We start from the raw sequence: 65,527 nt of genomic DNA on the forward strand, positions 1-65,527 counted from the left end.
CTGGCTGTAACTAGATAAAAATTAAGCCTTCTTTGAAATAACCTTTGGGATTTCTGTGTGTCAGTTTTCAAAGATAGGCAGAAAATTTCAGTGTCTATTTACTTAAACTCCTGTCCAGAATAAGATCTTGTTACTTTTGGCTCTTATTGAGCAAGCCTAGTGCATAAAGCAGCTATTGCCAAGAAACACTGAGATTCTTCCTTGTAGAGTAATTCCCAAGCTCCTGACTGTCTTGTTCCCACAGTGCTTCATTAGCTGAAGAACTGAATAAAACTGGTTCTGTTTACATGAGAACAGATATTAATAGCGTCCATGCTCATTTCCACTGCGTGCCATGCAAGGACATACAAAATGACCAATTCAGTTAACACATATAGGTGAAGCCCGTCTGCCAAGTGGCCACTGAGATGAGTAGGGTTAAGGCAAATTTCACTGAGAATTGATTCTGAAGGTGCAAGTAGAGGTTAGAGAAACAAAAATCACATTGGAAGTAATTATTAGGTCTATATTTAAAAGTTTAGCCCTACAGAGGCTACATTCCACACACATTTTGTCAGTGTTATCTTCCATCTTGCTCAGTGTGTGCCAGAGGAACGCTGCATTAAGTGCATTAAACAAACAAATACAAGTGACACAGAACTCAGGAGCAGATCTGATGAATGGTCTGTCCCTACCTGTGCATCCCTTTCTCGGTGCTCTGAGATGTGTATGAACCATTTCAGCAGAATACCTGCTTATCCAAAACTCCCTTTATGGTCAAGTTTTACTCCACCTTTACATTGCTTATACCAAGGAAAAAGGGCAGAAGAGCTTAAAGTCGATTACAAGTTTTAAGCTTTCCACTGTCCACTATGCAACTTGCTTCAGATCTCTCTCCATGACTTCTGTCAACAGCCCACATGGCTTATGCTCCCTGCTGCCAGAAAAAGCAAGACTTCCAACATAAACACCCCAGAGTCGCATTGCATAGGCTCCCACAAACAAGAAGGAGAGTACAAAGGCTGTAAAGGAGAAGCATCTCTACTTCTTCATACCTTTGGGCAGTGCACAAAGAGTTGGTTGTGAGTCAGTTTTCTCCTACAGGAAGAGAAAGGGGAAAAAAAGGGATGAACAATAGGTACCTGAAGACAGGTTTTGGCAAGGCATGAGAAGGAAAGTTCAACAGTAAGTGCCCTTTGAAATGAAGTGTGACATTCCCTAACTAGAATTGTGTGAGTTATCATGCAGATACCCTAAATGTTCAGCCATCTATATTCTAAAGATGCCATGTGCCTATAGAACAGCCTACCATCAAAATATCATCAACTAGAGGAACAGCCTAAGAAATTATCACTTGTGGGGGGAAAAAAAAGCTTTTGCAATACATTCTGCAGCAGAGTTAACCAACCTGCTACTGGCACATCCCAGACTTTTAATGAGACTTTTCTCTTTACTAAGATTGCTAGCAACTGTATGCAACCAGTGTCAAGCCTTTCACGTGTTCACACATGGGCTGTCCAGTTGATAGGCAAGCTCTTTGTTCTGAACGCCTACAGAGACATTGCAGGCAGCGCTTTCTGAAAACGAAGTGCTGTCACTGCCTGGAAAATAGCTCATGCAGACAGACAACTTGGAGACATGGCAACTATCTGGCTTCTGAAGAATGACAAGGAGCCAACAAACAATTCTTATTTTATATTCAAATCCAAATAAATCTCAAAGTAAGTGGTTTTGGAACGTTTGAGGAAGGTCTCCAGCACATAGAGATTTTTAGAATATGTGCTGTTATTTTGTAGGGCAATCCAGGAAATGTAACTTGAGACAGAGCTGGCAGGGAAATCCATCTCTCTTTAACATGCAAGCTCATAGAGCAAGTAAAAAGGAAAGCTGAGATGTTGTGGAAGAGATTTTAACTCTGAGATAGGAAGTACACTGTGTTGTGGCAAAAAGTGTAACATAAGTACCTAATGAAAAAGGATCTGAAGCAAAAAAGAGTGAAGAAAAAAAATGCTGCAAAACTGTCTCCACTCTCAGATTAATCCTGACAACACTGTCACAATTTCTACCTTTCCCAACTGATCTTTTTTTGTTGAAAAAGCTAAAAGAGAACAAAAATTTCTACATAAATTCAGAGAGATACCAGAGGTAAATCTGGGGCCAGAAAAGCTACCCTTGGCTTACTTGACTTTATTACAGGGCCACCATCAATACATAATTCAAGCAACGTAGCTTGAATTAACCTGTGAATCCCATGAAAAACTGTAGCACAGAAGGTCAGATTTTAAAGAGAATTTGAAAAGTTTAAAATCTGTAATTGGGTATATTTAAGGTGTCTTCAGATGTCCAGTACCTAAAAGCAGAACTTAATGCACACAAACTTTTTGAAGCGACACATTGGTGAAATTCTCATTTTGCTTTGTTTCTCATCATCAGTTTGACTTGGTCCATTCTCCAGTTGCAGGGTGCCTCTAATGTATTCAGTGAGGACAGAAAGACATCTTTGGGCCAGAATTAACACAAGCCTTGGTCCGAGAGTAATCTTGCACAGTGAGTGACTGGCCTGGTGTCCATCTCCCTACTTCATAAGCATAAGCAGAGCAGAGCTAAGGCAGAAGGCTCAAGAGGAGATGGAAATACATACACTGTTGCTCTCTTCCTTCTATTATAATACATTTTCTCTTCTCTTTTTGTACAGGAAGAAAATAGCAGGGATTACTTTTGTTTTGGTTAAGTTCTGAACTCACATCTGTCACACACAGAGGAAAGTGATGTTAACCATTGGTTCCCTGTGCTCATCCTCACTGAAAGCAGAACTGCATCGTTAAAAACAGTGTATTTGCACTGATGGTATCAGTGAGAACTAAACATAAAATCAAATCTCTCAGATTTGGTGTTACCAGTTGAATGAGACATTCTCAGTCCAGTTTTGATGAAAAATTCCATTGAAATAACAAATACTTCCAAGAAAAGTCTTATCAAACCTTGCATCCAGCTATACTTACTTTCCACTTTAATTAATTGCTGTTTCCCACCTAAAAATAGACCTAAAAAAATGCCTATCTTTGACTCAGGAAAAATGATATGGTGAAGAGCACTGAGTCAGCACAATCTTATCAGAGCTACTGAGACAGTAAGTATGCACGTCCACATCTGCCTCCACAGAGGTAGAGAAGTCTCAGAAAAACTTTAGCACATATAAGGTAGTTCAGGAATAATTTTACTTCTGTAAGTCAAAAAACCCACAAATCCTTAAAACTAATGACCCTTGCAGCTACTGTGATGGTATCAAAAACTGGAAAATATCAAATATAGTGGCAGCAAACAGAGAAAATCCATCCCTGTGGTATCATTACATGTTAAAAAAGAGTTTAACCAGCTGGTAAAGGAAAATTTTAAAAGTAATATGGAAACATAATATTAAAAAAGTGCATACATCATGTTGAACCGTTAATTCAACTCATTCTGCAGCGTGCTTGTGTCTGACAGTGCTGTGGTTAAAGAGAGCGTATGAAACTCACAATGCAATTAAGTCTTGGAGGAAGCACAGTTGGAGGCTGTGGCAGTTTCTATAGCAACAGGAAAGGCTCAAGACTAGTAACAGGAGATTAACTTAAAGGCAAGATAAGTACATAAATATAGCTCTCATTTACCATTTTCTCTGCTTCCAAATGGGCAATGCATTTTTGATTTAAACAATACCAAAGCACAGTCAGATGTCCTACTTGCTATTAACTAGGGCAAAAATATCCCTTAAAAGCATCCCGTTAAAACAAAACCTGACAATTTCAGAAACAGGGAATCATCCAAACTTCACTAATTAATTCAATCAAAATGGAAAGCACTGAACTTGAATGCTGCCAGAAGATTAGAATGAGGCTTCAAGACAGGGGACATGACAGTCATAATAAGAGTTTGCTGATGTCAACACACTGCATGCTTGTGAACAAATCCTCTTGACGTATTTTTCTAGATTATGCTTCAGATCAGGTTTTAAATCTTCAAAACAGGGAGGGCAAGATAAAGATTTTTTTTTTGCCAGCACTACAGAGCTTTTTTTCTTTCCTTTTTTTTAAACAATCTTCAGTAAGAAAGACCGTATTGAAAAAACCTCATGCAACCATTTTGCTGGCATTTAAGAGCTTTTATTCAAAGCCTCAGCTGAGACTACAGTCACCCTTTTGATTTCTTGTCCACCTTACATACAAATCAAAAAAAGTACATGAAAGAGATTCCCTGGCCCTATCCCCAGTGCAGCCAGTTGCTCTGAACTTGTTTTACTTCATCATTTAAAAACAATGGTATATACCACATATGTATTCAGGAAACAAATATGTAGTCACACCATTAACATAGGTACAGAAAGCAGTTACTTTAGCTAAACAGCTAGTCCAAATTCATTTGCCCTCCCCAGCGTGCTGAGTAATGTAGAGCTAACACTCGCACGTCTTTGCAGCACTGGGTTATCCTGCACAGTATCTGTTAGTACCACACTAATGGAAGAAAAGCAGCACTGCCTTTACATCACTACTAATTGGTGAATTAACCAAGTGTATGGTTAATCCACAATGTCTTCTGAGGATTACCATGGAATACCTGCCCCAGATAACACAAACCTTTGGGAAGGCACAACTATGCCTTCAAACTCTCACATGGTTTTCTCTGCATGCTGGGCTTTTTTTGGTTGAGATTTGTTGATTTGTTGCCTATTTGAAGAAAAATATTGCAGATACCCTGTGAAAACGTCAAGAAGTCATCATTATGAGATATTCCACCCGGCCCATGCTAATATCTAAGCACACCTACAGTAACAAGATTGGCATAGCACTATGCTCACAATGGAATACATTATCTGCTTTTGCTGAGGGAAGAGATTGCTTTTTGTATGTGCAGAGCACAAGAAAACAACAAGCTGGTAATTTTATTCTACATTCTTAGCCGTAAGTAAAATATTTTGTCTTGTAAAATGCCTTGGAAGTACTCTGGTTGAGGAACAGTAATTTCTTCTCAACAAGATCATTCCAGTCAAAAGTGACTTTACCCAGGGAGTTCCATCACATCAGCTACAAAAATCAGAGTAGAGGTGATACAGGTATAATATTTTTAGTAGCGCAGATGGGCACTGATCCATTGAGGGCTTCTACCATTTCCACTAAGGCCTTCAATCTCTTCCAAAAGCAACTGACAGCCAGTGAAGAGCAGGACATATACTAAAATTTTCTCCAAGATTTTACCTTCCTAGGAAAAAAACCCAAAAAACTCTGCAACAAGAGCTGCAGAACCAGGTTGAGATGCATTAAGGTAGAGAAGAAACACTACCATCCTTCTCTATAAGAAGCAATTTACATCAATTCCATCAGTACAGTACCTAATTTTTAGATAGGTGAATTCTGCTTGCTTTATTGCCATAGCAGATAAAGAGCCAACAGTTTAACAGTGTGAAGTTGGGAGGACTGAAAATTTTCTCCTGTTGGTTTTAATTTAACAAGGAACAAGAGAAAAAAATTTCTAATGACAGTGTTCATTCTGCTTTGTAACAGCAACAGTGACAAAATGTTTATAATATTGTTTCACTTTCCAGGAAAAAAACAGTTGGTAGAGAAGGGGAAAAGGAAAAACTAAATCAGTAGTAATTTCCAGAAATAATATTTTGTTCTGAGTGAAAGAGCTGCAACAGAGTGAAATGAGGACAACACTCTCAACTTCTTAATTGAAGTTATTTGTAAGTTGATACTAAAGATTTGATGTATTCTTCTATTTTCCACTACTATTTTTTTCCTCCTTTCCACTAACTAAAAAGCCACAATTGAAGACCATGCAGGGACAGCAGCATGTAAATGTCAATTAAAAAAGAAATCCCATGCTATATAAAAAATTCAAACAAGAGGACATTACATATTATAGAATCTATTAAATGGGAAGAAGTTGAAGAGATCCATCATTCCCTTCAGTAGTCTTAGGAGCTGACACCTGTCCTTTAATTGAAGTTACGATATTCCTCTTTGAAAAGTTTCTTTTCCCTTTCTAGAGTGGCTGTGGCAGTGCCAAGCTTCTCAAGAGATACAGCTTAATAAGAGTACAAAAAATGCCGTCCTCTTCTGCTCATAAAGGTCTAAACTTTTCTGTCTTTGATTTTGACTTAATATGAACTTCTTTAAAGGAAGAAAATAGGCTTCACTGCAGAAAAATGCAGCATATTTAGAAATACATATCTCGAGTATTAGCAATGGGTTTAAAAACAGAAATCAGAGCAAAACGTTGCAAAGTTGTTTGGTTGGTTGTTTTGTAAAATCATGGGTTTGCAGATCCCTAAGCATGCTCTTCAGAAACAGCATAACTGTGGATTTTAAGCATACAAATTAATTCACCTCTCTCCTGCTCTATTATAGACTTCTAGAACAAGTTTCATAATGAATGTCAATTACATGGATCTGGATTTGCTGTAGACATTAGAAAAACAGACTTTATAAGGAATTACATTTACATGGATCTGGATTTAGATTTCATTTACTCATGCTCTCTCTGGTCAGAGAGCACAATGATTTTGTTACCATGTGAATACAGGATAAGAACACTGGAAAAGAAAGCAACACTATTTGCTGGTGTTAATAAATAACTCATTCTCTAGGCAGATCCAGAAGGAGATTGTTTTAGCTGACAGGTTTGTCTGCAATCACAAAGTTGCCTACAGCATCTTTATTCTACTATTTGCAAACAGAAATACTATTTTCTTTGTAACACACAAATTATTAAGGGCAGGTGAAAAAAAAGGTACTCATAGCTCAATGATTATCTAAAATACAGCAGCTTTCTGGTCTGTCAACAGGAATTTTCACAAATTACTTAAGCTTCTAACGGGTATCATGCTTAGAAGTTGCAAAGGGTAATTAAATAGACACAGCTCTTTTCTGTTCTACAGTCCATTTCATATTAATTTTGAACACAGCTTCTCTTCCTCTTCTCCTACTCCTAACCCCAACTACCATTTAGGTTAAGTATGGAAAGCATATGGAATATAAATGATTAGTAAAAAAGCTAGGAATTTGGCTAGACTAAACAGTAAGGACATGAAAGGAAGAGTTGGAAAAAAAAGTAAAGCAGTAGATCAGATATTTAATCAAGGAAATATTTTCTTCATCCATCACTCCTTCCAAGTAAGCGTTAGATTGCTTGCCATACTTTCCCAGTGAAAATATCCAAACAACAAATGTATTTCTAGAAGTATTATATGGTTTTGAGTTAGTGTGCTGCATATATCCAAATTCAGCTCACTGTTTATTATTGAAGTTCAAAGCTTTCCATGCAGTTCCAAGAGAGTTTGAAAATAAAATTAGACAGTAAAGACCAAAACTAATATCTCCACCATAATTGTAATAAAACACTAAAGCTTTTGTGGGGACACTCTGGTACACCAAAAGGGATTTTTAGAGTTTTGTAATTTATTTTTTTATCTTAAAGTAATATATTGTTTTCTTCCAATGTCATCTCATTCAGATTAATGTCTTGGGGGTAAAAAAATGAGTATAAACACCGTCACTCCAACTCAAATCCTAAAGATTCAGACTAAATATGAGCCAGCAATGTGCCCTCGTGGCCAAGAAGGCCAATGGCATCCTGGCATGCACTAAGAAGAGTGTGGCCAGCAGGTCGAGGGAGGTTCTTCTCCCCCTCTACTCTGCCCTGGTGAGGCCTCATCTGGAGTCCTGTGTCCAGTTCTGGGCTCCTCAGCTCAAGAGGGACAGGGAAGTGCTGGAGAGAGTCCAGCACAGGGCCACCAAGATGATCAGGGGACTGAAATATCTTTCATACGAGGAAAGGCTGCGGGATCTGGGGCTGTTTAGTCTGGAGAAGAGGAGACTGAGGGGAGATCTTATAAACATTTATAAATATCTAAATGGTGGGTGTCAGGAGGTTGGGACATCCCTTTTTCTATGGTAGCTAGCACAGGACAAAGGGTAATGGGATGAAGCTGGAACACAAAAAAGTCCACTTAAACATAAGAAAAAACTATTTCCCTGTTGAGGTGAGGGAGCCCTGGCACAGGCTGCCCAGAGGGGCTGTGGAGGCTCCTTCCTTGGAGGTCTTCAACACCCGCCTGGACATGTTCCTATGCGACCTGATCTAGGTGACCCTGCTTCAGCAGGGGGGTTGGACTAGATGATCTCTAAAGGTCCCTTCCAACCCCTACCATTCTGTGATTCTAAGAGCTATGTCATTTCTTGTCCTCCTCTACTTGCATCCACATAGTTGGCTGGTGTAGTTTTAGTATTCTCCTGCCCGCAGGGTTTACACAGGAGTCAGCTTTCCCATGATCCAGCACCCAGCCCCCTCTCCTTCCTATACCAGGCAGAGATCCTAGCAGCCCTCATCTTGGCAAGCCTCTGTATCTTTCAGTCATCACATAGGCAAAAAGGAGGAGAGGTTGGGTTTAACTTGTGAATGTGCCACCCCCTCTGCCCTGCTGCCCATGCATAGATGCTGGTGTGAGGATTCTCCTGAAGCAATCAAACGCTGAGCTCCTACAGCTGCTCAACTCCCAGGCAAAGCTCCAGTTGCATTCTGGAGCCAATGTTGCATCAAACACCAGAGACTCTCAGATATTTCCTTGTACTAACAGCTTACAGAAAAATTCGGTCCTGATCAGCATCCTTTAACATGATCACATCTCCAGGCACAGCTGACTACCCCACTACTTGGCAGAACAGCCCAAGGCCCACACTATTGGTTTTTTTACTAGCCAGAATCCTTGCACATGCATCTGCAGTTCCCTGGGAATAGGGGATATCTAATTAAAGCAGATGGCCAGTGAAAATTCAAAGGTCAGAATTAAGGTTGTTGACAGAACCTGAGCTTCAAATGTCTATCTAAATTACCAGCCACACAAGGCAACCCGTGCGTGCAAAGCCAAACTGCAGCAGCATTTCTTTAAATTCAAAATGGTCTTTGAACTAACTAGAAATGCATTTGGAAGCAAATCCACATATGGAGGTGGTGTGTTCACTTGTTCCTATCAAAACTTCACGAAGTATCACATTGTTTTTTCCATAATACTGTTTCAGGCTCCTTTCCACCTTTTCTTCCACATTTTTTCCCACAAATCTTTCTTGTCATTGTATCCCACCTCCACCTCCCCAAAAAGGTGAAAAAACTAAAATCTATCAGTAAACCAGGACAACTTGGACTAAACTTCTCCAATCTGAAGCTGAACATGAACCCTAGAGAATAGGCGTAGCATGAATACTTCCTTTTTTTTCCTCATGTTTTTGGCTCAATTGCATCTGTATTTTTCTTACAGGCATATTTCACTCCTCTTATTTTTCATAGCAGAATAAAAAGGTGCGCAGTATTTCATTAGATAGATCTGGAAACTGTGTAGTAGAAATGCTGACTCATTAGCATGCATTTCCTTTTTTACTTGAAGCAAAGAACTACTGCGCACTCTGCTCTACAGCAAAACCCCAAATAAACAGTGAAACTGCATTAAGCTAAAACATGCTAATATGGTTTCAAGACTTAGCCAAGCTTTTCCACATAAAAGTACTGTAAGTGCTAGCCCCATTCTTCTCTCACTTTGTGTTAAGTACTTAAGTATGTTTGCATATTTGCTAGAATAGGTAAAATAAACTAATTAGAGGAACAAAGGAGGCTAGAAAGTGCCAGGGGATGAGAGAGGCAGCTGAAGGGAGCCTGCATTTAGAATGTGACTATTAAATTCACTGCTGCACAGCTCTAACTACAATTAAATTAACTACAATTAAATGAGAAGTGGAATTCTCTTAATATGATTTTTTTCTGACAGTGGATGTTTTTTTCCAGTTTGTATTTTACTCTCTTTTTTGGCTGCTCTTCTGGAAACATTTCCTACTCCCATACCTAACATTGCATGAAATGAAAAGCCACTAAGGATTTAAAATAATGTCTTCCCCACCACCACCACTATTACAGGCAATGACAAGAAAAAAGGTGGAAATATTTTGATGCTTGCATATCACCAGCCTTTCAAGTAAAAAATACTTTTAATTTCCCAAGAGATGATTTTTCCCATCAAAGACTTCACTTCTGATGTTGTTTTTGCAGAAAGTCCTGATCATCAGCAAACAAATCAAATTGCTTGTATACACCAAAGAAAAGGAAAAGAAAAGTAGTAAGAGATTTTATTGTAGTCCTGCTGAGTTAAGGAAGGTGACATGAGCATAAAATAAAAAAGGCTTGCATTTGATAATGGTATGAAGGTGAATTCATACCCTTCCTTCAAGCCTCTCTGATATCAGTTAATTATCTGAGGAAGGAACAGACTGATGTTCTGATACACTACAAAAATAGAAATGTAATATACCTAATTCTAAGATAGGTACTCAGAACATATTAAAGGGTTATGTTCAAAGCAAATAACAGCTCTGGGGTGAGAGAGAACAATGCTGACACCAAGTGGGAGAAAACGCTGCCGGCTCTATCCTGTATTGCAACCTTGAGATGCCTGAAAATGTTAGAGCTGTCTCAGGCTTAGGTGTTGTGGTACATTCTTTAAACGCCAGAGGAAGACAACAGTTTCCCCAAAAGCAGAAATCTGTGTTATCCTAATGAGTGCATCATAATCCTCCTCCTTGTAGTGTAGCTGGTTCTTAGTAAGCAAAGCAACCAGCTGCCACTGAACACATCAGATATTACAAATTGCAGATGAAACTGCTTAATCTGTAATCTACAGAAGTTCTGTGAGTCCGACTATGGAAGGAGCTTTTGATATGCTCTGTTCACAGCAAAACTGAAAACGAATGTTCACAGATTGCAAGTAACAAAACCAAGTCTCCACTGAGTTGGTTTCTGTACGCTACACTGCCATCAAAACATGTTTTCAAAGTCAGGGAAGGCCTGCATCAATGACCAGTTTTAGAAAGCCCTTTATCTTTCATACGCTTTATCTCACCATTGTATGAGAGATGATGATCAGCTAGAGTGAGCTCTGTTCTTGTGTTATTGAAGAATATTGGAACTTCAGTTGGCCAGCTTCCCTCTTGTGTTCAAGCTGCTTGTTACACCAAAGCACAGCTGATCTTATGCTTCATGTCACCCAGAGCACACCTTCTCTTGCCAATATTCCCTCTCAGTGCAGCCTCCCTCAGGTAAGAACAACAAAAAAATTCTAAAAACCTACGTAGTAGGGGGAGAAGGGAGAGAGAAAAGTAGAGAGCAGCAAAACTCATCAAGCCATAGAAAAGGGTTGAAGCGTGATAGTGTCCCAGAGCACTTGTACAGCAAGGCAAGAGAAACCTCCAGCAAATGCTGGAGCAAACATTAAATCAGTGACATTCCATCCACACCCTGCTGTTTGTTAAAGATGGAGACCAGGCAGGCTTGTCATTTCCAAGTTACAGACCTCCAGCACAAACGACAGGATGCTGCAGATCACAGGCACAGCACACAAAAAGCATCTTGTGCTCTCCAAGCCCTATTCCCTCCACCTACAGGCACAAAGGCCCTGGCAGTGAACACCTAGGAGGAGTTGCGAGTACTCCAGTCACATCCATTTTGGTTGTTTTGTCACACTTACCTGGGCTACAGAAGTTCTTATCAAACCTTATGCATACAGTCAGTAAAATATTCTGCACTGTTCATCCAGAGAAAAACACCTCTTTATAATCTATTGGCCACAATTTTTGTGATCTAGGTACTACTTTGATCCTTGATTGATTTATCTATCCACTTTCATAATGCATTTTTTATCCAGTCTTTCAGTTTGGGCAGCACTTAAAGTATTTAAACTTAATGTTTAATGAGGCTATGTCTTGCTAAATTTACAAAGGTTAAGGAAAATAGTTTTTTCTGTGGAATGGGAATAATATTAAGAAGTCTTTCTATAATGTAACAGCAATCCCCACACAAACACTGACAAAACTCTTGGCAGTTCACATGGCACACACAGGATATGCTACATTCACCCAAATATAAGTAATCATTACTAAACAAAGAACTGAAATGAAAGTAAGTAATCAAGATCTGTATGAGCTGGAATTTAGGGAAAATTTCTAAGAGGCACAAATAGGAACTGGAACTATGTTGTCCAAGAAAAATTAGTCGAACCTGGAAATTTCAGTTTACTAAGTCACGAGATAATGACTGTTTAGTTGGTTGCTCATTCGTTCTGAAAGGTTTCAGCTAATTCCACAAGCACTGTCATGGGATTAGCAAAGGAAAACATCAGTTAAATTATCACTGTCCTCTAAATTGAAGACAGATCATTTGGGAGACCACAATTCTGTTTTATGACAACTTCAGCTGAGAGCGAGGCACATTTTTTCACAGAATGAAGTTAATGCCAAAACATCCATTTCGTCTTTGAAAAAGGCTAAAAACCTGAGACTGATAAAACTCTCCAGACCACAAAGACCTTCTCGACAAAGCCATACTTTGAGTAGATAAATTTTCCATGACATATTTGGTTTCATTGCTCTGCCAACTCCAAATAACACTGCAGTTTCAGAAATTCACTCTGAGGCATCTGTGGTCAACCTGCAGGTCCAGAATGCTGTCCAGCTCCCCTCCCCCAGCCCCTGGATCTCTACAATCCCTTGATAATGGAGCTCCCCTATTTGTAGGGAGCAGCTATGGGAGATCCAATCAATAAGTAGTCTCTGCAGCCCTGCTGCTATATAATGAAGCATGCATAAGGAAGAAGCATGCAAAAGAAGAAAGCAAGGAAAGAGACTAGTTTCCTCAGGGTGTAGGCTTTTCTTCTAATGAGGCCCATGCTTTAATGGGGATACGTGCAGTAGCTTGTACGCACTCAAGAACTCATGCTTCTGTTCATTTGCAAGACAAAGGCAGCATGCCTAATTCAGGAAGGGTTTATCTATGACTTCTATACAAAAAGGAGATATGAAAAAACGCTCTTGGACTAGATGCAAGAAATAAAATCCATAGTGAACTTATCTAGAACATAAGATTCAGAAATTAAGGCAAAGAGCATGACAAATTGCTATTAGCAAGGTTTGGTTCATAATTTAATTACACTATAAAAGTTAAGCTAATCACCTCCAACACAGCTACTGATATGCTTCAGGTTAAAACACAGTTATCTAGAGAGGCCTCAGGTCAAAACAAACACCACAGTGTCTAACTGCTTTTTAAAGAATGATTTAAACCAAACGAGAACATTGGTTCAGTATCAATGCGGTTTGCGAGCTAGGACAGAAGGTTCTAGGACAGCTTTAAATGTTAGTGGACTCTCAGGGGGAAAAAAACTAAAAATAAACAAGGAAAAAAACTGGCAGTATTTTATTTTACAGCATTCCAACTCTATTGTAAGAAGAACAAATAGATATGTACAACACACAATGGCAGGAAAAAGGACAAGCTAAAATACATAGCAATTTAGATACATAGTTTAAGCCACTATCTGTAGATGGAATAGTTGGCTGATTCAGGCTAATAGCTCTGAACTGTTAGACCAGTTTCTTTCAAAACCTTGCAGATTCTTCTCCCATTCTATCAGTCTGCATCAGCCTGCAGATAGAGAATAAGTGGGATGACTCCTGGTACTTCAAGATACTAAGAGCTTGCTCAGGAACAATCAGTCTTGCCCATCTCAGCCTACAAACACCACAATTGAAGGTTAAGCCTCTGTCAGCAGTATGGTGTGCTTGCCAGATTGATATAGCTTTCATTTGTGAAAGGTCAAGTAATTAGGGTACCATGTAATGTTGGAGTGGAAACAAAAAAAAAGAAATCATCCCAAGAACAACAAAATCACAGAAATTAAGTAGTCCAAATGCAAATATCTGTGTAAACACTTCAAATTATTTCATGTGAAACAGCCAATAAAAGCAAGATTCATTTCCAGGAAGGAAGAAAGGATCTGAGCCAGGTTTGCCAGTTCACTTTTTGCTTGCTTTGCTGGAACTAGAACATGCACTTTTCATATGTTTAGTTTGTAAGCCTAACTTTGATGTTTCCAATGTAGTGGCCTTTGAGCAACTGTTTTCTTATGAAAGATGAAGGGTACCTATCCAATGTGCTGGGTTTCCTGCCAGAAATTAACAAAAACAAGATCAACCACAGAATACTGAATTCCCTTCTCACCCACAGATGGGATTTCTTTCAGAAGCTTACCTCAGAGCAGGAGAGTGCCTCATGGCTATGCCCTTGTCTGAGGTTTTATTAAAGAACTTGAAAGGATCTTTTCAGCAGAATTCTTTCCCACATTGCCACAATCCCAGACAGACTGACATTTTGCAGAATTACAGGGAGCAAAGTTGCTTCTAAAACAAAAGCACTACAAAAGAAAATCAGGTTTCCTGGCTTGTCTAATATCTTTCCAATTTCGTTTGGCTTCTAATGCTTCTTCTAGTTTTGCAAGTAGAAGCAGATGTAATAGGATAGCTAATATTTTGCTACTACATGCTTAATTGATTACAGGTTGCAGGAATTCTCAAAGGTGGTAGTGACATGGGACATCCTCAGAAAATGAAGGGACCTGGAGATGTGGGCTCCAATGTCTTTGTGTAAAACAATCCCAAGTTTTCAACCTGGGCCACGTCCCAAGACATCGCAGGAATATTTCAGAAACATCCTTGTATCAGTGTATTCTGTTCTGTGTACCTGTGGCTGTACAGGATTTATTTTAAAAGAGAGGTTCCATGGAGCATTGCAGTTTCAATACACAGTTCAGGATATATAAATATGTTTATAATATGTTCTAAATTCTTTATTTGACTTTGTATTAGAATTCTGCAAGTTTTCCTATACTTAGAGATACTTGGAGAAAGAAGCCAGGTAATTAAGGAGTCACAATCATGAGCAGCATGATTACTATTACATGCAATGCAAATTTGTACCATAATCTTCCACTTGATCTGACACACTGCTACCAATCCAGTGAACCACAAGGATATGTGACAACTGCACACTGCAGTACTAAATTGTAGGTTCTGCGACATTTCCTTCATGTCTTTTTCTAAAAATCAATCTCAAGTTAAGCAGCAATGATACATCATATCACAAACAAAAAACAAGACTAACATTGACCCTCTCCCTAAACCAGCATTTGTCTTATGTTTTTTTCTACAAAGAGGGTTTTGACAAAAAAGGTAAAAAAGGGAACTGAAGTAGTAACAATATTTTAGAAAAGAACATGCTCAAGGAGAGGCTGAAACATACACAGGAAGTTCTGGAAACGTGAGAGGGGTTTCACCCTTCTGGTTTTGCTCTCCTGAATCACCAACATAGAGTCAAACACACAAGCAAAATAAAAAGTGTTTCATTCCAACAAATATTCAGTGGCTTTGATCTAGAAAAGCTTGGCGTTGAAATACTTTAAGTGGAACAACTTGGGATTTTATTCTTGACCTCTAGCTTAGACATATGATGAATATTTACACTGCTGACAAGCTATAGTATTTAGTTACACTACATATAAGCAAATATATTTCCATTTGTAGGTTCCAATCTAATGAACCACTTTTGATTAATTGCAAAATCAGTTAAAGTAACTTTCTTACCTGAGGGCCATCTGCTTGTCTCTGTGAGAAGCAAGGGTTCAGGTCAACAAAAAGCATCTTGTGGTGTTGAAGTAAATACAGCAGGAGGCCATTGTAAAGCCTTTGTTCTTCACATGCCAAGGGACTGACAGGGATCCTAAGAGAAGAGGAAATGGATTAAGTTTAGGAGCTCTCAGATCAGGGAATAATGATGGGTCACACGAGGAGCCCTCTAGTATCCAAGACCATTCAGTAAATCAGCTAGTTGGGCAACTGGATAAAACAAGAGTTCCAATCTCACTTCCAACAAGCAGAGGTTGTGACAGGGACTGACTCAATGTGGTGAGTTCACAGAACTGGAAGCCTCACAGTGACAGAGCCTCAGTTTTCTGCAACAGTTCACAGCATAACGTATCTCTGAGGCAGCACGGTAAAACAGCTACAATCCAACAGTAACTCAGACATGTAGTCCATAAAATGGAAGGATAAAGAGGATGAAAAAAAGCCTTATAAATCTGCCATCACTCACAGACATTGGGGTTGGAATTCTACCTTGGTTTATGAAGGTGAAGTTTCATGGCTAGAATGTTACCTGAACTGCCTGAAAAAAAAACCATGTAAGAAACTGTTTCAGTACAACAATTTCTAAATTCACAGGCATCAGGCAAATCATGCTGCAGAACTTCTGGATGTGCCCATTAACAGGGTGGGGTTTGGATGTTTGGGTTTGGGGGTTTTTTTTTCCCTCTTTCTCACATTAAAAAAAAATAATTAAAAAAAATAGTAGTTGAACTTGTACTGTTCTCACAAGTAGAGTAAGCTGGAATCACTTTATTAAAAGCTGGGGATTCTTTATATGGCATTCTAACCTCAGTCCCTGAAGAAACTGTGTATTCCCCTCCATGAAGTATTTGCAATCTTTAAGGACATTTACATAAATGTTGTCATCTCCAGCCATGCTACACCAATTCCCTTCAGCATAATATTAGTATTTAAATAAGAAATTAATAAACTGTGGAGACATAGACATACACTAGTCTTTTGTTTGCCAAATGAGCACATTCATTACTCATCTGTGATTTTAGAGTACAAATGTACACACTGGGCTCAGTCCAATTGCCTTCATACATATTCTTCTTTAGTAAGCTTACTGTTGCTTCTGTAAGAACTTTAGTTTGGGCTCCTTCTGAAAGAATATGGTTTAAGAAAAGTTGTAGCCAAGCACAATGCAGACAAATTTACAAAAAAAACCTACTGTGTCACTACTTCTTTAGAGCTGGATAATGTTTCTCCTTCTTGGAATTCTGTTCTTCTCAGGACATACTCAGTTTCTCCACAAAAAGGAAGTCTGCATGTAAAACCTGGTTGACAGAGCAACAGCCCTTTCTGCATACAACAGTCCTAGGAGATTATTCATTGCTTACCCAAACATTAACACCCTCCACTGGCAGGCCATGCAAACAATCTTTTCTGTTCCTTGTCCTCTGTTTCAGCTTCTTTCTTTAACTTATACATTCCTGAATCCATCTTTGCTAGCGGTTAATTCCTTTCTAGCAAGGAGCACTCCATAAGTTGTTCATGAAGAAAAACAACTCTCAGCCTACTTATTGCATCCCACTTTCCCTTATTGGCAGCCTAGGTTTTGGGTGCCCACTTCTCCTTCTATTCTAAAACAAATCTAAGATATACACTGGGATGTGACCCTACAGCTGTCTCCAAATATCAGTGTCTGCTCATCCACAGATGGTCACAGGTGGCAACAGATGTGTATTCCAAACACAGAAAACACATTTTTAGTTTCCTCTGTAGTCACCTTCCACAATGAGTTTCAATTAATTTGGCAAAAAATAATCACTTCCTGTTTCTCCACCTACTTCTGCTGCTAGCAGAAACTATATTATCGGGCTAACAATAAGGGAACCACGTTTGCACACTCATAAATCCAGGAGCATACTCCTAGGAAGAGCACAGCTACTGAAGTATATTCTGCACTTTACCATAACAGCCCTACCATCAGTTGTAATACAAATAAAACACAGGTGAACACTCACTACAAATAAGAAACTATTTAAACTTGATCATCAGAACCAGCTACTGGTTTTCTTGAGCCTAAACCTTTCAAATCTGCTTTGCCACAAAGTGGAAGCTAGAAACTCCATACAGTTCCTGCCTTGGCTTTGTTCGGAAGATCTGCCAAGGTCCTTTTCTGGCAGAGGTTTGCTGCAAGTTTACAAAAATAATGAGTCAAAGTGAGTGGCAGCAAACAGCTGGTTGGTTAACATTCTTGTGCACTCATGTGAGGATTACTTACTGAGGTCAGGAGCAGAAGTCTCTTGACCAAGACAAGGAATAACAAAGTAATCATAGAAATCAGCTGAATTTCTGATATAAGTGAAGGATCACATTCTCCTCAGCATTTACAGAGACTAGCAGGACATGAAACAGCTCACAAGAAGGATGATGAATGGCAACAGAAATAAATAGTTCAGAGAATGAGCAAAAGAAATCAACAGTAGAAGCTGATAGAAAAGTGGAGCTAAGCAAAAAGTCTAGGAAGTAGCCACCCTGATACTTGACTTATGAGTTATGTTTTTTGTTTCCCTTACCTACAAGGAGGTGAGAACACAAAAACTATGTCCAGCAGATGTTCAGAACTAAGTCTCAAAAGATAAGAAACAGATATCAGAGTCAAAATAAAAGCAATGTGAAAGGTGCTAGTTGGGCAACTTAACAGCAGTGAAGATAGTTTAACTCAGACTTCTGGGTAAAAAAAAGGAGAGAGGAAGGTCAGTAAAAGAAACCTGAAGGAGCTGGTTTGTGAAGTAGACTAAGGTAAAGTTCAAACATTTTACTCAGTTATGCTTTTTCATAAACTTTCTTTTCTGAAGCCTTCTTTTCTCATTCCCACTTTGGGTCTTGCCACCCTGAACAGAGGCAAGAAGCAGATATATTCATAATATTAATAATATAACAGAATTATTCCAACATGAATTTTGTTTTAACCAAATATTCAACATAAGCAGCATTAAACTCAGGGGCTACAACAGATTTGATGGAGAAGAGACAGCTTATTCAACATTCAGATTTCATACAAACAATGAGGCTACTTTCATAGCATTTAAAATTAATGATAATAGGAGTTTTCTGTGACCCTGGAAGTAGACTTCCAGTATAGTACCTGTGCTAAGGCTGATATTTTTTCTATTGCAATTACCATAGTTACTATTTGTGAGGCATACACAGTTCAGGCTTGCAAAGTATAATGAACAGTAAGTTTTATACTCTAATTTTGTGTCCCCAAGGGCCCTATATGTTCTGTGTTTCAACTACTGAATATTCCAACTCAGTCATCTCAGTGAACCTATATGCATGTCAGGGCTCCACAAATAAAAGTGTCAACAGATGGAAACAGGTGATAATCATAAACAGAATTTACACTTGAATATAAATAGATCAAAAATTTAAAGTAAAAAAAGCTTATAAACAACCTAGTTTATTTGTTTCATATCAAAGAAGGAATAAGTAATTGCACAAAAGAATACACACAGAATAGTTTGAACACGTGCAATGAATTAGTGCCAGGAGTGGAGCTGACATTCCATCCAGGTTATTTCCAACAATTACATGGGGTATACATTTCTGCAGATTAGATCTAGAGTTGTGTTTTTCCATAACCTTCATGAGCTGACTGAACAACTGCAGCAAATACTACCCAATGTGTCTCACTTTCCAGTGAATCTACACTCTGGCTGCCAAACATTTCCTAATGTGGTGGCCAATTGCACTGATTCTTGTGCTGAAAGACATAAAGGATAGTTTTTTTACTTTATTCCCTATGTCAGCAGATACAGTTTGCCACACTGGACTCCCATGAATTTTGCTGCTGTACAGGATGACACAAACAGTTTATTACGAATCATTCAGGGCCTCAGGCTATGGTACACAGGACCACAGGAAGTGGTACAGCAATCTCACCCAGATAAAATGCCAGCTGCAAGGCTCTCCCCTCTGCCCAGTTACCAAGAAGGTGATTTTTCATAATCCTAGCAGCTAGTTCTCCAAGGACAGCACCAGTTTTACACTTCACGGAAACATGAGCTGTAGACTTACTGGTTTATCTCCCAGAGAGAGCTGAGGAGATCAGAATGGCTGTAAAAAGCTGGAACTGATGTTTGTGGGACAGATACAATTCTATTTATGGTAGCTGTGTTGTCTTGACAAGTCACTGGCAAGGAAACCCGATGCTGATCGTTTTCAAGGCTTCTCAGACAGGTCATTGCCACAAGCATTTAGTTTAGCACTAAGTGTACTTTAAAAACCAGACAGTGAAGCATGTTCAGAAGTAGCTGGACCATCTCCCAAAAGAGTGGGATGCTTAAAAATTGAAAGAGCTCATCAATCAACAAGGAAGCCTACTGGATTCTTACATGTAGGTGCAGAAATCAGTGAGCACACAATTAGACAATTTTGGAACAGAGACAAGGCAATAAAATAAAGTATCTTTGTGTGTGTGAGCATACACAGAAACCCCATGCGATAGCAAAAGGGGCTTGATGGCAGAAGAATGACAGAGTAGTCTCTGTTGAGTTAGTATGTAGGGCAAGGGACAGCTTTTTAGTGAAGACCTTTTGGCATCAGTCTTTTATCTGGCTAGAAGTATCATCATGTAACTAACCCAACACACTAGGAAGTAAACTTCATCTGCCCAGACTAATTTACTAATGTTAGAATGCAGATATTAAGGAACTGGAGGTTTGGTTGCAGAACTGCTTTGTTCTATCACTGAGTATCCTCCATGGTGAAGCCTATTCTCATAGCAGTGAACTGCATAACTCTTGCACCACTACATGCTGCTAGATTCTTCTCTCTCACTGTACTTTTGCTGAAGTAGAGGTCCTCTAACTTACATCACCTGCAAAAGTTACATTTTGGCACATCTGGTGATAAGCATGCAGGGCTTGTGAACAGACACAGAGAGACTTGTGAAAAGAACAGCAAGGTTTAAGATTCCTCAAAACAAAGCATACTATTGAATTCTAATATGCTTTTGCTGAATATATCTTTTTAATAACTTCCTTGGCTTGGCATACAAAAAAATAGTGCAAAGTAACAAGGCTTTTTGTGCTGTAGAGAAAATAGTGATTGCTAACATATACATTTTGCAGAATGGCAATGGTCCACAGTTCATATTAATCTGGAATGGCTATTATTCACTAAAACTAAAGTTTACAGATTCTAAGACAGGTTTTTCAAATCCTCTAGTGTCAATATGAAGGATAGGGTAAAGAAGTACATTGTTCCAACTTCACTGGAAAATCCTCCATTATCAGATTACTCCAGGCTGCTCCTCACTAGCTTGACTTTCATGGCACATACCCTCCCACCTTTCCTTTTTAGCACCCACTTATCATTATCCCAAAGACACCTTCTCTGACTTCAGTCAAGCACTCGCTTGCAAGCTCAGTCAGCCTCTGTCAAACTGTATTTTAACAGCAAGGGCAGAATGAGTTACTTCTCTGTCTTGATAGAAAAGTTTCCTTTCGCTGATACCAAATGCTATTACAAGGCCAAAGTCAGCCTTAGCTTTTCAGAATCAAGGCTAACAGCTAAGTAGCTTCCACAACCAGCATGTAGCTTAGCTAAGAAAAGAGAAGTAGTTCTTATTAAGCAGCTTTTCATCCCTTATGCCTCTTCTCTGCAGATGGCTTCTTACCTGAGGCTGGATCTGTACAGTCAGTAGTCAGGCAGCTCAGAATCTGCCACAGCTGCCCATCACACAACCATACAAACATTTAGCTTTCAAAATGCTCCATTTACTATTGGACATACAATAACGACAGAAAGCTTCATTGCAAAGTGTGACTTAGTAGTACTATTTAAGGCAGCTAAATAGAAGAGTACTCACTTGAAAAGAGCAGGTCCAAACACAACAGCTAGGTTTTCCAGAGTCATGAAATTTACTGCACTGTACGTTGCTACCTTTAACAGAAAAGCACACAGGAACTGAAGAAGGCTTTGATGGGCTTTGGGCAGACAGCTGAGCAACCGTCTCAGATTCTCTATGCATTCTAGTGGGTGGATTTTGTGCTCTGGGGGAGAGAAGGGGGAAAAAGAAGTTATGACATAGATAGTCCTAATGATAGCAGAATTTTATCATAGACTCTATTACAGAATTGAGAAAGAAAGATGTTTTTAAAATATATGAGGAAAATAAAGAATAAATAAGTCCTAAAAAAAGAATTCATACACTAAAATTTTGCTAAACTTTTTACATATTAATATTTAAGTACCATGGATTTTCCAGATGTTGAGATTTATATACACTGTTTCTACTATCCTTTTGTTATGAGAGGACTTGCTGCTTTTTTAATGGAATTGCAGGCAGCAGTTGTGTACTTGAATCCTTAAAGCTGCCTTTAAAGATGATAGAAGATTGTCAGCCTTGACTCTCCCCAGAGATTTTACACACGCTGCGTGATTCTTATTACAAGGAATAAGAAATTGTATCCTTTCAGCCCCATATCATCTTCATTTCCTGACTAATTGGTAGCTCTCGGTCTCAAAACATTTTTTACTCTATAAATATGCAACTGTAGTTACACAAGAGAGGCTTAAAAATCTAAATTGGGGATACTCGGCATTTTTTTGGTTCTCACTCTTCAAAGAAATATTACAAGGCAGCAAATGGGTTCACAAACAACTCTATTTGATCAGCAGTTCAAAATTAGTATGATAAACTCTCCTGGTTATTAGAACTGAGATAACAGCACTGCCTAATAACTGGCAGCTGATGCTCAAATTTGCCATAGATCACCAGGACACATCTGCGTAGTGTTGACATTGTGAATTGCAATTCATGCCCTAAAGGGCAGTTTTAGCCCTAAAAATACATTTCATAAAGGCTAAGAGCCATGGTGTTCAACCTATAAGAGATATGGGAAAGGGGAATATAACATAAATTTTTTAAAAAGGGGAGAGAGAGAACAGCAAGACTGTTCAGAGTAGTCAAAACAAGGGACTTGTGACAAAAATGTAGATGTTTCTGCATAGACTTTCACAGTTTATGAAAGTAACTTTCCTTTTTTGTTCTTTTTTGGTAAAGGTACATAACCTGGCACTAAGCAGATTAAGCATGGACAAAAGCAGCCTGCAATCTAACCCACAAACTCCACTTATTTGCATGCTAATGCGCGAATCCCTTAAACTCAAAATCAATGGGCAGAACTAACCACATCAGCTCAGCCATTACAGATATGAATGGGGAATTGGACAGTGTGGTGCTGTAGGTACCTATCTTGGCTTTGCATTTTGAATGCTTCATGCTGCTCCACGCACTGCTAGGAAAAAGCAGTAAATGGGAACAGAGATGTACAAAAGGGCACCTGTACAGGGGAAGGTTAAATAGATCCACACACTGAAAAAGAGAGATGTGAGACAGTGGCTATATAAAAGCACAAGCAGTAGTATGATGGTGATTAGGTTAAAAATTAAAACATTATCTCAGTAATAAGGTGTCCAGGTTAAAAAGAAAGCATGCAGAAGAGGTACTTTGTCTAAGAGTACAAGGTTAGATTGCAGAATACCTTGCTACAGAATGGTGGGGAGTCCAAAAACCTCACTGAATTAAAAAAAATACTACAGACAAGTTATGGAAGGTTGGCCCATCAAAAGCAATTAAATATCAGTCTTGGGTTGAGAAAACCTAAATCTTTGCCTATAGGAAAGTGTAATGAACACATATCTGTAACTGTCAGAGAAAGGACAGAAGCTTGTAAGGTGCCTGTTGGGTACCTTGGAAAGCTTTTAGCAAGCCAGAACAGATGTCATCTGGAAAAACAGCCACTGGCAATTCTTTCAAAAAGAGTTTCAGGAGACTGGCCACAGAATCGACATCTCCATCATTAATAAGATCTACTTTTTCTCCTCGATTGTATTTCTGCTTCAATTCCTTGATTTTATTTACCGAGCCACTGATTCGAAATATACCAACCCGCTCCAGACCTGTTTAAGAAGAAATACAAACCAGTAAACGATTGTTGCATTACCATACCTGTATGATGAGAACTGGATCTCAAAACCAAGAGCTCCCCTAAGACAGCATAATTGTAAACATAGACTTTACATCAGTTACAGCTGGAAAGTACTGCTCAAACAGTGTTCAGAGACCAAACACAGAAAGCAAGAACTTACCAAACACTTCTAAGTACTCCACCATCTCTGTCACAAGAAAAGGAACTCCACATTGTGTTGCATCCTGTATAAGGGTTTCCAGAGGAACACCAAATGTGCTTCTTTCTCCACTTAACTGTACGTTTGGTGAGACCTTATTTATTGTATGCCTGACTTGAATAGAAGATAATGATTTCTGGGGAATAAAAACAGGCAAGTGATTAGCAGAAACTGGATTTTATTGTTTTAAGGTCCAAGGATCTACATCTTAGGTAAAGTTACTGGCCCTATCATACCATCTTATTATAGATTTTACTTCCACTGCATATTCTTAAAATACTAATATTGACGTTCTTTTGTAGACCTGAGACAGGCTCTGCAAGGGGTAAATCTTAGTAAGCCACATTCATACTTACATGCAGAGAAAATAGGGCTCCAGGTCAAGGCAAAGGCCTTGTTTGGGACACGGAGGGGCTGTTAAACTCTTTCCTCAAGAACCACCCCAACAGTCAGGAAAAAGCCTGACCAAGTACAGACTTTGACCCTCATGAAATTTAGGAGTTTCTACTCATTTCACAAAGATTAAAAAACAAAATAAAAAATGATGTATTCTTGGAGGGATCTGAAGAGGAACTTAAGCAGCAGCCACAGTCTGAGCCTGGTAAAGAGCTCCCATCTGCTCGCCTGTTTATTCCAAATTTCTTAACCCAATAACCAACCCAAAAACTTACGTAAGAAATCATGAACAACCTGCACTCAGGAGCTGTTTTTTTCATCTTGTTGGTAGAGAGAGGCTGTCCAGTATGTGGGCTGAAAAATACTCGTGACATTGCTCAGGGATGGCAGTGCAGTTGAGGGGACGATGCCTTGAGGGGACCACGTGGTGAGGGGAGGCCTGGGCTGGCTCGGGCAGGGCACGGCTGGTTCCAGCGCCCCCTCAGCCCTATAAATGGTGTCTCAGGAGAATGTGTTTAAGGAAGCAGGAAATGCTGCCTGGCTCCAAAGAGCCCATGCTCCCTCATCCTCTTTCCCTCTGCTCTGCCTCACAAGCAGGTGACACCACCCACTGTGTTCCATTTTGTCCTACTTTTTTCCCCTCAGGCAGGCCATGAAATCCAACCAGGAATACCTAGATGTACCAGCTCTGCATCAGGACTATTGATACAGTATCTGCATTTCTATTTTAAAAGGGGATTTTAATCTCTCATAGCATTATCCCACCACATTCTAAAACCAGCTGCTTCTTAAATGCTTTTATTATATGTTTTTAACAAGGAAAATGGAAAGATTTTCCTATAGATTTGTAGTTGAGCTATTTTTCACTTCATAAAGCACAATGCCTTCAAAGTAGTGCCGTGAGCTGAAGCTCGAGGAGGCTGTGTCCAGCCACAGTGCCGTGGCAAACTTACACAAACACACACTGAAACACCTAAGGCCTCATTTAGCTCTTTTGGTACTTAAGCAAGCTTAGAACCTGATGTTAATGCTGAAGCATTAATAATGACATAAGATGAATGAACATTAGCATATAACAAATATATTTTACAGTATTTTTATATATAAGTTGTTAAGTGTTAAAAAAAGCCTCCAAAGTACTCAAGATACACTTTATATGCCTCCTCTCTCCCTCTTACGATGCAGCAGCACGGCTGGGGGAAGAAGCTCAGCCTTCTCAGAAAGAGAAAAGTATTTAAGAAAGGACTCAAGAAGCCAGATTTAAGGTCACTTACGCAAATTGAAAGGGAGGTGCTTGCCCCCATATTAGACTGTGGGAGTGTGTCAGTATTTCAGCTCTGCTGCTCAGAAGACACCATCACCTTTCTTCCCCTCACAAATCCACGCAGTCCAGCCAAATCTAAGTGCAGCCATTGGGCTCTTCCTCTGTAATTAACTCATCATAGCATAATTGGTAGGAATCATTTCAATCAGTAGTTTCACTCCAGATTTTGTCAAAGGTAAAAATTAACTGCTAGTTGAAGCAGATTCCTTGTAGCCAACACTTGCCTCCGGAGACACATTGCACTAGCTGATAGTCGTGTTACCATCAGGAGATGTTTCCATGACACCTAATGCACACAAAGGCACGGCTTCCTGAAGCACATTGATTGTGTGCTTAATATTTACTTCAGAGTTGTTTTTTCCAATGCAGCTTTGCAGATATTCAGACTACATGCTGTCCATTCTGCCTGCTAGCAGCTGTTGGTAAAATATTTTGAGGTGGTCTGCAGTGTGTACATATTATAGACACGTTTATGAAACATCTGTGTAATCAAGCATGGTAAACATACAAGCAAGGATTCATCCAGCTTCTGAAATATGGAAGATGCAGATGCTGTTAAGCCTAATATCTTCTATTATAATTCTTCCACTTACAAAGCCGCTCCTAGGAAATAAACCATGATAATGCAAGTAATGCTGCAGTTAAATCTAATTGGAGAAGATTATTAATACAAATTTGATAGGTACATATGAAGGAAAAGGCACACAAGGCAAAAAAAGATATACAGGCACTGAGTCAGTGCCTCTTATGGAAGTACTAGAAAAGCAGAAAGTACTCTGTCAATGCATTGAATGGCTGTTTCAGCACAGGTAGCAGAGATTATTCCCTCTTCCTTAGTAAAGGAAATACGACTTAAAAAATAGTGTCGATTTTGAGCCCACTTACCTCTCCCAAAGATCCCAAGACAGAATCTGGAAATTCTATGGTTTAAGGCTTTCTCTCCCAACAACTTGAGGCTTTCCTGCCCACCTGGCATGAGGAGGCAGCAATCTTGCTTTCCCTTTAGGGCATGCCAACCCTCACTGCACAGGTGCAGCCAGCACATGGCTGAATCCCCAGTGAGAAAGGTTCATTTCTGAACAAAAATTGCCACACACAGAACTGTGCTTTCCAGCCCTCAGAAAATTACGTGCCAGCACTAGCTGGCTGACTCAGCCAGGACAACGGGCATTTAATCCCTTCATCTATGACACACAGGCCATTCCCACAGCATGGCTGGCTCTCTCCAAGCCCATTTTAGCTAGTGGCATGCAAAGCTCAGCCTTCTCCACAGCCCCCATACCTGCTCTGCCCATGGGCTGAAATGGGGGCAGATTCCACCCTGCTCAGCAGCCCAAGAGAAAGGACTGGCCTAGCCTGCCCTACACTTCCATACTCCATGGCTACCTTCTGCTGCCTGCCCAGCAGCCCATCATCCTTCCCCAGTCAGGAGCAGCTCATCACTACAGATACACTTCACCTGGGCCCCTCACCACAGCTGTGGCTGCTTGAGAGGCCCAGGCTCTGCCCTGATCCCCCCAGCACTACCACCCTGCAACACCAACCACTCCACAGCTAAGCCTTTTCAAAGGTGTTGGGCACACAGGTGGTGTTCAAAGCTGTCTTCTCCAACACTGCTCCACACAAAAATGACTGACAAAAGAGTAAAAATATGTCCCTTCTCTCACACTCTGTGGTGAGACTGTCACAGCAGTATGGCACCCAGTGCTCATATCTGAGAGGATACAGAGGCATTTTGGTGTGCGACAATCACTCTCTACTGCATTCAAATCTTCTGCCCCGCTACTGCCCTCCAGCCACCATAAACAGTGTTTTCCTACGCTCCATGCCCTCACATACTTTATTGCTCTGTTTGCAAGGCAGCTGAAGCAGGAGCAGCTTCACCACCTTCACTGGGTTCCTTTGGAACGGACAAAAGTCCAAGGTACTCAGAGACACCAGTGCCCCAGCGCACTGTGTCCATGTGCTGCCTGTAATTTGCTCTCTGCAGAGAAACATCTCACAAAAAGGCCAGTGCAAAAAAAAAAATCCAAAAACTATAAAATACAAACCCAACAACTCTCAAACTCTTTTCTCCCCACCCCACAGCAAGTTTTCACCCTCCACCTTACTAGATGCCACAGGAACCATCCTGCTGACGTGCCACTCTCTGCAGCTGAAATAAGCTCTAGGCAATTACCTTTTAAAGCAATCAATTCTCTGCCTGAGCAGCAAGCACAATTTTTTTCTATTGGATCATCACAGGACAAACAAGGCAGCAGTGTCTGCAACCAGCCCGTTGGTCTCTACTGCTCCCATGAAATTATTTGTTTTCAAGACCCGTCTGAAAATTCAAGCACGGCTTATAGAAAATGAAGACATTTCGGTTCCCCAGAAAGCCTGCAACAGCTAGAGGGCACACGCGGCCTGCCAGAGAGGTGGTCCTTCCAAATCTCACTTCAGACACAGCAAGGAGCCCCAAGCCTTAGACAGGATTTTCCTTTTGTACAAAGTAATGCAGTTCAGAGGGATGACTTCTCCTCGCATCGCTGTTATACAGAGAGCAGAAGGCCGCAGGCAGCACAAATTAAACTTGTAACTGTTCATACTGTGAGGCTGCAATTCAAACCCTTCCTTCATGACCTTTGGATCAAAGTCAGTCCCTGCAGGACTTCAGCTATATAATAGGATATGTGGTACTTTGAGCAGCCACCCTGACTTCAAGGGCCACGTCTAAATTAAAACCAAAACTTCTGGTCTCCCAAGACCCTGCCGCCCAGGGGAAGGCGTGTGAGGAAGGGCAGTGCCCCGGCCAGGCTGTGTGCCGGGCTGCCGGAGCGTAGGGGTGGCTTTTGAACTTTACTGGGGGGAGCATGGCCTCCAGCTACTGAGAGGGCTGCTCTTGATGGTTGCAGCTACCTCAAAGAGATAAAGAATAAACATGAAAGGAAAACAGTCAAGCTCAGTTTTCTGCCTTGAAACACAAGGGAATTTTACAGAAGCGTTAGGAACAACAGGATCTCTGAGAGAGAGGGCAGAGGTAAATCCACTGTCAGCAGCAGTAACAAAACAATAGCAGCAAGAAAAATAATTAACCGAGGCTTTATGGTTCATTTCAGTTTTCCTGCAAAGCCGCAAGCAGCCTGTTCTGCTGACCTAGTGATCTGTGCTTCGGGAGCCTCCAGCCAAATAGGAAAGCAAGCCCTTCTTGGTGTGCAAGAGCTGAGAAGCCAGAGCAGCTGCCTGGTGAGGAGGCCACAGCAGGGACGTGCCGTGCTGCTTCCCCTGCCGTGGCCCACATCCAGCCGCAGAGGCTGCAGTGGCTCAGGATTGGAAGCAAACACTGGGAAAAGCAGCCCCACTGATGCCAGCTGCAGCCTCTGAGTGCTGGATGCTGAGGATCAGAGTAGAACCGCAGGGTTCATCAAGAAATGCATGAAGCTTGACCTGAAGCAAAGAAATTCAATCCAATTGCAACCACTCAGCTGGGCCCTCCATATGATCCTCATTATCCACTGGCAACTCCAAAAGCAACTTTTCAAGGACATGTGGGCATACAATGCTGATCAAAAAACCAACACTATACATTTTTCATTTAAAGCAGTGTCCACCATAATTGCTGTGTTTCAGTTGCACTGCTTGCCTTCTGCTATCTAATGTTATCCTAAACCACAATTTGTGATGCCTTGATTTTAATTATGTTGCTGCCTTGATATATTTCGAGTGTTTCTTCTTTTTATCAAGTGGACAACTCCAGTGAAAAAAAACTCTTCCCGGGTGTCAGAAGATCAGAGAAAAAACGCTACAAATTAATCAGCTTATGAAAACATCACTAAATTTGTCTTATCTGTAGTAAACACTCCAGACCTTCTGTGACTGCTCTGCTGGAGTTGCTAAATTACACTGTTGATACAGGAAGATTATCAACTGTGTTGTATCCAGAACATTGGACATTACAAGGTCACATCATCACCCTCTAGGTCATTTTAGCTGCTTCAAAAACCTTTTCTTCCCACAAATCAAAATAAATGCCAGCCTGGTGGAAGAGAAGGCCACAGTGTAACATCCCACAGAACCTCACAGCTGATGGTGCTGCTTTTTGAAAGCAGCACCAATCAACAGGTAAATTAGCACATGCACCCCAGGCAGCCTGTCAGCACCCTCTAGCTGCGAGACCCGCAGCATAGGATGCAGTGTCTGGGCCACCCCAGCACCGGGGCCAGGGGCCACTGTGGGGTAAAAGGGCTAGATGGACCCAGTGGGAGGAAGAGAAGGTTGCTGTGAGACAAGAGAACATAATAAGCCAATGTTGTCCCATGTGCTGTTTGGATGTCTTTTGAGAAGCACAGATTGGTTTTGGTGGAGAGCTCGGCAAAAAGTCACTAGCAAAAGTAGGAACAAAATTGCTATGACTTTGCAATTCATATGACAAGCCCACAAACCCATGCCAAACGTGCTGACCTCTTACACTTCAGAGCTGACAGCTTCAGCAAGCAGGACTGGAAATGTTAAAAAGCCTCAGTGATTTGTCTGAACAGAGGAAACCAGAAAATTTCTATTGCCTATTCCACAGCTCAAACTGCTTAAAACTGTCCCATTCAGGGATGTATTTCCTTTCTCTGTGTAATCTCTTGGGAACAGCATGAGCATTTGCTAAATGCACTATGATGCATCGGTTGCACCATCTCAGCCTTGACAAGGCTTGTGTGCTTAGCCCATAAAAACAGCCCTGAATTATCACAAAAAACAGTCAGGGCCAGATACACGCAGCTGACTTTCCATCAGACAAACCTGTCTTACTGCCTTACAACAGGTTCTCATTGCCACCCTAGACATGCAGCATTTGTGTATTTTACTCCAACACATCGTGAGCTGTTTTAACCTGAAAAATGTGTAAGCTCTACAAAAAATGACACATTTTAAAGTATATAAAGCTGGTGGAGAAACTATAGTGAGTCTCAAACCAAAGGGAAAAATGGAAATGTGAGCTACAACCAAGACAGAAGTATTAACAGGGGAAAAAAAAGTGCATCTAGCATTAGGTAATCATTGGCAAGAAAAGAGGCATGAAAAAATGGTATTTCTATTTTAGTCATTGCTGTGTCAACATAGATTTTCCTACATCTTATCTGCTAAAAGCCATAGTGCAGGCTGAAAGGATTGTTGCCACGCATCCCTCTTCACAGTATTTTGATTGCCAGCTCTGTCTACTCACCAAAATAAATTATCAGAAAGGAAAAGTTGCTGTCCTGATAAGAAAGCAGCTCTCTCCTACTGCTACATGCATTGTTTTTCCCTGTGCTTATGGGGAGAGTACACAGGCCACAACCCTTCCTGACAGACAACCTCTTGTCAGCTGCCAGCAGCAACCCTTCTGACTTCATTTCTGCTCACACCGTGTGTCTCCTCAGGGTGTGGATGCCAGAGGGCAAACACAGGTATGTCTCCAGGGCACAGGGAACTGCTCCTTTTCTCCATCAGCCAGGCACATATTAGCCCAGTGCCGTGCCCCAGCAAACATCTCCTGAGTCACAGCAAGGCTATTACAGGACATGCAGCACTACACTAACCCACCTGGCAAGCTCGGAGTTGTTTCCCTCTATCCGCACCCATCTCTGGCAAGGGATGTGTTGGTGTCCTGCAGTGGCTCAGCAGAGCCTATTTCCAGGCAGATAAATTACAGGCATGTGGAGAACTGCCCAACAAAACTGTGGGAAGCACATGTTCAAACTGCCTGCTTGCCTTCCCCCGCTGCCTGCACTCACCCCTCCTTCCCTGGCCTATTAAACTGGCACCATTTTCCTTTTAAAGGCTTTAGAAAAGCACGCAGAAAGCTGCATGCTTCCTTGGCAGTTCTGCAGAACTGAAAGGAACTGGCAGGTCAACACAACTGTCAATACTCTTGGAGTGAAATGTCATGAAGGTTGAACTGGAGCCTGCTCCTCTCTGCTTCCTGTTTTGAATTTAATTTTCTTCCTCTAATCTCCACCTGGCACCTAAGCCTCTTAATTCTCTTGATGCTGTTCCAGGGAAAACAAATCAGCATTCAAAATTCAGTATTGCTTCATTATCTAAAGGCACTATCTCACTGTTGCTACTAAAGAGCAGAACATCAGCAAAAATAGCTGTGGGCTAAAAGCTATTGTAGTGAAGCATGTAAAGCTCTTTTTTGGGCCTTACAAATTATTTAAACTCCATTTCAGTCTAAATCATGAAGTTGAAACCACACATAATAACTGATAACTGAGCTCTCTGTTCAAGGAACTAACTGAGTGCCAATCCTGAACTTTGACACGTAGGGCAAATTTGAGGGGAAAAACATTCCCAGAGTAGCTGGAGATATAGTTGTACCCAGTAAAGGCTCTGTCTGGTAAAAACTAAGCACAGGCTTAAGGGCTATTCTGCAACTAGACAGTCTGACCACTGTTCCTTACCAGAGCTCATATGCCAGTGTATACAGCTTTGCTTTCTGGAGGAGAAAACAAAACAAAACAAAAAACAGAAATAAATACATCATGGGAAGAAAAACTGTCTCCCAAGCCTGACCAAACCTGCCAGAAAGGCAAAGATTCAATAAGCCTCTTGGTGCAGTTTGCACAAAAAAAAATCAAACAAAAAGAAGTCATAGGAATAACAGTCTGGGCTGAACATGTGTAGTTGTAAGAGAAGAGAATTTATTCTTCTTTCCATACAGATTTCCTTGCCATTTGCTAGTGGTTGCATCATCTCACTTTCTTCAGTCTGAAGGAGAACAACCATCTCTTAAGCCACAACTCCTCCCCTTCAAAGTGGGTTACAGCACCAGAACTCAGTATTTCTAACATTGCAATTGAGACTGACAAAGAAACTTGGGCTTCTGCCCAAGATCTTGGGTCTTTTCAAATGTGATTAAGAGTACCTGGATTTTCTGCTAAGGCAATACTTAAGGAACACCCCTCAGATGACTGACTGGCAATTACTGAACATACATTTAAATGTAATAAGGAATGAATAAGGAAGGAGAATTTTCTTTCAGTTTGGCTGATCCCAGACTTATCTCTCCAAGAAACAGGAAGATGAAAAGCAAATGACAAAGCATCACAATCTTTTTGTAATCATGGTTTGTTCCCTATCTGCTCACCTTCATGGGGAATTTGAATTACTGGACTAGTTTGAACAAAAGCTACAAGCACCGGGCCAGCTTCTGCAGCCTCACTCATCCTCCCAGGAAGAAAAGATCTCCCAAGAGGCTCCACCTACAAGCTGGTCATCAGTTTCTGATGTCACTGGAGAGAAACTTAACTTTCAGCTTCAGCTCTAGACAGCTCACGGCCTTTGAATCCCTAGCTGAAGCAATTATCTCTGGCACCATACACTGCCATTTTGCCTAAATAGTACAGTTCCAACACAATATTACCTCTTTGAAGAAATCTTTAAAGAGCTGTGAAGAAATAAAATATGATTAGTCTTTGCCCCTTCTCTGCCTCTAGCTTGGCACAGCACCTGGGGTGAGGATAAAGAGGAGAAAAAGGAAGAATATGGTAAGTGGAGACTTCAGCATCTTCTTGCAGCACAGACACTGCCCTAGTCCATGTAAAAATCAGGCAAAGGCAGGTTTTTACTTTTAATTTCTCCAGTGGCATAGAATTTCAATCCCGTTGGTCCTTACTGACTCAACACTGTTCCAAACAAGATGCTCCTTTCTATTATGTACAATTAAGTCTGACTTCTGCAGTCTTGTGATACCACTTCTTGAGCAAAATTAGAAAAAAACTCTAAAAAGGTGGAAGACCCTCAAAAGGCAGATGATCTCTCCAGAGAAACTGAGATGGCAGCAGCTGCTCCATCACACATTCCAGTTCCAGGTGAGATGCTGAAACCTTGTTTTCATTAGTTGAGTCTGTCATATGCAAATCCAAATCTCCTGTTACTGAAGCAGGAAGGCAAATGGTGATCTCAGTGGGAATTTCTGCTTCCACATCTCTCTTCCCCAAGAATCTGTTTGGTAGCCAAAGTGGGCATCCACACACTCAAAATGACTACTTAATTGTTACCTATAATTGATACCTGGGGAAATACCAATTGTCAAGCCCAGTCCAACAGATGTAATTTTTTTGTCCCTTACTCCCTGACAGCACCTTCACATAACCTTGTTTCATTTGAAGCAAATACTAATTAATTGAAGCATTTTTATAAACCCTTGCATAACCTCATTCACAGTATTTATTGTAATTCAAGACATGCCAGACAATTTCAGTTATCCTGATTTGCAAAGATGGTCCCCTAAGTAATGCAAAGCAGGGAGACAGCCACTCTAACCCAGGGACATTTTAATTAAACAGCAAAGTAATTTGATCCCAACAGAAGACAGCATAACCTAATGCAACTTGATATGCATGTCATATGTCAAACTTTAAAGTTATAACTACAAAACCTCCACACAATTTAGATATAATCTGTAAATATACAGCTGGTCAGAACACTGGCCATTTACAAAACAGGGGGGTAAGTATCCATCTTGTTACTCAGCAACATCTTCTAGTCATTGCTGTTAATCACTGAAAACATGTTTACTTTTCAACATGAGCTGTGACACCAGGGAAGGAGGGAAGAGTTTAATTGGATGATTTTCAGCCTGCAATCTCTGAGATAAATGGGAAAAAAACAAATAACATTAATTTGAACTAAAAGTGGTTTTGCAAGTTTAACTATGACCAAGTAAGATTAAGTTCGGAGCCAAAGGCAGCTGGAAACAACATTTGCTGCAGTCTCATTGCAGAAGGGCCTGATCCCAAGGGCAGCTTACAAAGGAAATGCTCCAAGCTCCTTCCCACTCGTGCACCGCAGCACATTGCAGTGTGTTGTGCTGTTACATGTGAGCCCGAACTGGAAAAACAAGCAGCTGATCTCAGTTACACAAAGAAATAAATAAATAAGGCATCTCCAGAGGTTCCCTGAGTGAGTTTCCAACACAGCACCCACAATGACGCACTGCTAGATGCCTTAAGCAAGTACTTCAGTGGCAGAAATCACAACTTTAAACAATGGTCTTCACTCTTGCTTACCACACAGGCAAAAGACTCCCATTCCTCATTAAATGAAGTCTTAAGCATCTGCAGGCAGAGAAGTGGGAGATCTGCATTCATACCAGTCATATATTATTCTCTTTCTATAGCTCTAGCCAAGAATTTCAGTGAGTTGCTCATTTCAGACATCCTGGCATTAGTGACACTAAATTATTTTAGGGCTAATACAGTAAATTTGGGTTGATGTGATTATTTAATACTAATGGGAAAAACCCAGACAAGCAAATACTTCACATAGTGAACAAAGATAGCTAAAGCTGATCGACAGTGTTGTTGCAAAAAACTATGGACACACTACAGAAATATAACGTAAGAAGCTATTGCAGAAAATGTGAGGCCTTACCACAAGGAGCAAAAAGAGGAGTCAAGCCTTCCCCACAGAACCATGAAAGAGACAAGAAACTAGAAGCAGACAAGCTATGTAGAGCAACTGGAATTTGCTTTGTCATGGCAACATAGTTAAACTAGATGATCTTTTAAACTCCCTTCCAACTTAAATCATTCTGTGGTTCTATGACTCAGTTCTTGCAACAAAACTAATACATGATATAGCACAGTACAAGATGAGTGTGGGTATCACCTTCTGAGAACTGTTCCAATTGTTTCAAAGACATTTAAAAGCATAAATATCCTTCTTCCAAAAAAAAGTAAAGAGCAGACTGGATTTTGGTAGAGAGTACACTGAAACGTCGCTAAAGACTTCTTGTGAGAAGACTGACAAGTCTTTAAGCTGGCTCTTCAGCATAACTGAATCTACATGAAAAAACATCACTGAAATAACTCTTTCGAATCTGAGGAAATTTGTTTCATAGGAGAAAGCAGCTTTTGCCACTTCCTTTGACATACCTAACTTTGTTATCATTTGTTGTTTTGCCATTTCTAATCTGACCCAGCCCAACACATTCACCATATCTATATGTGAAAGGTCCTCCTGAAAAGCCTTAAATGAAATATCTTTCCAATAAAAAAAATACTTCAGTGTCAGCTTCTTGCTAAACAAACATCTCAATTTTTATAGCATATGATCTGTAGCCCTTACTCAGCACCTTGTTGAATGTCAGTACATGATGCAGGAATTAGTAACAGCACGATGCAAGCAAATTTAACAGCTGCCAAAGGAATGCAATCCATTTTTGCACCTAGACATAAAGACCATCAACTGAGCAAGGCACAGAATATACTTTAAATCTAACAAAACTTAGCAGTTTCATTTGTCTTGTGTTTTGGTAACAACAGTACATTTTCTTAGGATCTTGCAAATAAGAAGATAAATGTTCTATTCATGACTGACTCCACAGTAAACACTTTATGCAATAGGTAACTTTTTCTTCTACAATAAAGAGCAATTATTTAAGCATCTCATTCCTTCTGTTCCAGATCTGTTTGTCAGGGGCTATAATAAAATGCAGAATTTAATTCTCAATGGCAGAACTGTGTACCTACCCCCCTCTACCTCCCTGCCAATGCTGACTGCCTGCTTTGCAAGAAAATGAGGCACAGATGATCGTGCTGTACCTTTCCTGCCACTCTCCAAAAAGCATTTGAAACTTTTGGGCCTGTTTGTATTAAATGTGGCAGACAGAAGGAGGAAAGGCTTTCAATTAATACTCAAGTTGCAGCATGTCTGGAAAGCTCTTCTTGGAAAAGAACCCTGCAAATATAGAGAAGTAAAAAAAGAAACGTTAAACCTCAGGTCTTGTTTATTAAAGTCAAGATCAGTACGGTCACAGTGCTCAGCTGCCTAGTTAGGGCTAGGAGTCCTAACACATACTGCCTGCAGTGCCAACATAAAACTCTTCAACAGCCAAAGCTTTCCTCACTGATGGGTAGGGTTACAGCAGGAAACTGTCAGAGATCACTTGTCCTATTTCCAAACATATCAAGCCGCCTAATAATAGACTCCATTTCCACTGCAGAAGTGTGCTTCGTACTGCCCAGTCATTAACAGAAATGCCAGATTCATCCTCTGAAACAGCCTGGCAACTAATTTAACATCAGTTTCGTATTTGAAGTACTCAGAATGTATTGTTGGCAGGAACTGAGAGACTTTGAAAGATATTTATCTGAAGGCACACATACTCTATCTAGTGTATCACTGCAGTTACTTTAAGGTGTGTAAAACATGGTACTACTTTTATATGCATGTGGTGAAGTCCAACCACAGCTGCCATACAGTACATAAAATGGGTGTGAATCCACATCAGATACCCAAGGCTCCAATGTGGAACTGGAGCTGCATTTATGGCTATATTGAAACTTGGTATTTTTTCCACAGGCATTGAGTAAGTAATCAAGGAAAAAACCCCACACAGTAGTTACACCCAGCTGACCAGTGGAGGAAAAAAAATAGATAAATTAACTGCATATTTATTTTTGTCAGGTTCTAGTACAAAGAAACATAAGGGACATCCCAGAGAGTGACCAAAAACTGCCTGAAGCCCAGCTAGATTTTCCTACCTTGGACCAGAAGAGCTAACATGACTTGAACTTTTATCTGCCTCAGAGGTTACATTGCTCCTGCTTAATGAGGTGTGCAAAGACAGTAACTCTGTGCATAGCACTTGGACAATAAAGGTTGCTCATTACATGCCTGTTTTTTATCTTAAGCATTATTTATGAGCCAAAACCAAGGCAGACATCTGAGGCACATATTACTGCTGAGAAACTTCTTGGGCATTTGTAGGTAACCATACAGGATGGAACTTAGGACACAGAACTTCTATCTCACCACATGCTCCACTAAACTTTACAGCTAAGCCAGACCCCAAAGCACACAGCACGTGCCACAGCAGCATAGATTTCTGATGCTCCCATGCATGAGCAGTTAGACACATCTGTGGTGTGGGAGCAGCTACAGAAGCAGAAGCTGTTGCAGAGGGCACGCAGGGCACTGCTGAGCCAGTCACTGGCCAATCCTGCTTCACTCTAGCACCTGCCTCACTTGGGAAAGACTTCAGCCTCAGACAGCATCCCCCCCCAAGTCACACCAGTCTTGGGCTTTGGGTTGAAAAGAGGCAGAAAGCCAACACACACAGAGCTAACCTGCAGCCAGAGAGACACTACCTGGGTAGTGGGTTTCAGGGCCTCTCTCTTCATTGGCTTGTTTGGTGTTCATGTGTTGCAGCTCCTTTCACCTCAGCTTCTCCTATACTTCTTCCATTAACCCTCCCCCATGCTTTTTCTTTTGCTCCCTCTTATTAACTTCCCTCCTTGCTATATCCACTCCAAAACATGATGAAGCACAGAGGACGTTGCTGTCAGAGTTTTCCTTTTCATCAGGTTTAAATTGTTGAAAGGTCTACTACTAAGCTCTCTGCAGCAGGTCCAACCTATTAAACTGTAGTTGTGCAACAAGAGATGCCCTCAGTACTGACAGACTGCAAGGGACTTGCTTAGAAACACTCAGGTGTGGGCTTCTGTGAACACATCTCCAACTCTGACCTAAAGATGATGAACTCGCATAATCCAGTCAGCATTTCTTTTCATGGTTTCAACAGTCACGTTTATTCCTTGGTTTAAAAAGTTTTGGTTCAACAGTTTTATAAACAGACTTCACAAAATGTGCAATATTGATAAATACAGTTCGTAGCTGCAGTGGTAGTAAGAATCTTTACTTTCATCATAGAGTTCACTTCAGTTATTCAACACCAGGTTGGTTTTTTTCCCCCTCTTCTCCCGCCCCCAATTGGCACTTCATTGTAAATTGGAGAAACTTTAAAAAGACAAAAAGTTAATCTGAACACGATGTTATAAGCACCTTGCCACAGTATTACATTCTAATAAGGCAAATTTTTGTTTTGTAAAGTCTGATTGTGCAACTTGGAGACCTGTAAGAGGTGACAGAAATGTCATCCACCTCCTATAAAAAACAGGCCTCCCATTTTTGCTTCAAAGTTTTCACCTCCTCTTAAAAAAAAAAGTACAGCTGATAATGCAGCAGAACATACCCTTGACAGGGTGAAAGGAAATGACAGAAGAAAAAGGCTGAAAACACAGTGCAGAGTAGACAAAGTAAGACTGTTCTTAAAAAAAAGAAAGAAAAGAAGAAGAAGGAACTAGACAACAAGCAACAATGGAATTTTTCTAGTGGAAGAGGAATTTGGGGCTTCATAAATAAGTGGAAAATGACTAAAGTACTTTGCTATATAAAAAAAAGCACAAAGTTTTTTCCAGTTGTCATCTAAGTGCTAGATGCAACTTTGTAGGAGTAAGTACTTGGAGGCAGCTTTGAGTCCTGACTGGTGCAGGCATTCCAGCAGGGTAATGCTGCCAACAGCAGAAGAAATCCACCCAGTAAGACACAAAGGCTACTGAAATAGAACGCGGTGTCATACTCCTGCGTCCAGTCGTAAAACCAGCCTGAGGGGGAAAATGAGACAGAAACACCATCAGTGAGGAGCAGTCAAATGGAACACAGCATCAATCAACCCACCAACCAACCCACCCACCCCAAAAAAGGCCAAATCCGTTTGATCACTTGGACATGAAATGTGCTTTTCTTCAAAGCCAAAACCAGAATACAATCAGCTTGGCCGGCTCAAACGAAACAGGATTTCATTTCTGTTGACAATTCTGATTTCATCTTTCCATTGTTATTAGGACCAACCAGAACTACCCGCATGAAGATTAATTCTGTCTGGTCCTGACAAGCTCATGTTCATTTTTTAGTATCTACCTTGACCTTACCTACAATTGGTGGTCCGAGGCTGTTTCCAAGTCCAGCAAAGAACATCAATATCCCATATGCGTGAGTCAGTTTCTCAATTCCCACAGTCTTTGTTGTTACATAAGGAAAAATTGACCAGTTCCCAGTCAGAAAACCCAAAATCCCAGAGAGCATCGCTAAGGTAAGGTAACTTTTGGCAAATGGAATTGCAAACAAGGCCACTCCTGTCATTATTAAGGTAGTTACGTACAGATATAAAGTGTTAATCCACTTAAAATCTGCCAGTATTCCTAGAGTAAGTTTGCCAACAGCAGCCATAATGCCTATAATGGAAATAAGGGGCATCGGATAGTCATCTTCACTAATGTTTGCACTTCTTGCTACATCTTCCATGAGCAGAGAAGGAGGAAATCCACCAATATCAAAGAGCAAGATGGCAACAAAGAGAGCCGTAAATACTTTGTTCTTAAAAAGAACCACTGTTTCCCTCCAGTAGTTCAAATAGAGCTGCCACTTCCTTTTGGCAAGTTGCTTGCAGAAGTTTGTCTGTTCTACAACTTTCTTCTTGTAAGTGTCTTTCTCATTTGCATTTATTGAGCTTAATACATTCTTATTTAAAAGGCTATCCTGTTTGTAATCAGGCATATTTGCACATTTTTCGTCAATGTAGCCCTTTTCAAGGATGCTTATATTTTCTTCAACAGTCTTTTCCTTTCCTTGGTAAACAAAATACTGATCTGGGCCTTTGTCTACACAAGTTTTCTCCGGTGGAGGGGAATCAGATGACTCCAACGGTCTCATTAGGCTGCCACACGCTAATATATTTAGAGAGAGTGCGCCAACTATTAGCAGACAACCATCCAGCCCGTACAGATCAATCAGCTCTCTTTGCAATGCTGCGTATATAAAGAATCCAACACTTGAGCCTATAAAAGGAAAAGAAGGTCAGTTTAAATTGAAGAACTGAGAACATTCTTCAACACCAAACTTCTACATTTCAGCAGCTACAAATACACTGTCAGAGGAATGGTAAGTCCTTTGAGCTCCTCAGTCTAATGAACTGCTAAGATCTTGTCCCACTTGAAGTTACAGTAGCCACAAAACAAAAAATCTTCCAAAGTATCTGAAGGATTTCTGATGATTAACACTAGCAGATATTTTATGCAATCACTTTGAATAAAAAAGCCCTCCCTTAAATTGAGCATAGATTGCCATCAATGGTTGTTCCCTCACAACTACAGAGCATTGTTTTTTCAAGTTAATATAAAGGCAAACTTCAAATTAAAATGATTTGCTGAAGGCTTTCTATAGGTTATATTAAAGCCATTATATACTTCATATACTTCAGCACCAAACATAGGAAAAAAAAATAGTTATAAAGTTCTGACTTGTTTTGTCTTTCAGGTACTAAAATTAACCAGGGCTCAAAAAGATCAGGCCTTAAAGCAAACTGCCTGTAATCCCAACAAAAGCCACTCAAAATTATTCCAAGGAACGTTTCTGCAGAAGTTCCCCTTCATTCCACTGGTGTGGATCTGGCATTACTATCTCACAACACTGACTATACTGACTAGGTCTCTCCTCATTAACAGCTACTTGAGAAAACAGATCAGAGGAGAGATATCATACAATACAGAAAGCAAGGCTTAGGACAATAGTCTTCACTAACAGTTCCTACTTGGCCATTAATTGAGTAATTCCCACACAGTCTGGAGACCCAGAGAGAGGATGAGAAAGACTGCTCAGCATCCTTCAAAGATTTTTCCGTATACTATCAGAGTTTCCTATGTCTAAGATCCCTTTGACATACAGGGACAAAAAACTGGGATGAGCTTTTTGGAAAATGTCAGAATTTAGTCTCCTTTTAGGTTGGAAAAGAAAAATAAATATTAAAAATGTAGGCTCCAACTACTCCTTTAAAGGTTCAGTTACTGTGAAGTTAGGGTGAGTCAGCACTCATATCCTGCATCTACAATCCCTTTTCCACCAGCAACGTTGTGTAAGAAAGTTCCCCTCTTTATTATCCATGGCATATGGTCCAAGCTACCCAAACATGTGCTTTCATTTTAATGAATATCCTTTTCTTATCTGTATGGATAACCTATCCCATACACTTGCAAGTGCAGTTACTATTTTATCTGAAGCCTAATTTTATCTGTTCATTGCTAATGCTGCTTTCACTTCTGTACTTCAGGATGTAACTGAAGAAAACATCATCCCTTGTTTTTTATTGCCATGGTAATGTTTCAAAGTTGAGAATTTAAGAGAGAATAACAATTTAAAGTCATACCTGTTGAAATCAGGCCAAGTGCAAGGCCTCTGCGCTTGTCAAAATACTGGCAAGTGATGGTGACGGTTGCAGTATACAAAAGGCCACATCCAAGCCCTTGAGGAAAAGGGTTACCAATAAAGCATGTAACATACTCTGGGAAATTAATGCCCCATTTATTCCTCAGATAATACAGGAGTGAACCCTGGCCAGAGAGGTACCTTTTAATTCTGGCTCAGCACCAGGCCTCACACTGACAGGGCCATTATCCTGCCTGCACTGTCCCATCGCCCTCTTCCCAACCACCTCTGGCTACGAGGAGCAGGCTGGGCTTGAGAAGCTAGCTCACCAGCTCAGGCTCTGTGCTAGGTGGAAGGGTTCCATGCCCTTCAGTCCAGGGGCTGGCCCCAGAAAACAACAGAGCTGCATCCATGTGGCACTGTCCCTGAGCCAGCAAACTGCTGGGTCCCTGCTGGGCAGTAAGATGCCCACATTTCTGACATGATTATCTTGGTAAACCAGCCACAGCAGCACAGAGGGGAAGGTCATCACCTGCCAAGAGCACAGCATTTCCATGCCTCTAGCACAGCAGTTTAGGTTCAGTCCAATCAGGTGGAGAATATTGCTCCCTAATGATCTCTAATTTACAATGAGTACATGACAAAATTCCACAAGAGATTTTAAGTTTGGCACTTCACTCCTGCAGAAGACTTGCTTGCTTATACCCCTCGGGTAAAACCTCAGCTTCTCCCTCTCTAGCAACAAAGGACAAACTGTTTTCAAACTCTGATGAGCATAGGCATTGCTTTTATCCTTCACTACGTGGTAACAGCCTGCCTGTGCGACACCCTCCCCATCCCTTGATAAACCAAGCCCTGCACCACCACTGCCTCTGAGGATCAGTTTCCCGTTTCAGATTCATAAACCAAGACTCAAAATAATAAAGATTAAGAAGATAGGATGAAGATAGGATGTTTCTTACCTACAACAATCCCATATGAAATATAGAGAAAGTATATGTTAGGTGCAAAACTGCTCATCATGAGGCCTCCGGCCACTATAAAGCCACTGAAGATTGCTACCGGTCTTGCTCCAAAGGATGATACACATACACTGCAGACAGGACCTGAAGGGAAAGCAGGAAAAACGTTCCTAGTAAATATCAGCACCAGGAAGAACTTCTGAAAAATACCAGTCTACAGAAATGTTTTTTACAAGACCTATATTAAGCAACAATTCATAGTACTCATTTTTACACAAATCTTTAAAAGAGTTGGTCACAAAAGCATATGAGATGAGGCTCATGAGGTTTTTGACATCAGAATCACAAAATGGTACCAGGGCTGGGAGGGATAGAGCGAGTAAAACATTATTTAAACAGAGGACGGCACATATATGTTAGACCACAACACTTGTCACTTGCACAAAGGCTCTGAAAAGAATCTCCATCTTTAGGTACCAAAACAAACTAGACCATCAGCCAGGCTGTAGCCAAGCAGGCATTTTTTTTTGACTGAGGCCAAAAACTGTGTTTCATCTTGACAGCATCCGTATCCATCTTGATATGAGATTTAGAAAACCCAAATGGAATATAGTAACTTGTGATCATAATCACGGTAAGAATGCCACCTGGTGCTTACATAGAGGAAATATCTGCTGACATACCACATAAAGACAAACCCAGTACTATTCCCTGTTTTCCAGGGAATTAAATACCTGCTAGTCAGTATTTTACCAAATAACTTTACTACTCATCTTGAGTTCTACTGTAAAACCACAGCAAATAAAAGGCATTTATTGAGAACGTCCAGAACAATGTCTGTGGTTTGTCCCTTTCCTTACCCTCCCAATGTTGGTTAGTTCTTCAAGACAAGAACAAAGTACAGGCAACAATCGTACTCTGCCTTTACTCAGCCAGTTCTTCCCCCACAGAAGCTATAGAACAAGCACTTATTTTCAGTTGTGTGAGCTGGAACACACCTTCTAGTTTGCAATAGCGTGTAAGCTTGGTGCCCTGCATAAATAAGCAACCAACAAGTGACCTGGTTTGCAAAGTCTCTCATCTGAAACCCTGCAGTTCCAAACCCAAACAGTCATACGCAGACTTACGTACTAGTCCCAAGATCCTAAACTCAGCAAGTCTGAGATTAGACAACAGATACAGACACGAATGACATTATTCTAAAACCAACAAAAACCCCAACCCTCACCACCTTCGTGTCTCGTTTGCAGCAATTCAAAGACACTCCGTGGCCGATACAATCTTCAAAATCAAGAACTTTCGAGTCTGACAGTTGTTAAGGTTGGTCCTCCCTGACTCAAACGTAACTGAGGTTCATAGCAGATGGGAGGTGAGCCCAGAGAGGTGATATGAGGTGAGTAACAGTTGGAGCTGCTTGCCTAGGTCTGCAGACAGGAGCTAGCAGCTGGGAATGTAGGCAAGGGTTCTGTGTGGTTACAGGTCATTGGATGAGCAGTTCTGGCAGGCAGGACCACAGAGTCGTTAGCAGGTGAAACAATCCTCAAAGGCAACGCAGGTCAGAACTTTTGCCCCATGTAAGAGCTAACTGCCTCAGGAATGTAAAGGGAAGGGAGTCTGAATTGAGGCTTATCCAGGCAAAGAGCCAGAGTTAAAGAAGAATCAAGAAAAATCTTCTAGGGAAATTGGGTTTATTTGGATTTTGGAAACAATGGAAAAGGAAGATGTGAGCTCTTGCTGCTTCTCAAGAGTCAGCACGCTGTGGGAATGAAAGTCAGCCAGAATAACTTGGGCAGAGTAACTTGCTGAGAACAAAAGCTGAGTGTTGGATTGTTGCTGATTCTTAGAATTAATTATGAGAATTGGCAAATTAAGGTTGGTATGTTGCCTAAAACCACTGGATTTAAAAATAAACAAAGGATTGAATCTGTATTACATAAAAAAATCCTTCTACACTAAAAGAACATCAGGTAATGATAACATAATGCAATTAAGCAGAGGAATTTGCAGTCTTTCTGTTCTTTATTTCTGACCCACTCCCTTGCTAAAACAAAAGTATCTCCCTTCCACTTGCTCTATATTTTGACACAGCTATTTTCAGAAGGTCTCTGTCCAGCCTGGGGTGAGGGATACTGGTACAGACTGCACTGACCGCTACTAAAAGATCCGAGGTGAAACCAGACCCTCTGACCCCAAGCCAGAACAAGGGAGACGCAGAGCTGAAAAACATGTCTTCATAGTCTGACAAGGACACTCTCCTCTGGAACACCATCAAAAGCATCTCTGACAGGGTCCAAGGAGATGCTCTTGCAGCTACTCCCACTTGCAAAAAACAATCCCAAAAGGAGAACAGAATGTACAAAAAGGTCTTTTTGCTCTGACATGGAAAACAACCTGCATAAAACTGAGGAACCTGCTCCAATAAGCTCAATATTAATGTGTCATCTCAAACAGCAAGAGAACTGGCAGCTCAGCAATGGCCCTGTTTATAAGGAGAGCCAGTGTAAGTATCAAAAGTCATTATAGATCTCTGAGACAATAAAAACAGCTCCATCTTCCCCTTCCCACTAGGCAGGCTCCACTTCCACATTCTCCTCATCTGACTGTTAGAAAACAAGTCACAAAAGAACCCCCTCATGACAGCCAGAATCTTTGTTCTTTTCCCTGCCTCCTTGCATTCCTCCTCTTTCTCTGCTTCCTCAAGATCTGGCATCTTTTCTCCACCATGCAGAGGTACTTTTAGTTATTACCATGGTATTTGCACAGGAGTTCACCGAACATAAAACAGGTTATTCTCTACAAGTAATTCAAGCACAATGTGTTCAAGGCAGTTAGTTAATTCTAGTCAAACATCCAACTTTCCCAGAGTGGGAATGAGACTCACTCTGTGAACTTCTGCCCTGTGGATTTTGCTCAAAGAGAACATTCAGAGAAACGCAAGAGGCTACGTACAGCCGCATAGGAAACAGCTCTTAGGGCAGCGTAAGGGTTTTCATTAGCTGACTCTCAGAAAGATCCTTCCAGCGATAATGTATTTCTCACCATAATATGAACAACATAAAAATAAAATCCCAGTGGCAATCCTCAATAGTAAGCATGGAAAACAGCTTTTAAGCCAGCATTTTGTTCACTTTGCCAAGTAACTCCGGGGGTTAGCATTGGTATTAGAATAATATTTGAAAGCATGGATAAATATTTACCTCTTTTACAAATAAAATCCCCTGGGCTTTTTTTCTTCCAAATGCCTCTGAAAGCTAGACCAAACTATCAAAAAACCCTACTGGACCAGTTTATAAGACTGTCAGCTAACTAAAAGCTAGCACAGGGACAGTGGTGGCTTCTCTGCACTTAATCTGTCAAGGCTCAGCAGCAATGAGAGCAATAAGAGCAGTAGCAGAGAGAAGATGGACTCTCACAGCAGATTCTCATGCCAAGAGATGAAAGAGGAAGAAATCCTAGGAGGAATCCTTTGTACGTTGATATCTCCATTAAGATTATTTTTAGTAGAAGACTTTACCCTCAGTGAGAGCCACATGTGACAGTGAGTCCTTCCTGAGATGTGAAAACAAGTTATCTGCTGCACACACAGGAACTTTGTAACTACCTTGGATCTTCTGGCCTCCTGACAAGTACAAAGTTGTTTCGTCCGATGGACATCAAGAACTAACACTCTCTTCCTCAACCTTCTCGCATGAAGAGAAAAATCCTGCAAACTAACGCTTGCTTCCTCCCCTCCCTCATCTCGAGGTTCCTCTCTCCTTCACCTCAAACAGACACAAAATGTTTTGCTAAACAAACAGTACTGGACAACTGAGCTCTTGTTATCGTCTGTATATATCTGACCCACCCTACTTGTTGGTATCTGTTTGAGCCTGCTGAAACTGTAGAGCAGAAGCAATGTCCATGGACTGTACACAAAATCCACCACAGAACACAAGAATATTTTTTTGCATACTAAATGCACTGCTGAAATGTGGTCATAATACATACAATACTCTCCAAATGTTAGTACTTTGGATAAGAATTTAGATCACATTGGACAGCAACCCGCTCCCAATTGAAAAGACTGCTACTTTCTGAATTAACTGAACTGCTCTTCAGGAGTCTTTGGTACACCCCCTCCCCACAAACTATCTACAGCTTCCATAGTTTAGATTGGGGGATATCTATGTGCAAAGGTTTTATCAAAAAATATGTAGATGCTGAAAAGGGTTTTTTTAGAGCTGAAAAATCTTTGCTTGAAAACACAAAATTGAACTTTTTAAACATTTAACACTGACTGCCTCAGACCAGCAGGAACACCCCATTAATTTATCAAGACGTGCCTTTCAGAGAACCCTCCTTTTGTTCCTGCTCAATTAATAAAGGAGTGTGGGAATGGGAGACACATTGCTGATGTCTCCTGCTATGTTAAATATTGGGAAGTCAGCTCTTACTATAAAACAGCTGTAGTGCCAGTTACAGGTGCCAAGGTCTTTGTCTGTCTTGCTCTAAATTTGAGCCATGTTACACTCGTTAAATTCCAGTTTCCAAGTGGATGTAAAATTAAGAAAGCTTGGTGAAGGAGAAATATACAATAACATAATAAATACCCTCCCCTCTGACCTATTTTAGTAGGGGAAATGTACTAAGCTCCTTTAAATTCTTCCTATGTCACAAGACCTACATCATCCATGGAGATGTGCCAGATCTACTATAGCCTGAGCAGCGTTCTGACACCTAATATTGTAGAGGAGGGCTCACCACTGCCCCTGTTCAATAACACTGATGCTTTTCTTTCACTGTTTTAGACACATTTCTTCCAATAACTCCAGTCATTCTGCAAGGAAGAGACCAACCAGATCCAGCTGATGAGCTGAACAGTTGAGCTCAGGGCTGACCACAGGCCTTAGCAACACTGTCTGTGCAGCAAGGGGGCAGAAATCGAACACCAGCCGCGAGGAAATTCAACTCAATAAACAAGGTGCTGTACTGGGTTTCTATGTCTCGAGTCTAAGTTTAGCACTCACACAAGTTAGAAGTAAACACTGTAGAAAGAATACCAATACAGCAAATGTGAAAGGATTCGCCAGCATCAGCTACTTCAAAAAATGTTTAAGACTACACGTACAGAAGGAAGGACAGAAGACACACAGAACCTTTCTCTGTGCCAGCTGGCATACATATAAGGACATTTTCTTCTTTCTGGTGAAATTATAGTACTGATATAGCAAAGTCCCTGGGCCTGCCTTCCACTGTGACAGAGGCTAGCTAACGGGATTTCCAGTGCTATCACCGAGAACGGTCTTCCTTAAAAAAACCAGACACTAACTTATTTCCTGAGTGCCGCTGCAAATCTACCATAACTGACATTTTCTTTGCAGTCTGGCATCTACAGCTTCAGAAAAGTGATGTTAAGTTGGATTGGGCTCACAGAAGAGTCATAATGGCTCTCTGGAAGAGCCTTAACTAAAAGAGCAGAAACCTCCTATATCAATGGCAAAAAGATTGTATCAAGGTACAGGCTTAAAAGAACATTTAGAAACAATTTTATAGCAGTCCCTAGATATATACCACAGTAATTCAAGAGTACTTCAGAATATACCACTTAAACATTATGCATCAGTTGAAAGCTAAAACAAGCAACTTGTTTCATAAGACTACATACTCTTAGGAGGGAGCTAACTACTGAGAAAAGTTATGAGACAGAGAATGCACTAAACAAACATGTTCAAAAGTAAGTGAGAATTACAGTAATTTCTGCATACAACACAGAGAGCTTTAAGAGTACCAAAACTTGAAAATATGTCTTTTAATTAACTAGATCAGAGACTGGAAAAAAACACAGGAGGGAGGAAAGAACAGCAAATACTAGAAGAGTCAAGTTATGAACAGTAAAAGGTAAGGAGACCACCAGAAGGCTTTGGTGTAAAACTGTCTTGTTACCAGCATTCACATGTGTGTGATACTGCTGCTGAAATCAGCTTGCCTGGGGAGACAGTTAAATTATTAAGTTACAGATAACATCTTTCCACATACATGAAAATACACTAATTAAAAAAAAACTCAATTAGCCTAATCATCTACTTAACACAGGCTACAACACACAATGGCCCCACCTGCCCTACAACACTGGAACCCCACAGTAGCAGAAGAAAGGAAGCAAGCTCTCTTTTCCTACATTCATGAGAAGGACTAACTTACCAATGCTTTACATAGATGGTTTTGCACTGAAAACACATACCCTCTTTACACTACTGACCAGGTCTGAAAATGGCCTGTTATGACAAAACTGTTACTTGTCAAGAGCATTCCAGTTTTAGGTAGAGGTTTTGATACTCCCATTGTTCCCTTCAACAGCTTTACTTGAAGTAGAGTTATCATTAAGGTCAGATTCCAGCTTGATAAGACAGTTGGATCTTCTATTTCAGGTAAAACAGGGAACATTTGTTTTCAACTCCAACAACATCAATGTATTTAAAAGGCCCTCACTGTGCTTTTCTTTGAAGGCATTCACAATAGGAATGATCATTAAGCTTCCAAATCCCAAACTGAAAGAAGTACACTGACAAACAATGTTCTTCCTAACCTGTCAAAATCTCAAGTGATTTAATCAATCCATACCAAAATCAATTACAATAGCAGCTTGTCTTTGTATTATTCAGTCACAGAAGTTTCTATTTGCTATAAAGCATGACTGACAAATGCTCACAGTGGCAAGACAGCTGACACAAAGCAATGTGGGAACTATCATGGTGTTGACATACAAGAAAGAGGGCTAAGGCTCCTGTGAGTGGAGTGAGTCAGAGACTTCTGATCACCAGGGAGAAACCTTTTTTCACCCCTTCTTTTGCAATTCCCTTTTGCTCAGCCCTTCTTCTCTGTCTTCTTTATCCTTCTTTTCCTCACGCTTCATTCTCTCACTCAAGTTTATTTAGGTCTTGGTCCATTAATAATAGAAGTTAAAGTCCTTAAAGCATGATAATGAAGGATGATGGAAGAGCAGTCTATTGTCCTTTGTCCACTTACTCCCTGGGACTAAATATAATCTTCTTGTGGCTAACTGATCCACTTACCTTGCCCATTTCTGTTATGCCTAGTGATATAAAACCCTAACACAAGTGTGACGCCAGTATTTGGTCAGTTACGGTATCACACAAGTGGTGGTATTTATTTGGGTCTGTATTGCTATTTGAGCATCAACTTTCTTTTAAGGAGAGATTTCCTCAGAATCCTGAGCTGCATTTTGCCCATTAAGCTATGTAACTGCTTTTGCCCATAGCAACTGCTTTGCTGACAGGCTATTTTCTCCAGATTCAGCAAAAAGATAACAGTTCCCATGGTGAATCTTTGAAAAGCAGAACTTAGTGCTATTACCCAGCAGAACACCCATACTCGATATTAAAACAAGGACCTACGGATTGTAGAAGTGGTGTTTTATTTCCCTAAACCCCTTCTATTACTCTCTGAGTAACAATGTCATAACAAAAGAAAAGTCTCAAGTGAAATTGTTTTATTTAATGCTACTGATATCCGTAACTTTTGAGGCTTCAAAGCAAGATTTTTCCAAAACAGCAGAAAAGAGCCCTCACCAACCCCAACTGGTGGGTTTACCTCTAGAGCTTAAAAATGAATAACACATTTATTAATTGACTTTTTTTTTCCTAAAGCATTGGAAACATTTCAGACTAACAGTTTGCTCTAATTTAAAAATACTAATGAAAATGTTAGTCTTAAAGCTTCATTCAAAAAAAAAGTAATCCTATCCACATTACCATTCAGTTTGCCAGAGCCTGGGGTCTTTTTTTTGGTTATTCAAATTAAATTAATAATATTATAACAGTAACATATAATAATGATATATATAATTACTATAAATTATAGATAACACATATGTTATAGATTCTAATTGTTGAATTTAATTTATTAACAGTAAATATATTAATTATGACTATACTATGGCATAATATGTAATATATAGCAATGTATCATATATAATGATATAATCCTATTTCTTCAAATACAACTTTTTAATTTTTCTAAGGGCAATTATTTTATTGCTTTTTTACCATTATATTGGCTTGTTTTAAGCACAGTTGAACTATAACTGCAATCATCATTACCTGCCTTGACCTAAAACAAAATCAGCAGCATCCTATATCATTTACAATTATCTTTAATCCAACTCCAAAAGCACAGACAGATGAAAGCAACTTTTAGAAAGAAACATTTCAATTTATGTTTAAGTGCTTCTACACTTACTGGCAAGCAATCCCATTCCATTTGCTAATGATCCAACCCAGGCAGTCTTGCCTTTCCCTTCTCCAAAAGCATCCAGCCATTCTACATACAAGACTCCCACCGCCAGCGGTGATCCATAGCACAAGAACTGAGTGATGAAGGAAACAACAACAATCACCCAGCCCCAGCCACCATCTGGGGGTTTCTGAAATACCATCTTGTCAGATGAGTGCAGGTGGACCTGTGTAAACAAAAGACACAGAGAAGGGAGCGTTAGAAATGCAACTGACTCAGGTTTGCTAACAGGAGCGAGCTGTGGAGAGAAATACATATTCAAAGAGAGGTTTATTTTAACCATCCATGAAGAAATATACAACACATGGGCAATGGAAATTACTACTACCTCTTCTGCATAACATAGCAATAGTGCACCAAAGCATTGACAAATCATGTGTACATCAGCACTGTATTCCAGAGAGGAGAAACAATTCATTTTCTGAATGTTAAGGAAGCTTTGTGAAGACCTCAGGCATTAACCTCAGCCACAGTTCAAGAGAAGCACATGGACACCTGCTGTTAGGACCTTGGATGTCATGAATGAAGCATACAGGCTTGAAGGACGAGAAAACTGCAAGTATAAGACAACTCCAATAAATAACTGGGGATTTTAAAAACCCTCACAATATTAGTTCAAGGTTAAAAAAGACATATTTTTAAATCTCTACTTATTTGTAAGGTCAGCACAGAACCATGCAGTTCAGCAAGGTGTCTGCCAGTAGATAGTGTACTCTGGGAGGGGTAGGTCAAAATGAAGACTGACTTACTGTCTCACACACCTTCTCAAGACTAGTTTGTGAATGTAGGGACCAATACCTCTAAAATATAGCAAAGAAGTTACAGGTTTTCCAGCCTAAGAGTTTTGATGACTCCAACGATATTGTGAGTCCCTGTGCATGCAAATGATCTGCCTGTCTACAGGGAGCAACCCGCTGATGATCACAGAATCCATGTTCTGTTTCTGGCTCTACCACTAACCAGATGTGTGATTCTCAATAATTTTAGTTCCTGTACTCTGTAAGACAGAAACAGATTAGATCATAGAATCATAGAATGGTAGGGGTTGGAAAGGACCTTTAGAGATCATCTGGTCCAACTCCCCTGCAGAAGCAGGGTCAGTAAGATCAGGTCACATAGCAACATGTCCAGGCGGGTCCTGAAGACCTCCAAGGAAGGAGCCTCCACAACCCCTCTGGACAGCCTGTGCCAGGGCTCCCTCACCTGAACAGTGAAATAGCTTTTTCTTACATTTAAGTGGAACTTTCTGTGTTCCAGCTTCATCCCATCACCCCTTGTCCTGTTGCTAGCTACTATAGAAAAATAGAGAAGTTCCAACCTCCTGATACCCACCCTTTAGATATTTATAAATGTTAATAAGATCTCCCCTCAGTCTCCTCTTCTCCAGACTAAGCAGCCCCAGTTCCTGCAGCCTTTCCTCGTATGAAAGATGTTCCAGTCCCCTGATCATCTTGGTGGCCCTGTGCTGGACTCTCTCCAGCACTTCCCTGTCCCTCTTGAGCTGAGGAGCCCAGAACTGTACACAAGACTCCAGATGAGGCCTCACCAGGGCAGAGTAGAGGGGGAGAAGAACCTCCCTTGACCTACTGGCCACACTCTTCTCAAGGAGCACACTCACACTGCAGCTTACACGGTAAGACTCCTGCAGCAGCAGCTCTGCTCTGGGAGACCTCCACGAGGCAGAGCAGAAAAATAAACATGTTGCACAGCCTTTTTGACTTGCAACACAGAGGAAATGGAAAATAATTACTGCTAGATGAAAGCAATGGTGTAAGCAAAGAGACAATAACAGACCTTCCACTCAAGCTCCTCGTACTCCTTGCTCAGGCTATTTTTAAGAATTTGCATGGAAAACTTACAAAAAGGCTACAGTATAAAACTTTGAGGAATAATTACTATAGAGACCTGGAAAAGACCGGTTGTAGTCTACAGACATACTCAAATGCTACTTTGAGGAGAGGTACTTACAGATGATGGCACAGAAGTCTTTCAGCTTCCTACAAATGTAACTTCACAAGGTAACACTACCTGCAGGAAAAGAGCAACAAAACAAGCTTTCAGACAAAATTCCACTTCAACAGTGAATGTAACTGAAAAAATGGTGCCGTCACACTAAATTTCTTCTTTTTGATACCTTTTCAGAGGAGCTTTGGAATTATTTAAGAAATACTAATCTCACCTCAATTAATTAACAGCTAACGTCAGCCTTAAGCCCCAAAATAACCAAAACGTTGTCAGCCAATGTAAAATAAACTGACGTTCTAGGTCCTTTAGGAGCAATTTACAGCTTAACATAGTGACAGTCCTTCCAGATAGAGCATTTCCAGTTACAAATGTTACAAAGTTATGTGTTTCAGTTACAAACGTAAGCTCTGATGTAATTTCCTCAAGTGTCTGTTAGGTGTCCCTCGGTTTGGTGAGATGCAAGGGGGACAGCTGGCACAGACAGAAATAATACCATACTGTAAGATATCAAAGCATTAAGAAGCTGTTTATAGATACTTTACTAAACAATAACCTTTTGTATAAAGGGGATTCCCCCATATTTCCATACTAAATATTTAAAGTATTTGTCACCAAGAGGGCTGACATATGCATCTCTCCATGCGTTAAATACGTATCACTCAGCTTGTTTTGTCCCTGATTGCAGAGAAAAGGGTGGAAATAAGTAACAGTTTCAAGAAAAGACACTTTAACTGAGACAAAGCAAGGAAGTTTTCTGAAAACCACTCAGATAATGGAAATAGACAGTGAACAAACAATTCCAATTAATATTTGTTTTAAAAGAAAATAAACACTTTTTAGCTGTTCTATCCATTTCCACGACATCTACGCCCTAAAATTTGGCACAGAAACAACCCTGTGTTCAACTCTTCTAAACTTTTGATGTGGAGGAAGGGAGGGGAGGGCAGGAAAGGAAAAAGGTTTTCATCATCTTAGGTGACGCAGTCTTTTCTAATAGAAAGACTTTACACCTCAGCTTAATTCCTCATCTACAGTAAGTCTGCACAGCTTTACTGACTTTAAACAATTGGTCCCAACTTATGCCAGCAAAAGAGCTGACCTTCTACATCCTGATGACTCCTACTTTGCACCATGGATCTCTTATGTATCTTTTAGTTAAACAACAAACTATTAGGTAGCAAAACCATCTTTATTTTTTAAACACTTGGAGCCACTTACAGTCTGCAACTGTCAAACAAGAAGTGAAAACCACCATCACTTTTCCTGCCAGAAATCATTCTCAAAGTGAAAACAGATCTACAAAATCCCAGAGTTTGTTTCCAAGAGCCAACAGGACTTGGCTTTTCCTTCTTTTTCTCACAGACTGCTCCTTCACCTCACACCACTTTGTACCTATTACCTAAATCAGATCATATTTTCCAATTTCCCTGAAGGCACAAAGTGATCCTGAAGAGAAGTACAAAGTCAGTCTGAAGCATTTGAGCTCAGAGCCCTGGGTGAGAAGCCCATTCCCCAGAGCGCTCTGCTGTGGGACATACTTAAAGACACCTCAGTCAATCACACTGCTGCTGGGACCAGGGATATGAACACACCTTTCACTGGTGTATTATTTAATGCTTCCCTAAAAATGACAAGCTCTATTAAAGCTTAGCAGCACAAGAGCTGACAGTAGGAACCAAACCTTTGCTGCTCCCACCACTGCCTGCAGGGGCACCGAATCTGTGCATCGACTCAGGAAGGATTCAAAGCACCTTTAACTATTTTCAGTCTGTGCAGAACACAGATAAAGATGATCATCAAAAAAAGAAGCAGCAGAAGCCCCCACAGAAGACAGTGCTCAAGAGTTTTGTTTCCTGCTGGAACCAACCAGGAAGACTTGTGTGATCCTGGAAACAGACAAATAACCATGGGTTTAAGATTCAGGTGGGAATTTCACAAACCTTACTGTTCATAAACCTACAGATAGTGCTTCTGATTTCAAGAAACCTAATTACATAAAAAATGTCAAAATGGAGAAATGAACCATAAAGAACTAAACAGTAACTTGAAGATTAGTCAGAAAAAGCTTTTCAGTGAGCTGTACTCACTGCGAATAAGAATCAGAGGAAGAGAGCTGCTTGATGAAAGCCTTTACCAACAACAACAACAAAACCCCCTAGAGACCCAGCAAAAACGACAACAGTTCTACTGTGGGAAAAGAGGGGTGTCTGGCTGCTATGGTTTTCTTTTCTCTAAGAAGCTTTATCTTTTTCTGTAAATCTTAAAATCTGGCTTAAAAGAAGAGCACAAAAAAGAAAAAGAGAATTGGTCTGAAGAACAGAAATAAGCCTGAAACATTTGCCCTCTGCACAGAAACTTGTACTCATCTGTGACAAAGGGAATCTTGAGAAAGACGGTAGCAATACAGTTGTGTCCAGTTTGTTATTTGTGCAACCAGAATCTGGTTAAGTACGCTGCTTTCTCTGAGCAGCACGTGCCTGCAAAGAAAGCCCGTGTCAGCAGAATCACTGTGTGATTAACACTCAGCTATTCCAGTTTGCAGTGGTACAAATTAAGACGGTACCAGCCAGGAGGGTAACATTCCTCGTTTTAAGGTGAATTAGATTTCAGGTGAAATTCTAATTCAGGCAATATTCCTGCAATTATCATCTGAAGTTTCTCCTACCCATAGCTCACAAGCAACAACAAGAGGGTTAGAGTGGCAGTGATGCATCACGGTTGTTTTTAACATACTTAATCATAAACACCTACATAGGTACTGACGTGACACTATAAGGGCTGTATTAAATGCATCGAAAAAGATGCATCTGTACTTTGGCGACATCAGACTTTAACTGATAATAGCTCCTCACGTTTAAATATTGTCTTTAAGTTTTTCACACTGAATGTATTTTCCTCTCAATTCTCAGCATTCAGCATTCTACGTATTTCTCCTGTTCCTCTACTGTCCCCTCTGTAAGTTATACAAGAGGTCCATCAATGTAAACATTTCCTTCTGCTTCTGCCAAGGGAAGAAAAAACAAAATGACATACTATAACAAAACTTACCAACACCACAATAATGTTTTTCTGTTGTGCAGAATGAGCTCACCTGAAGGAGAATCAACCAGGGTAGCACATAAAGCAGCTGGCTTTGTACATATCTGTCAGCTCAACAGAACCAGTCCTGCCTGTTTCCAGAGCTTCCCAGCCCCGGAGGGGATGGAACCCCCCTCTCCATGTGTGACTGCCTCTCAGACACTAGCACGCATCCATGCAGACAGATGTAAGACAGCGCTGCTATAAACCACCAGCCCACTTCACCTACCAGAAGGGAACTCTCTGGCGAAACAAGCGTGTGGCTTGTGCCACCTCACGCATCGGCTGCCCTGGGTGTCCTGGCTCTCAGCCTGTCCGTGCCCCTTGCTCAGCTCCTCCGTGGGGTCAGACACGCTCTTATAGCTCGTGGCTCGCCTCGCCTCTCCCCCACGCCCTCGGGGCCAGCCCACGGCCTCGTTCCAAAGGGCTGCGTTACACATCGATGCCTTGCACTTCCAGCCGGGTTTGGACGGGGAGCGCTCATCCCTCCGCGCTGCTCAGAGGTTGGCTGAGGGTGTCCCCGGCGGCGGGCACACGGCGAGGCAAGGACTCGCCACGCTGCCCCGCGCCCGGGCGGTCACGGCCTTCAGGACGCCGACAGGTGCCCGCTGCCGTGCGCCCACCGCGGACTGCGGGAAGCACCCGCGGCCGGGACCCGGGGGCGGGCGTCGATGGGCGCCACGCGCGACGCGGCCGCCCCGGAGGGCACCCCGGGAAGACGGCGGGTCCTGGGGCAGCTCCGCTCCCCGAAACCCGGGCGCCGCGGCTGCCCCCCCCCGCAGAGCTCCGTCAGGGCCGCCGGCCTGGCCCGGCCGACCCCCGCCGCGACAGCCGGGGCCGGGACAGCCCCGGAGGCCTCCCGCCGGAGAGCAGGGCAGGGCTGCCCCGGGGGGCCGCCCCTCTCCGCCCCCCAACGCGGCTCCCTCCGGCCCAGCCCCCTCGCTCCGCTCACCCGCAGCCCGGCGGCCACCCTGGGGTTCCCGTTACCTGAGCCCCGCACCGGCAGCGGCGGGCGGCCCGCGGGGCGGGGGTCGGGAGGCGCCCCCGGCGAGCCGGGGCAGCCCCGCATCCCTGGAGCGGCGCGGCGTGCTGCGGGGCGGTGCGGGGCGGTGCGCGGCCGCGGCCGGCACAAACCGGTTGTAACTCGGGCGGGAGGAGGAGCCGCCGGGGGCCGCCACCGCCTCCAGGCCCGGGGCGGGGGGGGCTGCGACGGCCCGGCCCCGCTCCCGCCCCTCGGTGCTGGCGCGGGGTGTCCGCTCCCCTCTGCCGCGGCCCTCTGACCTCCGAGCGCTCACCGCTGCGTCCCGCCGCTCCGCCCGCCGCGGACCCCTGCGCCCGACCCCACGCCAACCTCACCGCCCCAGGGCAGGGCCGGGCTCCAAGGCAACATTCCCCACCGTCTCTTTACTTAACAGTGCCCGTGCTGAAGCCCTGAAGGCTGGAGAGCCGGACCACTGTTCCTCCAGGCAGACCGCGGCGGCTTTGAACCTGCTCGAGTACCAGAGGCGACGGAACAGCGGCGGGACGGGGATGGGCACTGGCTCTCTGCCAGCATCCTTGCTCAAAGGCCGCAAAACTTACACTGGGAACAGCGATGTGGGCAGCGTACGCACAGCACCGCTACCCCAGCCAGCTAGCTCCGGTGACAGACAACCAACTCGCTTCTGCATCAGCTGAGACCCTGCCTTTAGAGGAAAGCCCTTGCCCAGATGAGCCTGCATAGCACGTACCGTGCTGTTAGGCAAACGACGAGGTAGCTGTCAGCTCACGCCAGTACAGACACCTGCAGCTTTCACCCTCCAGATTGCTAAATCTGTTGCAGAAGCTGATTGAATAGTCAGCAAGTATCAGGTTCTACCCAGGGCTGAGTGTCTGGTGTGGCAGCTTTGCTGCTATCTCCTAATCAGATCAGCTCAGGTATCCTCACAAACTGCAGGAGGAAATACAAACATTCCCAGAGCTGAGTGAAATTCTGACAGCTGAAATAATCCCAGATCTGAAATTCAGAAGGAACCTCAGATGTTCACAGCCTGTGCAGCTCTTAGAGGTATGACACTCCCCTTTCAGACCAGCAGTCTAGATTCATTCCTCCATGCAATAAAAGGTTCCTGAACTTCAAGTACCCTTTAAAGTGCCCAGATCCGCCACTTCGGATGAATATTAATACTCACTACTGGATGGACTGGCAGAAGAATGATAGAAAGACTCATTTCTAAGGCACCTCTGACATGAGAAGGCCTCATGTGGCATACAGTTCAATTTTGGGTATCTCGTGTCAACAAGGGCAGCCAACTGAAAGGGAGGGATGGAAGAGAACAGAAACTATCAGCACTCTAGAAAATCAGTCCAAGGAGAAGTGAAATCAACAGCATTTAACCCAGAGAGGTGGCAGAGGGGAAACATCGTATAACAACATTCTTCAAGAACCAAGAGCAGAGCAAGGAGAGAGGAATGAATTTTTCTGCACACACATTAGACAACTAAAAGAGGTGGTTGGGCTTAAATTCCACCAAGAGAGACTGCTTTAGATATTAGGAAATGCGAGGCTAGCTTGGTACTGGCAGAGATTTCCTTGGGAGAGCATAGCATTTTGGGAGCACACGTGCACTGGGTTGCCAAAACAAATGACTGAAGACAGCTGCTCAGAGAGTAAACAGCCTCTCTTTACTTCGGTCGTTTCTTGGGCTCTAGGACACAGACTGGAGTCAAAAGACTGAAATCTTTCCACAGCCACAGGAGAGATGTCTGGAAAATAAGAATTCTGAAACAACCATTCAAGATGTGCCATTACCTACATTTCCAAACAAAACTAATAAACAGGATAATATTTTGTATTATGACTATACGCATCAAATATATATGTATGTACTATTAATATATGCATAGAAGTGCATATAAAGCTCCAGTTCCCATTACAGTGCCCAACATAAGTATTTTGCTTTTTTTTTACTTCAACAGCAGTTTAAAAAACAATGTTGTGGGCTAAAATAAAGCACAGAATGTTTCACTTAGCAAAGCTGGTTACAAGCATCTGAAAAATGGTGAAGAAGGATATTCCTGTAACCACAAGTAGTCATTAGAGTGCTACATACAAGAAGCTTGGAGTTCACAATGGCTTCTCTGTAGAGGAATATTTAGAAGAGTTAAGGCACTGCACTGGAGCATTAATGCAGAGGAAGAGGTCCTAGTCAATGCAAACCAGCTTTAGGTCACTGGCAGCTTTGGGCCCGAACCCCACTGGTGAATAAAAATGCACTTTAAATGAATCCATATTGATTTGCTTTGCTTTAACTTCTCTGGGTGCCCTCCTGATGACAAGTCCTCCCTTTTTAATTAGCTCTGCTTTTCATACAAATATGCCAGCCAGGCACATACCATGATTCTGAGAGGCCAACCTTGTTGGCAAGAGACAGACCTGTGAAAACAAGCCACAGAAACGAAAGACTAGAGGAAACAGTCCCTCCTCCATGTCTCCTTTGTCCTTGGTTTCATAACAACCAACACAGCATTCTCCAGCTCTAGGTTTCTGCTCCCTTGGCCTACGGTATTTTGGCAACCACCATTTGGCTTAGATTCCAAATCACTGATTAATCTTATCATTCCTTCCCTTCAGAAACCCTTGCTACAGAGCCTTCAAAGCCACATGAATTATAACCATGCCACAGCCGCACCTTTTATAACCACACTTTGTCCCACGTATCACCAGAAGAATTGTTAAATCCTCCCTTTAAAATGAAGTAAAACATTGAACAGTGCATATAAACCACTACCTCTCCCAGTCTCTAGGGTTTAAGAATCCAAGGATAAATGCACATGTGTAGCACAGGCAGGGAAGAGTACAGCACCTAGCTAAAAAAGTTACCTCTAGCAGCTGTATCAGCATGTAGATGATCCAGAAACATTTTCTTCTCTTGTAGATGGTGCAGCAGCAGCTCCTGAAGGTACAGAGAGGAAATTTAGAGGGTGTTCATACAGCCATCCTGGAAAGAATCTTTCCCAGCAAGGAACACGGTTGGTGTGTTGAATATCCCAAAACTGACTGAAAAAGGGAATTAACACCCTAGCTGAAGTCAGTGGTGGAAGGTTGTTCTCTTGGTTTGGTTTTGCTGTTTGTTTGGTGAGGTTTTTTGGTTGTTTGGATTCTTTTATTTTTTTTAAAGGTACATAATCTGCAAAAGAGAAAAATCTCAAAACATAAACTAATTCCACATATTTGATCAACCATTGTCCTGTAACCTGTGACCCAGACTGGGAAGCATCCTTTTGTACATTTGCAGTACTTACATAATGCACATAGGAGACGACAATCTGGAGTGAAAAGGTCACACTAACATGTCCAAGGTTCCTTGGCATCTTAGGTGTTTTGTTAACTTGCTTCGGGAAAATGTTTGTTAATGATTGAAAGGGAAAAAAGGTGAGGAGAGCAATCAGTAGTTTGAGTACAGTTTATTTTAAGCAGATGTATTAAATGTTTATGCCCTCACAGAGTCTAAAGGACACTCATTTGTCTTCAGCAGCCTTAAAAGATAATACTTAAGTAGTTATAGTTTAACTTTTCATGTGAGAAGCAGATGGGAGTAAGGCTTGTCAGGCACTGTTCGACTGTGTGGAGCAGGCTCATTATACCTTCTCCCAGGTTTGTGTGAAAGGGAATACAAGGGCCAGTCAAGTATGACAAAGACCTGTAGCATCCTCAATGCTATGCTGACAGGGAATTCAATGTACTTTGAATACATCTCCTCCCACCCTAGTCAGTCTGTCGCTGCCAACAGGCAATACAATGTGTCCACATTGCGTGCAAGAGATCCCCTAGCACAGGCAAGACTCAAAGCAGGTGTTCAGAAGAACTGTATCACCAGTCCAACCACCGTCCAACAAACCGTTCCAGCTGCATACTTCCAAATGCCAACCTGGAAATCAGTTTTCTAGCTCAGTCTTCGAATCTCTCTATATATGCAAAATAGAAGTCACATGCAGACCTTTGGAAAAACAAAAGGAATATAGCAGTCATTTAGGTTGAAAAATTATCACCAATAATCTTTTCACTTTACTTTGCCTATATGGGGAGTGCAAGAATGAAAAAAAAAACCCAGCCCTTCCAGTCATATCAATGAGGACAAGGAAAGATTACAGGAAAGAAGTTATCTATGAAACATGATTTTATCTTGCTTCTCACTTAAAAAATCTTGCCATGAAATACAATCAACTAATGTTGATTACAAGGAATTGGTTGGTTGGGGTTTTTTTTAAACATTTCAGAAGTAAACTTGCTTAGTAAAAGTTTGTTGTAACAAACTAGTGGATTATGACAATTTTACGTAACATAACCTTCTCAGGCTGCCACATATACTTACATTCTCTAAACTGATAGAGGAACTATTTAGGCTTGTTAAATAATCATGTATTATGTATTAGAACACTGAAGAAAAAAATCACCACAATTTAAGGCTATTTTAAAAACCACATACACTGTGACAACGACAAGTGCTGGCAGCATGAAGCACATCTGCTAAGAGTGAGAAATGGAAAAATAATTAGTGCTGCATCTCCAAGCAAAGAATTTATCAGTTCCATTTTTCTACAGCATCCACTTTCAGAGAACATAAAGCAGCACATTTTTGTTATGGCATAGATCTCCCAGGACCTCTAGGTTTGCCATAAATCCACCAAGATCAATGCCAGTACAGACCACAAGTGCTATTTTTACTGAGATACTATTTTCCTGTTGTTCAACCCCATCTTCCCATGTAGCATTGATCTTGTTAAGTGTTTCTCTCAGTAAAGCTAAAACCCAGTTAAGGTGGTGCATATTATAATAGGATAGCTGAGGATGCACTCATTGTTTTAGGGAAAGGATTCAATTTTATTTACAAATGGGAAGAAAATTCCTGACAAGGCAAGTGTTACAAGTCATCTTCTGTAGGAGAGAATCTTGTATACACAAGAATGTCTGCTAACATTAGAGAATGAGACATCAGTGAAAATACCAGCATATATAAAAAACACACCAGCAGATAAATAACAAAATCACTTTTGCAGAAAATAATACAATTAGTAACTTCATAAAACATCTTCTCCCTTTCTAGACGTCACATCTTTTTCTGAGCTATGGTACATAGGACACAAAGTGACTGCTGAACCAGGGGGAGGCAGATGGGTTTATGCCACCCACTCTTTTTGTTTGGAACACCAGATCTCTTTATTTTGTATTAGTTTCCTGCCTTAAAAGATTAGCATAACAACCCTTATTAAAGAATATTATGCCAATTGGTTAAACACATTTTTACTTTCATCAGCAAATGGAAAGGAAAATAGAGAAGAACTGGATTCTTGGTATTGCTGAAAAGCAGCATGAACTAGAACAAAACAAATACCAGAACATTGCCTCTACTCCCGTGCTACAAACTCCTGGGTAAGAGCTACAGTATCAGAGCTGTGGTAGAGGGCATGATGAGGTGACAAAAATGCATTAAAGTACATCATTTAAGAAAATAATTATTCATTTGTTATATAGAGCCATCTCCAGCTTCTGCCTGTGGAGCACATGACACAGAGTGAGCTGTTACCAACCGCATCACACCACGCCTGCTGATTCTCCAGTGCGACTTGGATCATTCAACATCATATGAGTCGATGCTCTGGAAATCCTCAGTTCCCCTCTAGTAGACAGCTCTTAGTCATTTTAAGGACCACGTAAAACAGCCTTTGCAAGCACAGGCCAAGTATGTGACCTCAGCTCAAGAGCACAAAGATGACAATTTCAGCATATCAAAGGCATGTATTTTTGTTGAGGTAGAGCACGAATACTGGAGATGGCTCCTCAGAAGTGGTGTTTGCTTATTCCCTGCTGGCAATTCATCTGCTTCTTGTCAGTAGAGAACACTGAAGTTTAATGGCACACATTTATCAGGGCAGGAAATAGCGTAATGCATTCCTGTGATACTCTGCAGGGTGCAGGCATACATTTCTCATCTTGCCTGAGTATTAAGTTCATTAAATGGAGTTCAGTTAGCTTTTCTCTTGCTTATTTAACTACATTAAAATACTGAGGAGTGCATTTATTTTGTGTCAATGAAATGGAGAGACTAACACTAGCAGTATGAAACAGCCAGCAACCTAAACTCATCTCAGTGCAATCTCATTTCAATGCAGAGGTTGTCAATCTTTTTCCTGTATGATGCAGCTCTGTCAGTTAAGATGTAGCCTTATTTTCAGTACTGTCTTTAGCCTGATCTCGGATCTTTAAGGCTGAGACTGCAATTCCAAATCACACTGCATTTCTGTAGTTATGCTTATAACTGTTGCATCACCGACAGACTGATGCAACACATGCTAATGCAGTTCACAATTTACCTCCAAATATCTGTAAAGTGTTCCCAAAAAGCCTATGTGTTTTAATTTTGTACTGCTGAGACAAACCAGGTCAGTGGAGGGACCAAAGGGAAAGGAAGATTCTGCAGTGGAAGAGGTTTATTTTAAGCCTGGGTTAAGCTGCTATCAGGGCACGTCTAAATATAGATTTGTCCACTGTAAACACCCTTAGTCTGCATTTAGTGCAGACACAGAGTTACTCAGCAATGGCAAGCAGGCTTTACATTCACAGCTAGGCCCACAATAACTCTCAGTTGTAACTGATTCTTGAATAAATAGCTTGTAAGTGGCTTTTTGCATCCAAAGAGAAACATTAATCAAGAAAAGCTTACCTTGTAATGTTGGCATCACACCTTCATCATCTAAGCTCTTAAGATGAGAAGCAAGCTCACCAAGGGGTTGTAGCTTCCAAGCCCAGCTCAACTCACCATGGTTTGCAAAGGGCAGGCACGCAGGGGCTGTGCAGACATGTTCCTTGGGCTTCTGCAGCAGCTCATGGGCAACAAGGCAGGAACCGCCTGCATTGGGCAGGTGTGGGTCATTGTTCTGCCACTCAGAAACCCTGGCATCCAAACCATGGTTTCCTGTTAACTCCTGTCCTCCACTTGTTAATGCTTGCTCTGCTTCCAATCATCAGTCCTTGTATTCTAGCAGCATAACTACTGTGCTACACTGAAATAATCTATCTCAAGTACTGGTAACCTCACCACATTGGCAAAGAACTTGAGCAATTTACCATCAATAAAGTAGCTTAAAATTTACTTGCTCTGACAACTACAATGTAAACATATCCAGTGTGCTATACCACTGCAATGTGATACTCTTTCCAAGTTTATATGAATCATCCCCACAGTGATGTGAAGAGAATGGGAATCCATTGTCTGTTTACTGATCATTTGAGCTTCCTTACCAAAAAAGTACAAATACAAAAAATAATGTCTTCACTGAAACAAGTCAGGGACTTCTCTGTAACTTCCCTGTAAACCAGACATAAATGTATCTTTGTACCTCGGTTAAACCTCTGTTGAATTTTGGACCGTGCTACTTAAAGAGTGTACATCAAAGACTGACAGGTGAAAGGATCACGACACTGCATTTCAGTAGGCCAGCAGATCAAGATCTGCCAGCGCTGTGCTCTTGGGATAACCCAGAGCCAGAGTTGTGCAGGGTCAGCATCTGGGACGGTTCCAAACCTCAGTGTAATAGCTGAACCTAGAGGGCTTTCATCTCTCACGTGCATCATCTACCTAATAAATTATGTAACAAGATCTATCTTTGAAATCTTTGCAGTCTACTTTGAAGCGGAGCATTCCAACTTGTCCAGGAATCTCTTTGGAGGTCCCTTCCAACCTTTAAGATTCTGTGATTCTGTGACTCATTACAGCAAGTAGCAGAACAACTAGAAAAAGTAGAAAACCAAATGGTCAGGAGAACATATGCACATTACATCCTGTCCTGAAACAGGATGATGAAAGTTTCTTCTTCTCAGCACTGCAAACGACACTTCCAGTGTGACATATCCACATAGCAAGACCTGTTCAAAGTCCTACAGTACTCCTCTATCATTTTGTGAGCATCAGGATTTTCTTTACTTTCCCTTGACATTGTCTGTGGCTTTTTCCCACTTGAGCAAGACTCCAGACATCCATCACCAACAATGGCTACTAACAAAGCGTGGCCAGGCTGAGGCATTTCAACTGTCTCATGAAGCATCTGCCATTCACTACAAATGAAGCATCAGATGCTTACTGTTAGCAGCAGCTAGAATCTCATGAGAGTGCCACAGTGATTCAGATAATTATCTCTCCATAACTGCTGTCAATGTCTAGAAACATTCACTCCCTTGTGAACAAAGCAGAGAAAGTTTCTTTACATCACTTGAGTTTCGGACAGTTGGCATTATCCTTATTTCAGAAGAGATGCTCATACTTACTGGTACAACAGGCCAAAAAGACACATATGAATGAAGCACAAGAGAACACCCACCTCTAAGGATATAAAGCAGAGTGCATCTATTGTGCATCAATTCCCTTTAGCTTACATAATTTCTGGGCTCAGAAACAGTGGGTGAAACGGTCTGTGCATCCTGTGTACAAGCAAGGCACCAACGGCAAGTTGTCTACCAATATGTTTCAGACTGGGCAACCCCACCTTGACAGGGAGATCAGAAGATTAAGGTTAAACCACCAGCTCACTCACCTCAGTCTTAGAAAATCCAATGCTATCATAGACATAAATAGAGATTCAAGGGATTGATTTAGACGGCACTCGGACAATGTCACTGGACAACACTGAAGTACGCTCCAGCAGCGATAAATGACTCTGCCTTGGAAATCTTCTACTGTGTTCATGTTCAGTTGAAATTAATTTGGAAAGCTTCTGGTTAGAAATTGTTTTAATCCTCTTGACTCTTACAATAGCTATTAAAACTTGAAAAGTTTTTGCCTGAACAGTTAGAAATT

General features: G+C 41.3%; 1 protein-coding gene across 4 annotated transcripts; it reads right to left on the reverse strand.

The window, feature by feature from the left end:
• Window positions 1–37,934: 37,934 nt before the first annotated feature.
• On the reverse strand, window positions 37,935–56,760 carry SLC16A9 (solute carrier family 16 member 9). 4 transcript variants are annotated; one of them, XM_062001420.1, is made up of 7 exons: window positions 56,682–56,760; window positions 52,620–52,679; window positions 50,598–50,817; window positions 42,360–42,503; window positions 41,399–41,494; window positions 39,129–40,034; window positions 37,935–38,801 (listed from the first exon to the last, which is right to left on the reverse strand). In XM_062001420.1, the coding sequence occupies exons 3-7, from the start codon at window positions 50,791–50,793 to the stop codon at window positions 38,623–38,625; spliced, it is 1,521 nt and encodes a 506-aa protein (XP_061857404.1). In that variant the 5' UTR covers window positions 50,794–50,817; window positions 52,620–52,679; window positions 56,682–56,760; the 3' UTR covers window positions 37,935–38,622. The 4 variants fall into 4 exon arrangements, with proteins under 4 accessions (XP_061857404.1, XP_061857406.1, XP_061857407.1 ...); XM_062001422.1 differs by lacking the exon at window positions 56,682–56,760 and adding an exon at window positions 55,920–56,346 and having other exon boundaries at window positions 52,620–52,675; XM_062001423.1 differs by lacking the exon at window positions 56,682–56,760 and adding an exon at window positions 55,469–55,614.
• Between the last annotated feature and the right edge of the window lie 8,767 nt (window positions 56,761–65,527).

This window comes from Colius striatus, chromosome 8 (assembly GCF_028858725.1).
Source record: "Colius striatus isolate bColStr4 chromosome 8, bColStr4.1.hap1, whole genome shotgun sequence".
In the NCBI taxonomy this organism is placed as follows: Eukaryota; Metazoa; Chordata; class Aves; order Coliiformes; family Coliidae; genus Colius; species Colius striatus.

What these genes read in the sequence shown, in the direction of transcription:
- SLC16A9 (XM_062001420.1), bottom strand. Translation starts at nt 50,793, where the DNA reads ATGGTATTTCAGAAACCCCCAGATGGTGGCTGGGGCTGGGTGATTGTT. An exon ending in TTCATATGGGATTGTTGTAG is followed by an intron (nt 41,495 to 42,359) that starts GTAAGAAACATC and finishes CTTTTCCTCAAG; the next exon opens with GGCTTGGATGTGGCCTTTTG. An exon ending in CCTCGGACCACCAATTGTAG is followed by an intron (nt 38,802 to 39,128) that starts GTAAGGTCAAGG and finishes TTTCCCCCTCAG; the next exon opens with GCTGGTTTTACGACTGGACG.